The following is a 72,089-nucleotide window of genomic DNA, read 5'->3' as shown; positions in this document are numbered from 1 at the left end:
AAAGTAAGTTTTGGGTTAACTAAGACACATCCGGTATAAGTATATATATACATATTCCCCTCAAAAGTATATATATACATATAGTGAAGTTGAGGCTCATCCGGTCTAATCAGATCTAATAAATTTAGGTGAAAAGAGTAATACTGTAAATGAGGTTTTTTGAGGGGAAAAAAAAAAAAAAAAAAAAAAGAGTAATACCGTAATACCCTAAATGAGGTTAATAACATGAGTTTGGGGGGTATTCTTACAAGTTACAATCTATGTAGCATGGTACTCTTCTAGGTCACATACTCATACCCGCATCCGTGCCCGATACGATACATATCCTGTATGGATACGCGTACCCTTTCCTAAAATTTCAAAATCCTGCCGTTTTCCGTCCCCGTACCCGAATCCGCACTCATATCCGTCTATATGCAACCTAGCTTACAATTTTACCTGATATAGGATCCACTACTCTCTTGTTTTATATTTAGATTGCTAAATGTTAGATATATGGCCTTAGCTGAATCCAAAAACCATTTTCAAGTTGGTTTTCTTATTTTTCATTCCAATCACATATTCAATCTCATGAGAACAATCACTTGAAAATATAATGGTGTAATAAAGACAAAGCTATTACATATAGTGAAATCATATAACTAAAGCAATATCTCAGGTCACAAAAACAGTAGTACTAACTAAAATTCACCTAACAACCCTGGGTTAAATCTACATTAACATCCTCACACAGCAACTTACTATAAATCTAGAGAAAGCACAAAAAATAAAAGAATGCTAAGAGTAACATATGATGGTGAATGGTTACTCTAATTGAGCAGTGATTATTATCTCATCTACTATTTACAATCTCAAGCTCAGCTGTTTTCTTGGTAGGTTTACTCAACTGGAAAACAGGATGCCTGCAAAGTTTTTTCACCCCTTTTCTGAGATTTAACCTCTCCAAGATCCCTTCCCCGTCTCTGTCTTCATCTAATGACTCGGCAGCCACAGACGTAACAGGAGAACCATCACCCGAAATGGAGCCATATATGCTTTTTAATTCATCATTGCTTTTCTTCTGAGATTTTCGATGTTTCTTTTCGGGACTGAATTCTAGTCGGTCTAATGTGCCACTTCTTAGAAACTTTTTGCTGTGACGCTGATCATCGGTGCTGGTGATTGTATGTTGCTGCTTCTCAAAAATCAATTCTCCAATTGAAATAGACTTGTGAGGAATGTTGGTAGCAGTGTTTGAAGAGTCAGAACCTGATGACAACTCACTTGTTTTTGCTGCAGATTTTTCTCTTAACTGCAGGGTTCTCACAATCAAAGTTTTGAGGAAATTCATCACTTGTACAGCGTGGATCAACGCTGTCAATGGATCAGCCATCTGCAAGACATGGATCTTTTATATTGACAAAGACATGTTTGGGAGTCCAAAACCTGAACTGGCCATCTGCAAGACATGTTTGGGAGTCTAAATGGGTGCTATTGATCGAACCTAGAGCTGGCCATCTCTGACCCAACCTGAACTGAACTCCAATGACTCGAATTTGACGCATTTATCATACTTTGTATACAACATTTCATTGCATATTTGATACTTTTTGAGCATGACGACCTAAAAAAAACTCTAACCCAACCCACAGGCCAACTCCTTGTCAAACATAATAAAAATAACAAGCTAATAATGTAGATATAACATCATCACTTCCAATTTCAATGTCTGGTATTGAGACTCTAAAAGTTATAGGTCGTATAATGAAGTAAAGATTAGTCATAGTTATATTAATGATAATGTTAAAAGCCAATAACAAAGAAACTTCAAAATACTTTTCCAATTTTCCGTTCCATAAAAATTTTCTCCATTTGGTTTCAAAACAATAACAAACAGGCCCTTAATAGTCTTACACAACAGAGAGAAGACATTCATATTAATAGGACGCCAACGAACTAAAAGCTTAAGTGGAAGTTCAAATCACCTGAGTCATGTTTGGGGCAAAGACCATGGCAATATTCCGTGCATTCATCTTGTTATGAAGTTCATTCTGCACAACATCTGCCATCAAATTGATAGCCCAGTCAAGAAGTGCAGCTTCCATTTGCGGAAGCAGTTTTACAAGTTGCATGCACTGATCTTCTGTATTGCAATGCATCACTTGTTCTGGTGTAAGACAATCAAGCACTCCTTTCGGTAATTCTCTAAACCAGGCCTGCAGTTTCAGTTATCAAATAGCAACTTCAGAACCTAGTGCTTACTAGTACCACGGAAGTATGTGAGGTGCTTATTCTCAGACAATTGAATCAATCAGCATAGTGGTTGGTTATTCTCATTTTGGATCGAGTATATACCTTAATCAGTCCTGCTAAAGAATGAACATCAATTCCGTGTGGAACAATCCCTTTGTTCAATCGACTCCGAACAAACTCTTCCTTGCTATTTTCAGCATTGATCCGAAATATTCCTTCTGCCTTCAAACAGGGGCCGAGTAGAAAATAGGAAAAACAAAAACATATTGGAATTAGTTAATACTTAAATTACACTACTGTTTAAACTTTCAAGTCAATAACATACTTGAAGGCCTCCTTCCGCATACAAGCGCTTTTGCATCATAAGTAGTATAGTGGGCACACTATTTCCTCTCTCATCAATAGAACACTGCATTGACTGAGGAGAAACACCAAACACGCTTGCACTGGATGACACACAAAATTCAGATAAGATAACTCAATAGAAAGCTGCAATAAAAAAGAAAGACATTCTACTGCAATCGCCAGTCAAAGTTAAGAAACGGCCAGATGCATTGAAGGAATTTGTAAAATCACTTAAGACTAATGTGAAGTATCATTCCATAATTATATCTACCGACCAAATATAACGATAGTTTCTCTCAAAAACATGCTGGCAGGTCAAGCAGCTTGTACAGTTACATAATTTGATTAAATCATTTGATAACATCAAAATGCTCCAATTCTTAGGTCTTTGACATCAAGGACTTGAATCATTAATCGAAACAAATTAGCTTATGCATTACAATTATCATCAAAGTTATCACATCATTTGTTGACTTAAACGACTAGGATAGGGCAAAAGGGGTGTAGGAGTAAAAAAAGTTGAAAACCTTTGTAAAAACGAAGGTTCAAACAGATAAAAGTAAGAGTTCCAACACATTTGCAGGATGATTCGAATAGCTGAGAGAATTGGGGAGAAGGAGCAAGTGGGCAACCCCTATTCGAAATGCCAAAAGTAACTAGAACAAAGATTGCATAGAGATTATATGACCTCCTGTCTTTACCTTCTACAAAATTCCTAACCACTTCAAAAGAGATAAATTGGGGAAACCCCCCAACTCATGCCAAGAATCTTCGGTCTTTATTGTACATGTGTGTTGGAATTTCTCAAAGTATGGTTAGCAAGTCATTGCCGATTACATCAGCTTCAAGCTGCCATATGCACACAAGACGGAACCAGAAGCAAAAACAAAAGGGGGGGAAGGCATTGATTCCTGTAGTTTTGATGAATACTTGTTCCATTCTTCCTACTCAAATCTTCAATGTTTATACTTTATACCCTCACACCCAAAATCCACTAAATGTCCTGTGTTACTTCATATTATGAAATGCTTCTACAATAATTCTTAATCTTCCCAAAATATGTACTTATCTACCAAAATCTTCCAATATTAATCCAAAAGAAATATTCTGTCATGTAATTCACACTTCATTTTTTCTATACAACTCCAAAGTACCACTATATATAAGAGGAGGTGGGAATCATGTAAATTTGAAAGAACCAAAAAGGTAAGACCTATATTAAAATCAAGGGTTATGCTATATGCAGCCCTTATCGTTGCATATAAGACATAAATACACTACTTAAAATGAAAATAAGTTGTAAATTTATGGAATAATTTTGCATCAACCGAAGTAATAAATGATCAATTAATGCAACTTATTTCCATTTTTAGCTTCTTATATACAACCTAGCTTTTCCCTAAAATCAATAGTAATATTATTTCAATTAAATTCAAGACATAATAATCCAAATTACCAAACAAACAAATGTATAAAACTAGGAAAAGTCTAATGATCTTTGGAATCTACAGCCCATAAAATACTAACCACACAATTAATCCCTATTTAAATCAAACAAAATTAAACTTCCAAGATCTCATTATATACTAATTTACACAATCAAGCATCAATTTTTTTTTTTTAACACAATCAAGCATCAATAACAAACTTAAAACTTCAATACCCATTACATAAAAACTTAATTAGAAGCCAAAATAACCACTAAATATGCAAAACTAATTCAGAAATAAAACATTATAATCACAAAAAATCAAAAATCAAAAATCTGACCTTGCACTAGGAACCCTTTTAAGAAAATCAGGTTGAAATTCATCAGGTAAACCCAGAAATCCTTTAAAACGATCAAATGTAACATGAGAAACATGTCTAACATTTGTTGGGCAACTAATTTCCAACGATGAAACATCTTCTCTCTCCACACTACATGTTACAAGCAATGATTTTCTTAGTGCTGAAGCCATAAATGTCAATATTGGAAACTGCCCATTTCCACCATTCTCTCTCCTATTTTTCTCATATCCTGGGCTTATAAATGGTGTTGAAATTGGATCATATTCTTCAATTTCTTCTTCAAAACTTTCTTTTTCTTCATCTTCTTCTTCTTCTGTTTCTTCATCAGAACTCAGAACCGAGTTAACCGAGTCACAACCGAGTCGACTCGACCGAGATCGGAATAAAAGTGTCATTTTTACTGTGTTATAATTTCCGAGTTACTACAAAACTATATAACATCACTGGAAAATGATTATTGATTATTGATGATTAAAAGATGTTTATGGGTTTTGATTATTGTTACTTGTTTAGTGAAGGGTATGAGTAATAATTAAGGAAAATCAAGATTTTGAGGAGAGAGAAAATCAAGATTTTTGATTGCTTGAAAGAGAGGAGAGAAGAAGAAGAAGAAGAGTTCGTTTTTGGAAGTTAAACAAAAGAAAGAGAGAGAATATGAGAAGGTGGGAATTTTAAGGGAGTGTTGTTTACTGCAAATTTCTGTGACTGAAAGAAAGAAAGAAAGAAAGAATACAAATATACAATCATGGATTATACGATATTACACATGTAATGTTTCACAAGTAAATGACAATGAAGATTGAGACATGTCAATTTAGCTGTCTTTGTGTTTTATTTATGTCTTTTGATTTTAGTCTAGTTTTTGTGAAAGGATCTTGCTAACGGACGCCCCGGGGCGCTAGATAAGAAATACATTGTTGTACTTAATTGCTTATATTTATACAAATAATAGAATAATGTATAATTCCAATGCAAAACATTTAATGTTTTTCAAAAGGAAAGGGGAAAACATTTAATTCAAATGCAAAGCATTTAAATGCATTGCATTGGAATTCTACATTATTATATTATTTTATATAAATATGAGTAATTAAATACAACAATATATTTCTTATCTAGCGCCCCCGGGGCGTCCGTTAGCTTTTGCCTTTGTGAAATTCTATAGATTCTTGGTTTGGTAAGTTTTTTTAGTTGTGGTCAATGGGACCTTTTTGAGTGTAGTACTAACTATTTTACCTAAATTGTAGGAGTGTGGAGATAACTACCTTAGAATGATGAATGATGGTTGCCACTATTTTCATGTGATTTATTTCTGAACATTTATAACTCATTAATGGGGTTATTGATGAATCCAGATCTCTCGTCTTATAAATTGCGTTTGTGAGTTATAATAATAATATCGATCAATAAAATAGAGATACACAAGTGGTACTCGATTTATGGGACAAAAGATTAGCATTTGTTATAGACTATGATTGCTTAATTACTCTCATGAACTGGAAACGAAAACCCTATTGAGAGTGTTTGATTATAATATGGTAGTTGTGATTAAGGTTTGATAAGAGGACATTCTTGTAATTTAGTTAATTTAATCTCAATCATTTGCAAATTAAAATGTAAGTGTCGTATGTCCTATAAGTTCCTCATGACTACCACTTCTTCACCAAACGATTCTAATTCAACAACTTTCTTGTTGTTTGGTCATTTAACTTAAAAACAACCATTATTATCACTACTTAGATGGCACACTTGATTGATTTGATTAGTTTGATATGAACTAATGATAGTGCAACTATCGACTATTTTTGTCTGTATATATCGTATTAGTTGTCTATTCAATTTTTGGTAGCAGAAACAATTGTTGTCTACTTTCATAATCGACATGTCAAGTTTTGCTTAAGAATAAGGGGAAGAACACGAAGATAGTGTTTCCACAAAAATTATATACCATTATATGTGAGGGACCTAGAAATTAAGACTTATAAGAGTGCATGAATTGTAACTAGATTAATAAAAAGCCAAAAATATAATGGCTTACTAATTAACTCAACAATGCAAAATTAATGATAGGTACTCCCTCCGTCCCAATTTATTTGCTACAAGCACTTTTTCACAAAGACCAAGGAGGGAGTGGGGACCACTGACATAAACGGAATTAACAAAAAAACAAATAGGTAAATTGTGGAACCTATGTATTATATATGGAAACATTTACAAAATCAAGAAGGGAGTGATTGCAAATTTGTAAATAAAGTGTGGGACCTATCACCTATGTACTATAAATGGAAATATTTGCAAATGTAGCAAATAAATTGAGACACCCTAAATGGCAAAATGTAGCAAATAAATTGAGACATCCCTAAATAACAAAATGTAGCAAATAAATTGGGACGGAGGGAGTAAAAGATTGCAAGTTAATGATAAATTATAGTGGAAGGAATTACAAAAGAATATATACAATTATATAATGTAGGATCTTCTTAGACCATACGAAGTATATTGACTTGTATTTTGTCACCACACTTCATGATTTTTTTAGCTGAATTTAGTAATCTACTTATTGGGTACTATGGTATGCCCACCAACCATTTGATCCATTAATAAAGAATCCAGCAAAAATTATACCCATAAACAGAAAGTGAGATAAAATTCGTCAATTCTCATGCATGTATTTATGAAAACAATCAAAGTGTACTTTTAAAAATTACTACTTTGATCATTTATGTTTTTATTTATGTGTTAGTAGAATATAGTAAATTGATATGTTAAAAATGCAAATGATCAAGACCGATAAATATAACAATAACTCATATGACATTATTATTTCCATATTACTCCGCTAATAAGTATAACTGGTCAAATTTTTCTAATTTTAACTGTAAGAGTCGAACTATTATAATTAATATGAGAGCAAAAGAGTAATAGTTATTGATATGGCTTAGAGACGATGAAGAAGCAAATTAAAGGTAAATTAGACAAATTAACAGTATGTTATGAATAAAAAGATATTGTTACAACCTTACATACATATGACATATCCAACATATTATACTCCATCCGTTCCATAATATAAGTCCTGTTTTCTTATAAGGTGTCCCAAATTATAAGTCCTATTTCTATTTTCAATTAATAATTATGCCCAAAATACCCTCATGAAAGTAATTTTATTCTCAAAATGCCATCATAATTTCAGCTTCCAATGCACTATAATTAATGACAAATTGGAATCTTCTACCCTATTAAACTCCTCTACACATTAAACCATGCAACATTGATGTTCAGTTTTTATTTTTTGTTACAAAGATATAATAATGTAAGTGTTTCCCAATAAAAATGAATATTTTTATCCAAAATAAAATAAGATTCCACTTTACCTTAATTCCCGCGTATAAATAGAATCAGGACTTATATTATGGAACGAAGGGAGTATAATTTTACAAAATGCATGAAAAGAGCCGCTTTTGTTGCACGTCTTTATAGGTTTGTTGTAATAATGATTTTACAAAACACCATGAGAGGAGCCAAATGTAATGCTGCCATGAATTAACCAACCTTTTTGAAAAAAGAATACAAATACAATAGTATAGTAATAATTATAACGAGATAGAAAAGAGATGTTGATTTGTTACTACTTTCTCAATTTCATAATACTCACAACACTTTTTCTTGTGAGAAGTTTTACATTACATGCTATACTTACTTTTTAGACAATAATCTCTCTTTATCTCTCTCCTCTCAAATGAGTTCCTTTTTTTTTTTACTCTCTATCTCTTTCTTCTCCAAACATTGTTTAGGACTCCGTGAATTGAGAAATGTAGCGAGTAATATTAAACTTATAAATCATGGCACAAATAAGTCTCCTTAAATTATGATCCATTATGAGACACATGACATAATATTAATGAATAATGTCAAAAACTTTCAAAGAAGTAGCTTCAAAGCCACCCAAAGTATCCTTACCCTCTGAAAACGAAGTGTTGGGAGTTTGAATTTTGGAAGGAAATTTCCCACATTGTTGAATATAAATCCTATCCACAACTCCTTAACAACCTACAGTTATATATTCTGGAAGCTAGTTAGAAAACCTTCCAAAATATATACCATAGCTTAAATTATGAAAATTGGAATATACAAAAATTACACATTGAGAAATTTTTTAAAAGATCATCTATAGTTTTTATTTATGAATTAGCATAAAAGTATGCCTGAAGATTTCTCTGATTAAACTAGATCAATTTAATAAATTTATATCAGATCATCTTATTTCAACGAAGAGAATAAAGTCTTATATTGATTATTTTTTAAGTAAAAAGTTAAAACGATCATGATGTGCCGAATCATCAATCTAATAAAAACATATGTTACTTCTATATCTATATTTTTTTGATCTATATAAGCCACGAAGTCAATACAAAGTATAAAGAAAGGAATGAAGGATTCGAACATGTGACCTATCGTTTATAGCATCTCAATCTTAATAGGTCATGACATCCCTGGTATATATTAGTCCTATATAGTAATGGAATTAATGAATTAAAGATGTATGATATGGAACAAGGATATTCCCATACCGGGTATGTGCCAATACCATGGCATTTATGTAATTTTAATGACAAAAGTAATATAAAAAAAAATTATAACTTTTTTTTTTTTTTTTGGGCTTGTTAGTTGAAATCTTATATATCCTAACAATATCTTATCATATCAATTAGCTATTAAATCATATCTGAGCTACATCTAATTATATCAAGTATCTGGTATGGGAAAAGTTTCTCCATACCGAATATGGGAGTATACTTTCTCGTATGATATGTATGGAGTAGGGTTCCTACTTCATACAAGTTGATGTATGAAGGCATGTAATATGGAGTAAGTTAGGTAACCTGTATATATTTTGGGGTCCTCTTCACCTTATCCTATTTTAGTGGTGATACCTAAATTTCAGCTGCATTTTATTGGGATTGAGGTTAAGCCAACCAATGTATACCTAGTGAAGTAGTGATACCTTTAAGAGATACTACATTATTTAACTTTCATTTTTATATTTAAGGAGATCAAGTTGTGTTGTCATTAAACTAGTGGCCCCAAACCCTTACAATTAATTTAAAAAAAACAAAATATTCAGTACTAGTGTGTATAAACAGAAAATGATAAGATAATGCATTGTTTTACTCTAAATTATTAGAGGAGTTTTAAAGCTCTGGTTTTAGGTTGTTTTCATGTAAGGGGACCAATATTGCAATACTTGACCTGCACATCAGCACATGACATGATATTTTTTTTGTTTGTAGTTAATAGTTTTTTCTTAGTTCTGATCTAAAGCTTCAGGCTTCAGCAATAAGCAGATTTAAATTTATATATTCCTTAGGTAAGCATATGTCAACTACACACTTATATAAACATCTGTCAATTTAAGAAGGTATATGTAAATATGTGTATCGAGTATGTCTTTTATCAGTTGAGAGTGAAGGATATCTTAGTGGTTAGAGCTTCCTTCTCGGTTTCAAGTTGTCTTGGGATCGGTTCTCACCATTAACAAGTTGTGCTCCCTTTTATTTCCCCCGATCTGTCAAAGTTTCTCCTTATCTTATTAAAAATATAATAAAAAATATGTAAATATTTGCACCAAAAATAAGGTATAGTTACTCACATTTTCAATATGGCCTTTGAAGGCCCAAAGATAAGGGTCAGGTTCAATGTTTTTCAGCCCAAAATAGCAAAGTCAACAAGTCAATGTCGTGATCAAGTAAAGACAACGAATAGAAATATCAACGCAATAAAGATGTGTTCTATTCACTTTTAAAAATAAGTTTCAGATCTAATACGTTCATATTAGGTGTGATAAGGTTTGTTCAGCTCTAACACAGCACTCAAAAAATGGTTCCACTAAAGGTGAATCAAGGTCATTCAATCAAGTGTTTTTCATATGAAGAGACACAACCTAAGATGTAGTTATACTTTTCGGATTGAGAAGACAATCATATTCCGAAAGACCGGAAGTTATTTCCAGGAATTTGAAGTAGAATAAATGTTATTATTTAAATTTCCATAACAAAAGATATTTGCTTCCACCGTTCACACGGTTCATATATAAATATTATCATCTTAAATAATTTTTCATAAGTATATTTTTATTGCAAATAAGATAATACTATATTTGATTTGCTATTTATCATTATTTGAATTGCAATTTAGAGTAGTGAAAAAAGAAATGGATTGGGCTTGTGAGTGACTTTAAACTAGTTGTAGGCCTTAACTATTCGGGATGTTAATGCAAATAGCAACTATATGAAAATGGACTTGTTTGGCCCAAAAGGCTATTAAAGTATCTTTGAGATACCGGGACAAGTGAGTGAGAGATGTAATAGTAAATAGCCAAATGTCAGGCCCACTAATGGACACTTACTAGTGGAATCCTTCTAATGGGCCGCTGCTGATGGGCCACCATCTCTCTCAAAAATAATTATCACCAAACTCCAACTTGTCAAAGTATTTATAAGCAAACGACGGCTAGAAACCTCATACCTCGTTGGGTTACTGAACCGCATACCTCGTTGGGTTTGAGGTACGGTTTTTAAATCTATTAATTTATCAAATAAATACTAGATATGAGTTTTGCTCATTCTAAAGTCTAAACCCATACCTTATACCAGAATCATATGAATCAAACTCTACTTATTAAAAGTATCTAATTAATTCTCCATCTACTACATAGTAGTATTGTATATCCTCAGTTGAATCCAATCAGGGATTGATCATATTGATGGGTTTGAGTATAGATTTTGATCTTTTTTTGAGCCATATCAGATGTGTAGATTTGTTTTTGAATGTGGAAAGGTATTAACAATTTAATTATTCTCTAGTCTCTTATAAAAAAATATATATATATATATATATTGCTAGTTTGTGTAAGCTTTCAATATAAAAAATTGATATCAGATGTGATAACTCATACTCCCTTTGTTTCTATGTAATTAACAAATTTATATATTGTACTTTGATTATCATTTGAAATATATACAGTCATAGAAGATCTTATAAGTTTATCTTAATATATATTTTCATAATATCAACTTTGTATAATCTTTAGTTACTAATAACTACAAACATTATTGGCCAAATTTTACATTGACATAAAAAAGTCCAAATACATAGATTTAAGAAGATAAAAGTCCAAATTTTACATTAATACAAAAATTTTATTTGTTTAAGGCTAAATATGTCAAGGCTCTCCTTTAGTGGCAGTTTCACTTGAATTGGTAAAAATTGCAAAAATTTCCTTTAAAAATATCGATGTTTTGAAAATTATTTTAAAAAATTAATTAGTTGATCCCGAGAAAATTTAATAATTATGCTTCGTCCCACCTAAATTTTTTTTATGGATCCGCCACTGCTCCCCTTGTCCTCCCTTTCTCAACATTTCAAATGAAAGATCAACAACTAAGGGTTTGTTCTCCCCGGCTTATTTTTAGTTCAGTTTAATTCAGGTCAACTCAGCTCTAGATAATATTTTTACTCTCACATATCACTATTTATTTCAATTTAGTTCAATTCAATTTAAGTGTTTTATGTCAAAGAGAATAAGCTCTAAGTACGGAGTATTATACTAATGTAATTCATAGTCCCAAACATAATATCTTAGTGCATGGATTTGTTTAAACTTTGTCAAGTGCTGACATCTAAGTAGGTGACGAAATAGTAGCACTGAATTCCACCAACTAGCATGTCCATTATTGTACTCAATAATATATTGAAAAAGAAAAGAGAGCAAGTACAAATCTAACTTGGAATTATTCGCCACAAAGTAGCTAGAATAGTAGGTTCTCATTCCTCAATTTACGTTACTCTATGTTGTTTTTTTGCTTATAAATTTATCTCAGCATCTCATATTATCATGTTTCATTACGGCGTTCAATGGTAAGACATGACTACATCTACATGAGGCATGAGCAATAAGTTAGAACGCGCAAAATAGTAATAAATTTAGCTCTAACAACTCGTTTGACAGATTATGCAATAACGGTTGTAATTAAGATTAACATAAAATATTGTGGCTCGTTATTTAGCTCATCTCCAATATGTGGAGTTTGGCTACATCGTAGTTGGGTGGACAATTTCTCGAAGAATGTTAGTTTCATCAATGCTGATTTATTAATATAATTCCCTTCAAAAAAAAAAAAAAAATTACTCCGAAACAATATTACCATTAAATTTGTTGAATGGTGACTTCCCTCAATATCACTTATTAGTACTTGATATATACTTCTCTCTGTTTTGAAATAAACGAACCGTTTATCTCTTTTATGTGAGAGCTTCTCGAAATAAAAGTTTCATTAATTTCATAAGGGAAGACATATTTCTTTTCAGGATATAATTTCATAATTCTTGGAGCAACTAATTTTTGAGTAAATTTTAATACAAATAAAGTCTAGTTTCATAATAAATCAAAATAAACACATGAGCTATGCTTTATTCTATATCTTCCCTCTTGGTATAGGTGCTAATTTCATAAACAACATGTATATATACACAAAATCTCATATTACTAAACCCTTTTAGAATAGTTTATTGTAAGACAGAGATAACTTTTTTACCTTAAAGGTAAAGCTAAATAATTTTACTGCAAATGTGACCCTTTTAACTTAAGGGTAATGTTATATGTAGCCCTAAGGGCTACATATAAACATTAAATACATTTCTTTGAATGGAAATAATTTAAGAATTCAAGACACATTTTCACATGAACTGATGTAATAAATGCTTGATTCAATATTTTATTTATTTCCATTTTAAACACCTTATACATAACCCTAAGGGCTATGTATATCATTTTCCTTAACTTAATAAATGACAAATTGAAGTGGTTATATATTTCGTTGATTTTGATTCTTCTAATTAAGATGAGAAGAAACCAATGTATGCAACTTTTGCATATTCTCTCTTACTTTTTGGAACTTCTATATTACTTTTTAGTTTTTTTTCTTTTACTTTTTACACCCTCTCTCTTACTTATTGAAATTTCTATCTCATTTTTGCACAACTCTCTTACTTGCTGGTATTAAACTCTTATTGCGAAGAACATTATAAAACATTCATTTAATGTTGTTGTTAGTATTGCTCAAAGAGAAAGGCCTTAGCTTGACAATTCGTGTTGTATGAATAAAACCAAATTACCTCTAATTCAATTAATGATAATCTTAATTTAGAGTGGTTTTAGAAAAGTATATTTATTAATGCATGGCTTATCCACAACCATACCAGGCTAGCAGGAAAAGTAAGTTCGTTTTCTCCATGTATAATGATTTCATCCATCAACGAACCACTATTCTATTGAACCCAATTAATTAAGGATGAAAACATTTCGAGTGGTTAAAATTATTAAATCACGCACACTTTTTAGATTCTTGTCTTCGTAGTTTACCGAACAAATTAAATAAATGGTAAGTATATACTTTAGCCATCATACTTATCTACCAAGTAGGTTAGACACCGCCCTTCATGTCATTATCATTGATGTTACGTTTAAAAATATGACTAAGGGTTATTTTCTTGTGATTTAATGGATAAGGTAGCAATGAGACGAGACAATTTGCGAATTACTCGAGATTAACTCGGTTAAATTTTAATTAGGGTGAGATCAAATTGAATTCAAGCTCGATTCAAAATATTGGTGAGTCGGGTTGAGCAACTCGATACTCGACTCGAAAACTCGTGAGAAGCTCGAACACTCAATTATCAGTAGCAAAATACATAAATTAAACAATTTTCTATCTTATTGTTACTTTTAACATGAAACACTTACAAGCTACTCGAAATCTACTCAGTTAATGCTCGATTCCGTCAAAACTTGGAAAAACTCGACTCAAGTGAGCTAAACTCAAACTCGAGTCGAAATGCTAATGAGTCAAGTCGGGTCGAGTTAACTTGACTCGCATATTTCCACTCCTATTTGTATTATTACTTCATGAAATACTATAACTATATTTTATGAAACGGTCTTCATCATTCTCTAGCATATATAATGTAGGCTTGATTTGGTCGAAATGCACTTTAACTTTACAAAATTGCAAATCTATATATAAGTTATGGAAATACAAGCTGTTGTGCTTGGCTTTAGCCATGCATGCGTGTTGGAACTTAATGTTTGTTTTCATATGCATTATTCTGCAATTTCTGCCGATAAGTGTAAAACATTCTCTTTTTTGGTTCCTAAAGAGGGGATTAATTAAGCATTAACTTTGTACTTTGCACTTTGCAGCACCATACAGCCTACTTGTCCTTAGTTGATTTTCCATTTGAAGTTTGAACTTTAAACAATATGGTATTGTTTGGTAGAGGTTTGAGCTCCTATTAGAGGATTTGACTAATGATTGATTGACCAGTCATTCCTTTAACTTAACTGTTTGGTAAAAAGAGGTTTCAATTAGCTTATTGAGTTTAAAAAGTTTTTTGTTGAAGGGATGAGCTTTTTGATAATAGAGTTTTGGGAGTCAGGGGAGCAATTTCATTCATGTCCTAAAGTTGTTAAAAAATACATTAATAAATAATAAAAGATAGAACAATAGATTATGCACATGTTATTATTGATCATTACACAATAATATGTAACAATAAGCTATCAACTACTTTACTAAGCACCTTTATACAAACAACTAGTCAAATCAGCTAAAGCTATCAGCTAATACAATTAGGTAACAACTATCAGCTAATTGCCAAACAGGGCCAATAAGTTTCTTTACCCCTATTAATAAGTCCATCATTCATTTTTTTTGTGTGACATTGTACAACCAATGCAATGGAAGCAAATGTGTATAACATTTTTGAAATAATTGAGTTTTTAGTATTAGTAAATCTTTTATTCTTTTGCATTTTCTACCGCAAAATTTAAATATTGATGCTTTTGTTAAAAATTATTATAAGTTATGAATATATACATCATATTGAAATAAATCAAAGTACAATGGTCAGTTTTCTTTTTGTAATATGGACAATTCATTCGAGAAGAATTAATTATATAATTACATGAGAAGTAGATATAATGCAAATGTAACAACACCAATTTAAATGAGAAGTAATATTGTCATAAATTTCCATTTCTACCATTGTGAGCAATATATATATACATCATGTGCATCTATCGATAGTAATAAGGGCCATGAAGAACAAAGGCCAAGGAAATTAAAGTACACAATTTTGTTTCAAGGTGGAAATATATAATTTGCGAAATACTTTGATGCTTCCTCCAACTCATTATTCCATAATATTCATATTTGCAATTTTCTATAATTCTTTTTAATGTATAAGAAATAAGATAGTCAGGTGAAGTTGGATTTAATTCGTCTCATTAAGATTTTTCAGATTATCAAAATTCTATATAATTTTAACTGATATGAAATGAAAGATATTATACAAAACGTGTCTTACAAAAATAAAAAGTAAAAATAAGAAGAACTCTATAGAGACGGACTAATTTTTTTATATATCACGTACAAGACCATCCTTTTCTCAATGGGAACAGGTTAATTGCAACTGTTTTCGAGACTTGCAATGAAACTAGTTTATAGGAGTATTTCATAATATTGATATTGGCACAGAAAAAGTCCTGATCATCACATGATGTGAAATGAAACCAAATTTAATTTTATCTTATGAGTTTTCACTTTCGTCAATAAAATCATTGATGTACCCTGGTATTCTCAATCTTCTGCACTAATGAATGAATAGTCTCCTACATGGATTAATTTTCCATCATTCAGCTTAGAGGGTGAAGTTTTAACTAAAAATGGAAGCATGCCATGAACTTTACAAAATTACAATCTTTGAAATTGTTTAGGCTAAAATAAATTTTTGTTGGCAAAGACCATTAATAAAGAAAGATAGAATCGTCGGTTAAGTCGTATAAAAAAGTTTTTAGTTAACTTGTTTTTTTGACGGGAAGTTTTTAGTTAACTCAAATGGTTGTGAAATGCGAAAATATGAAAGAAGAAATATAATACACGTGATTTTCATCATCCAGTTTAGTCGTTTAGAGGGTGATCGACATAGAAATGAAGAGAGAAATTAAGGACTCGATCCCTTTGTTTTAAAATATAAGGCACACATATTTATGGATGAATGCTAACGTTTAATTAATTATTACTCTCAATTCTTTAGTTGATAAATATAATAAAAAATTAATATTATTAGTTATAGTATTTTTCGAGACATATTCAATGGTCAGTATGATTTTTAAGTTTTATATGTCATATTATGAGAGATATTTGTGATTAAAGTAAATTTTCATTAAGTTTGTCTTGTAAGAGACCACCTATTTTTAAATTAAAATTAGGCAATGGTAAGCCCAATATTAAAAAGAGAATTAACCCAATAGTGAGTAGGTTAATTTCATTTGGTGACTAGTTTAATTCATTTAGTAACTAGGTCTACTTTTATATTAAAATTAGACCGTCTCTTTTAATAATTTTTGATTTTCATAAAGTATAAATAATGCGTTATATTTTCAAATAGAGGGAGTATTTCTTAAATTGCAAAAAATGATAGTTTAGTTTATTTCCAAAACACCTAATTTGGAACTTATTTATATAAAGATTTCTTTGTATGAGAGAAGATTATATGAATATGACTGCCTAACCACTTCATATATCTAACAAATCTACCTTATAAAATTAACTTCAATGTGACATACTCTGATATACTAACCTCCGTTTCTGGATAAATATAACAGTTTAATTTTCATACTTGTCAACACATAATTTTGACCATTAATATCTTTAATTATATTTTTGTAAAAGTCATTAAAAGTTGATATTATGAAAATATTTTTTAAAACAAATCCAACAACATATTATATAATCATTTTTGCTTATTATATAGACTAGTAAAAAAAGGTCAAAGTGAGGCGTGAAAATAGTGCAAAAGTCAAAGTGTTGCACTTTAAAAGTAACAGAGGAAGTAATTTATATTATTTACAAAAAAATCATCTTACTTACTATTTGGACAAAAGAGCACTTGAAAAATAGCGTAAATTAAAAAAAGTGACACTTATAAAAATATTGAGATTGTCTTAACATGTTATATTGAACTTATTTTGAGCTATTTGAACCTTAACCTATTTAAACTGATATGAATTTATTGAAAACTACTAAATACTTTATAAGGTGGCGCAACTTATTACAATATATTTGCACTTAAAACCACGTTGATATGAATTTACTAAAACTTATATTGACTTTATTTTATTTTCTAAAATAAGTTGAACATAACATATGCATATTTCGAGAACGTGTGGATTAATTGATTTTATTGGACCATATCTACAATTTATTCACATGTAGTTTATTACTTATTCTTTACAAAAAAAAAAACATAAATAAAGTACTTCATGTTTAGAATATTTGGACGAAAGCTAGTTTAACCAATCTTTCTTCAAACATACTCCCTCTGTTTTTTTTATTGTTCTCACTTAGAATCTTGACACTATTCATACTTAGAGAGAATCTTGACACTATTCATACTTAGAGAGAATCTTCTCAATTTTTTTCAATTAATAAGAAAAAATATAGTCATGTGGGGTCTTGTTTAATTCGTCTCAATTAGTACATTATTAATATTCAATCGTTATAAGTTTTACTATTATATAATAAAAGATATTTAAGTTCAAAAATGTGCATTGAGAGATGTGCACAAAAAAGTGAGAAAGAAAAAAAAAAAAACAGAGGGAGTATTAGGTAACTAATCTTCTATTAATTCAATTCATACTTGCACAAATTAAATCTTTTGTATTCCCAAATCGTGTATGAACAAAGAAAGCGCTCTAACCGGAACTTCGCACAGGTCAACTCTGTTCAGGTTTGCAGGCAATGCCTCTTGGAAGTAGGGGGAATGTTAAGGGAAAACCCGCACTCCCAAAGTGCCTCTAGTGGAATTTGATCCCACAATCTCAAGGTTGTGAGATACAAACCAAACCACTAGACCAAGTACTACTTGGTATATCATGCTGTACATACTGCACACATTGTTTAAGCCTTTAAATTGTCATATATATACACCCAAATTTACAGAAATTTTAGAAGTAACCATTATCGATATTTTTTCCTAAAATAAATATTAAAGAGTACTTCATATTTAAAATATATGGACAAATTTTAGCTCACTAAAGTTTTTTTAAACAAAATAGGAAACTAACCTCTTATTAATTGAGTTCAGACTTGAACAAATCTTTTGTACTTCGAAGTTATGCATGAACGTGTGAATGATATCATTGCACTACACACGTCATTTGAACCGTTGTTTAAACGACATTAGGGTATGTGTCATACTAAGATACATAGAGATACTGATGAAAATTAAAAGTAACCATTATCTTCTTTAGTAACTTCTCAAAAGATAGATCTTGCTAATGGGTTGATAGAATATAAAACAATTTTTTGACCTTTAACCATTACTTCAAACTTTTGGTTGAGTTGATTTTTTGACAAAAAATTCATAAACACTGGAAAAGAAACTTATTATAACATAAAAGTTCATTAAACAAAAATCACTTTGAAATATTAATAATATTATATAAATATATACTTCCTCCGTTTCTAAATAAGTGCAACACTTCTTGTTTTCACGTTTGCCAATACATTATTTTAACCATTAATATCTTCAAAAATCAATAAGTTAAAATTATAAAAAGTTGATATTAAAAAAATTTACATTCAGACGAATCTAACAAGATCCCACATGATTATGTATTTCCTAAAATGAAAATCACCAAAGCTAATTGAAGTTTAAACTATGAATAGTAAACACTATGCAAATGTTACACTTATTTAGAAACGTAGGAAGTATATAAGTTATTATCCAATACGACAATACTCGAAAGACACTCGTTAGCATTTGCCATTTTAAAAACACAAAACTTTTTTTTAAAAAAAAGAAAAAGCCATAAATATAGAAGGTTATTTCCGTTTTATTACTGAGTCTGAAACCTGACAAAGAAAAGAAGTTCACAACTAAAGACACACCGGAGTGAAGTCATTAGTTCATTACCTCATTTCGAACCTTCTATACAATGCCCTTATTCGCGTCATCCCTGACCTTCAATCTCAACCCTCAATCACCTACTTATCTCCCCCACTCTTTTCCCCTACACCCTCACTTCAAAAACCACCACGTGTCCAAATCTAACCAATCATATCCAAAAACTCAATTCCTTTCTATTTAGACCATCTTCTTTGTGTGAATTGAATTAAATTTGTCTGAACTGAACGAAATTAAATCTGTCCCAATTGAATTAAATTTAATCTGTTTGAACTATGAACTAAAATTTCATTTGATAGGGTGTAAAACATTTTCATGGAAAACTATTTTTCTATATATTTGATTTTAGAAAATTATGTTCTTTATCTCTCTTGTACACTCCTCTCACTACCTCCTTACTTTATATTTCATTTTATCGTTTTATTTTCAGAGAACCAAACAACGAAAAACTAATTTTGAAATTGTATTTTTCATTATAAATTGTTTTCCATGAAAATTATTTTACACTCTAAAAGTTTTACACTCTAAAAGTTTTACACCCAAGCAAACAGAGCCTAAACTAAACTGAACTGAATTTTCCTAAACTTTTCAATTCAAAAGAACATACTCCCTTCGATCTCTATTAATTTACCCATATTCCTTTTTGGGACATCCCTTATTAATATACCTATTTCTTTTGTTTGTATTTTTGGAATGAGACCATTAACTTGTCAACACGCATACATTCAAGTTTAATATAAAATAATAATTTTTCTTTCTTTCTATATCCTACAATATTATTTTTCCTAAAATTTTGTGAAAAAGAAAAACGGGTAAACTAATAAAGACCGAAGGAGTAGCTATTACCACACCCTTCCCCATACACCCAACCACACCTAATCCCACCCTTCCAATTTCTTTACCTTTATTTTTCCCCCATTTCCTCGTTGGCTTTAAAATTTTTGAAAAAAAAAAAGACAAAATCCATAAACACCTTTTGTTTTACAGAGAGTGAAGAAGCAACCAACAAACAACTCCAACATCAACATTAGTTTTCTTTTGGAGAGAGAAAACTAAGAAAAGTGAACTCATTTCAATTTCATATGATCATATACTACATATATAGATCATATAAATCTCCTCTTTTTTCTTCACTCATCAAATGATTCTTAATTCTCATCCCTTGATTTCCTCTCATTTTTCAATCAAACGTCTCTGATTTCACCATGATTCTTTCTCTCTGTACTCTCACCCGCATACTATAATTACCTTCTTCGCCGTCGATCTTTTTCACCGGTGAGATTTTAGATCTGTTTTTAATTCTTTCTCAAGAAACCCAAAAAAAAAAAGAGAATTCAATTTAAATTTAAATTTAAAACCCTACTTCAACCCCCAACCGTCTGATGTTTAGTTTACTCTTACTTTGACTAGAAAATCAAAGAATCAGACGGCGGAATTTAGGAGAGAGAAAATCTCAAAAAAAAAAAATTCATCATTTTTGGTGTAAAAATCACCAAAAATGGGGCAGTGTTACGGAAAATCAGTCGCCGGAGAAAACGGCGGCGTTCCGACGACAATTGTAGCTCCGGCGGATTCCGGTGACGTGGCGCAACCACAGTCGCCGCTTCCGTCGTCGGAAGTTGTGAATAATAGTAATAATCTTCCGTCGGTGAGGAATACTCCGGCGAGATCGTCGCCGTGGCCGAGTCCATATCCTGCCGGAGTAGCTCCGTCTCCGGCGAGGTCAACGCCGAGGAGGTTTTTCCGGCGACCGTTTCCGCCGCCGTCACCGGCGAAGCATATAAAGGCGTCGTTGGCGAAGCGGCTAGGGAACGGGATTGCTAAGCAGCCGAAAGAGGGACCGATACCGGAGGACGGCGGAAACGAAGGAGGAGGACAACACCTTGACAAGAGTTTTGGGTATGGGAAGAATTTAGGGGCTAAGTATGAGTTAGGGAAGGAGATTGGTAGAGGGCATTTTGGTCATACTTGTTCTGCTAAAGGAAAGAAAGGAGAGCTTAAGGATCAAGTTGTTGCTGTTAAGATCATTTCTAAGGCGAAGGTATACATTGTTTTATCTTTGTGTAAATTGTTGGTTGATGAATGATGAATCATATGATTAAAATATTGAAAAATGTTGGAGTGTAGGATTTAGGAAATATTTTTAGGTGTTGATTTTGGGTATACATTGCTGATTTACAATGTGAAATTGATGGTATTGTTTAGTATACATGTGCGTAATTGTTAATTTTGTGGTATTTTTTTCGTCCAAATTTTATTATGTAGATAGTGATGTTGCTGGATTATATTGGAGCATTGTTTTGTTGGGAGGTCAGGTAGAGGGTTTCACTGGGTTTTACCAGTGATCATTGATCTATTGTCGTGGTATCGAAATGAAATAGTTATATATGGTCAAAAACTTGACTATAAAATCAATGTCAATTTTCATCTTTAGATTTATGCTTTTACAATGATATAGTGATGGAAAGTGATGTTTGAAGTTTCAAATGAAGTGGTATATGTTTTATCGGTTGTAGTTACAGATATTTGATTATTTCAATTTTAACAAGTGTATGGATACTCCTCCCCCATCCCCCATCCCCCCTCCCCCCTCCCCACCAGATTGAGTTTGGCAATTTTACATTCGTGAAAATGAATGTTTATCCCGAATGAAGCTTATGCATTAGTTATATTAAGTTATTGTTCAATGAAACTTATGCTGACTTAATTTTGGAAAAGTAAGTTCATAATTTCAATTAAGCCCGGATTGACTTATTGGAGTGGAGTGAGATTGACTTATTGAAGTGGAGTGGGGATATACGTGCTCAGCAAATTGATTTTGACTTGATTTTAAAATTGTGACAGGAAACCCTTTCTCTTTTGTATCTATATCAGGTAGGGAGTTTGTTTTCATTTGTAGGTGCCTTATTAGTGTGATTGTGAATTTAGCTATGACTTGTTTAGTTGACCTGAAGCATCTGCAGTGAACTCGGTAGAGTTGCTGGATATCAGTGTGATTAATTGGTTGTTAAAGTTTCAATGTTCCCAGACAATGGATTAAGAAATGTGACATTCCTATCTGCTAAGACCCTAGTTAAATTGAAGCAGTCACATTGGTAGTGAAATGTCCGCCTCAGTTGCTCCTTTTAAGTGTTTTGTTTAACGAAAGAACTTTGTCATCCCTTCTCTGTCAGACTTAGTGATGTCGTTTTGGGCTTACGACTGTTTATTGTGTCTGCTGTTTGATATGTCTAGCATAACATGATAAGTTGGCTTGCTCTTGACATTGCTGCGAACAATCCATTGTACATGGAACCCTGTTGTTTTTTTTTTTCTTATTGGAGGTTGAATTGCTATAAAGCACTGTAACTTGGCTCTGATGGGCAAAGTGAAGCCCAACTCTAGCACCACTTGTAACGTAGGAGCAGACTTTGCTTGTATGTTGGCTTATGCATTCCTGTACTTCATGCTATACAAAGATGTATATGAGGTGCACTATATATCCTCCTACATGCAGACAGAGTATATTGGAAGACTTGGAAACTGTGAAGAAAGGCCCATGATTTCTCCATATTGTCCAAGAAAAAGGGACATCTTAATTTATTCTCAGGTTCCCACTTCCCACCACCTTTTGGGTTTGATGGAATTTCTTTGTAAAAACAATATGAATCTAGTTTGGGGAGAAGGAGGTTGTACATGCACCTTTGCTCAATCCCTAATTACGAGGTACTAAATTCTAGACTAGATTATTGAACTCTTATGCTATAAGTAGGCAAGGTCAGTGTTAGAGGTTATTATTGATCTCCTGTAATCCTTTCTATCTCTTGTATTTTTCCAAAGGGCAATCCTTGCTTTTTCTTGGGCTCTGTTTCCTGAATTGACAATGCCTTATATGGGAGATGAGATCATATTAGCTGTAGGTTTTTTGGTGATTTACGCCTTCTACCCCCGGGAATTGTGTAAGAAAATGTGGTTGTCCACAATATATTTCTCCTTTTGCGTTGCAGACATGAGCATAACTTACCTTGCAAAAATAGCAGATGGTACAATCGATTATTTAGCTGAAGTCAGGAGTCTGGGGCCATAATTAGGTACAATGGACAAGCAGCCAATTTGATTTTGGTTTCATCTTTTAAAAAAAATTAATTCAAACACGTGTTTTTTCTATCAATCTTCTAATAGTATTTTCTATTATTGATCCCTTGATGGTAAAAGTATCAAGTCGAGATACATTGAAAACTTGTAAAGAGAATAAAAAGATAGCACCAAAATGAATGATATGATGTATGTTTAGCAATTCTTGCATCGAAAATTATAATGTATGATATATGGAGGGGTTCACAGGTGGTCGTATTTCCCAACCATATCGTTAGCTTTACTTTGTCAATATTAGTAAAAGCCTGTAGGGGGTTTTCAATAGATCGATAGAGAAAATATATCCATAAATGTAGTTGTAAAGGAAAACATACGTAAAATCAATATAGTTGTCAAGATTCTTTTTGTAAACTTTTTGAATCGATAAGTACTAGAAAAGAAGGGAGAATCGGTAGGTAGGACAATCATAGAGGGGCAATAAAAAGGAAATTTTACTCTTGATTTTTAATATAGGATTTGTTGCTGACTGCTTTGTGATGCCCTATTTGGGCAGGGAGGAGTAACCACAACTCTGAGACCTTTTTTCACATCTTGTGGCTTATGTTTATATAGATAAGGTGGGGAACACATTAGATATGGCATTAATGTAGTTAACTAGTATTTATATGCCTCATCCTGATGGCCTTTTCTAAAACAAGGTAATACGCTCCTTTTGTACTATTTGGCTTCTTTCACTATATTTGTACATGACTTGGTGGCCTTCTATATTCTTTATCTTGAATTGAGGCATTGGTCTAGTTATCTTAATGATAGAAGGTCAAGCTGCTTTTTAAATTTTTCGCTGAAGATATAATATTGGATGGTCGTATATCAGGCCCTGATTTGAAAATGAATACTACTACTACAACAACAACAAAACCTAGTTTGAATCTCATTCAGACAGTTTGGAAGGTCCAAATGTATGGAGTCTTAAACAAATGTTATTGGCCATACTTGCTTGAACTTTGACAGATGTAGTGCCTTGATTTATATCTTGCTAGAAAGTTTTTAACATGCTTGATTTTGCTCGATTTTATTTATGTTAAGCTTATATCACTTGTAAGCAATGAGCGCTATATCTGTCCTGGATGTTGTAAGTTTTTACTGGGGTATGGAACCTTGCATGTTCATATCTACTTTAAGGCGCCAACGATTGGTTACCTAATATTGGTTAATTACTTCTATTTTGACTTGATGGATTAGTTATACCAATAACTTAATCCATTTCTAACAAAGCTGACGAGCCTCATATGGGAATGTGTAAAATTATGGATTGAAATGGTGCAAAACAAATGTGTCATTAATCTTTGCTTCCGTTCATGTTTGTTCTGATATAGTAGGCAGTCAACTACTTATTGCCTTTTCTGTCAAGGGCTTAACAAAATAAGTCTCATAATGATGTGGGGTTAAGTCTTAGGTAGCGCTTTGTTGCAAATTTACCGGTAAGGCTGCAAAGATTCAACCTCTCTACAATGGAAGTTTTGGGCAAAATTGGTATGTTATGGAGTAATATGAATATATCAATGGATAATAAATTTATTTAAATTCGAATTTCTTTTGGAGTCTAACTTCTTTTGTTGAGCTGGCAGAAATTATTTTTTCCAAGCTGAACAATAAGCACTTCTTTTGATCATAAGTTACATCTGTAAAAAAAAGAATCATAACTAGGAAAAAGGATATGTAGATAATAGAAATTTCGTTGTCATGGGATAAGAAGTTGATCAAGGCAAATCTTTTACCTTTGCTATTTCCATCATGGTGCTCTGGAGTTTGCAAGAGACTTAAGCTTTTTTTTTTCCTATACTTATAAGGCCTTCGGAAATCTCCCTGCTTCGCTTTTTGTGTGTGTCATCTTTTCCGATATTGTCGATATTGCTCCACTTTGCTTAAGCCGCCTTCCCTGTGGGTACTATGTTGATTTTCAGCTTATGAGGATGCTATTTTAATTGTTTGACTGCTTTGTCCGATTGTTCAAGTTCACACAGCACCACCAATTGCCTTTTCTCATATTTACATGTTACGATGGTTTCTCATGTACAATGTAAAACCGATTGTCAAAATATCAATGTGGCTTGGAAAGAGCTGTACAGTTTACGAATTCATGTTCGCGTTGGCTGTGCTTCTTATTTTTCTTATTAATAATAATTTTGGTTTGATTAGCACTCTCATTTCACGAAAAGTTGATGACTTACTGTGTTTGGAACTTTGGACTAGAGAATGATACTGCCTTTGCTTCATATTTCTCATGCAATTCTTGGTGTCTCTTTTACTATTTTTGACATTCTAGGGTTGGCCTTTTATGGCAAGTTCTTATGAATTGTTATTTTTTTGAGCAGATGACCACAGCAATAGCAATCGAAGATGTCCGCAGGGAAGTTAAAATTCTGAAATCCCTTTCAGGCCATAAGCATCTGGTTCAATTTTATGATGCATGCGAGGATTCGAACAATGTATACGTTGTCATGGAGTATGTCTTTTTCCTTAAGCTGGAACTTCTCTTATGTAATTAATTTATGCATTGATGAAAACCTATTTGTAGAATTTTGGAAATTTTTTCTCACATATCTGCTCATAGCCTTTGCTAGATATGATAAGAAATTAGGATGAAGGGAAGTAGGGAACTCAATGCCATGAGCTTTTTCAATAAAGTTGTTGTTACTATATATTGAAAATGATTATTTTCTGCCTTATCTCTGCCTGACTTGGTATTTGGTAGCTTGCTTTAGCATTAATGGCAGAATTCTTGAAAAATGTCAAATTTTACAGTGAATGGGGTTTGGCTACATTAATTTGAAAATTAGAACTTTCGCAACACCTAGATTGCATAGTTACATTCACATTGATTCTGAAGTGTTTGGTCATACTTTTGTTCTGTCAGATTATGTGAAGGTGGGGAACTACTTGACCGGATATTGTCAAGGTAACATTTAGTCTTGCCAATCATAGATTCTATATCAAGGAGATTGAGATAGCTTTGGAGTAAAAGGAATCGTTTGTTTTTGCAGAGGGGGAAGGTACTCTGAAGAAGATGCAAAGGCCATTATTAAACAGATCCTAAATGTTGTATCTTTTTGCCATCTCCAGGGTGTTGTTCACCGTGACCTGAAGCCCGAGGTTACAACTTCTGAACATGCCTACTTGTTGATACTTAATACTTTCTTTGCCTATAGTTTTTGAATTAACTATTACCTCCCCACGCAGAATTTTCTATTCACGTCTAGAAGTGAAGATGCTGACATGAAACTAATTGATTTCGGTCTCTCAGACTTTATTAGGCCAGGTAACAATCATGAACCTATCAGAATGGATGATCTCCATATTTGTTTATTCTGTTAACAAATAAGCCCTGCTTGTTAATTGTTATTGCCTATGTACTTATCTGCCTTTGAGATATTGACTAGCCAAATCTGTTTCAATTGTAAAAAACAGTCATCTATGTGTACTAGATTCCATTAGTAAATGTTGAAATTATTTCCCAGCAACCAAATAAAAACTTCCCCTTCAGTGTCCTTTTGTTATAAGGCGCTTGGCAGTTTTTCATGATTTTCTTATGCTTTATGTTAAGGACTCATAAAAATTAGGTTCATAAATGAATTATGGGTTACCAAGGTCTGACTCTCTTGGTGATATGTACAAGTGGTTCTTGCTTGAGCTTGATCTTCTTTTTTCGTTCTGGTTCACCCATTATTTTTTCTTTAGACAACAATGTTCTTTACCTTGGATCAGATGTTTTATTGTCAAACTATGCAAATGGCTAGAAAAAAAAGCTTTCTGAAGTTTTTTGACCGGGGTTGAAAGCCTTAGAGGAATTTTATTTCCAACTTTTCAATGTCCTTGTTTGCATGTACATAAGGGACTTTTAAATTTTTTTGTTCAGCGTGAATAGTCGAGAAATGCAACTTATATGACATTTTTACATACTCTTTCCGCCATGTTATGCATGCTTCTCATTGTTTTTGGATGCTCACCAATGTGTGTGCAATTTCTGCATTTTACTACTAATTTTTTCCCCCTTTTTATGAATTTTGGAATTGAATTGACAAGGATATGTAATTGTCGATCTTAATTAGATAGGGCCTTTTAAGGATCCCGTGACTCTGAAAGAAGAGAGAATCTATTCACTGAAGTTCTTTTTTGTTGCTATTGTATTAGATGATGAGAAGTGAAAAGAGGAAGGTAAAGTTGGGAACTTTGCATTGAAAACTGCATTTGCTTTCCTAGAATAACTTGCACTATTATGAAATAAGTTAAAAGAACAAAAAAGTTTTACTGTCCTTGAATTAGGATGTTAGTGCTGGGGATTGAAATTATCTTGGTCTGGAAAAACCACGTGCATTTGACCCTACATGAACTCTAACTACTTAGTGTTTTGGGGGGGGGGGGGGGGTGGGGACAGACACAACACACCTGCACATATGTGCTTGTGGTTTTTTTATACTCTTCAGAGCATGCTTGAATATTTATAAATTCTTGTATATCCTATGAATTTATTATTATGTGCTTGTAGAGCATGCTTGAATATTCATATAAGTTAAATTAGATCGCTGTATTTCATTCAAGTGTAACTAGACAACTTATATAGGGCATCTTTGTTCTAAATGCAGAAGAAAGACTAAATGATATTGTGGGAAGTGCTTACTATGTCGCACCTGAAGTCCTCCATAGATCTTATAGCCTAGAAGCAGATATATGGAGCATTGGTGTTATCACATATATATTATTATGTGGAAGCAGGCCTTTCTGGGCACGCACAGAATCAGGGATTTTTCGTACAGTGTTGAGAGCAGATCCCAATTTTGAAGATTTGCCTTGGCCCTCTGTGTCTCCAGAAGCTAAGGATTTCGTAAAAAGAATGCTTAACAAGGACTACAGGAAGAGGATGACTGCTGCCCAAGCTTTGAGTAAGTGATCCCTGATTATGTCTTTTGGCTTTACGTTCGAACGGACTTCTTTTTAGGTAAACTCAATTTTTAAATGTGTGAATATGAAATGGTCAAGCATTGGTCGACTTACTAGCTGGTATATTCGATGTTATATCAGGTTTTCAAATTAAAGCTTTGATTGCTTAACATCCAATAATGAAAGTTTGCATGCTTTATGTGACAATTGTCTAAGCTATTGCTTTTGTATTGTGCAGCTCATCCCTGGATACGGGACGAAAACCATTCTATTCCTTTAGATATATTGATTTACAAATTGGTAAAGGCATATCTTCATGCAACTCCTTACAAACGAGCCGCGTTGAAGGTATAGTGCTGCAAACAAAATCGTTCTTGCTTCTTTTTTCTACGAGTCTAGTTGTAGTCATTGAAATCTTTTCCAATTTCTCGTATAACTGTTGATGAATTGGGTTGCTTAGTCAATAATATTTGGAGTCTAGATTTTGAATATGTTTCTATTAGTTTGATTTTTTTTTTGGGCTCTGACCTATGCCACAAGTATATAGTTGAGAAGCACTTAAGTAGAGACAAAATTGTTTGCCTTGATGACTGGCCAATTTTGCTTGTGAGGAAATGCACTGGCCTTGATGGCTTGTCCAACTCTACGTTTGCACAAACGTGTTTTGCTCTCATTGAACATATGCATTAAATTGGTAAAGATTTTCATATGACCTGATGCTTTTAAACATAGAATTATTGATAGGCGATTACCATCTAGATTGTTCGTTGGCTCGTTGCACTTCTGATTGTCACATAGTTGATTTGTAGGAATCTGGTGTCATGTGCAATACATTTGCTATTGACTGTTTGAAACCTTAATAATTTATTACTTGATTTTTCACCAAGACTGTGAATTGCCATTCCATATTGCAGCCAATGATCAGAACAGGAGAATCTCATAGTTGTGGCATGCTGCACGCACGATGTCTGGAATTTTTGATTGAGTTTAAACTTGACTGCGTGATGAACATATAGATGCTCTGATAATCTGTTTTGGTTACAATTTACTGACTTAATTACTGTAGCATCAAAGTGCTCTAGAATATTATAGCTATTGCACACTTGACTTTAAATGCTGACCTCAGCACATGGCTTAATTACGAAGCATCACAGTTCTCTGACTTTCTCTACTCTTTTCCTTTGTGAGCTGCAGGCTCTCTCAAAAGCTCTTACAGAGGATGAGTTATTATACTTACGGGCACAGTTTGCACTTTTAGAGCCAAACAGAGACGGCCGTGTTTCATTTGAGAACTTCCGCATGGTAGGCATTTTCCACTACTTCGGCATAATATTCATTTTTCTTCTAGAACTTGTTTTTTCCATTAAAAGAACTTTGTTTTCCTTACAGGCTCTTACGAGTAATGCTACGGATGCAATGAAGGAATCTAGAGTTCCTGATATCCTAAATTCAGTAATGGATCTGTTGTTTGATATCTAAAAAACATGAAATTGCATCTTCTGAGAATACCTATTTACATTGTGCTTTCCTTCTGGTACAGATGACAACTCTTTCTTACAGAAAGATGGATTTTGATGAGTTCTGTGCAGCTGCAATCAGCACACACCAAATCGAAGGTCGTGAAGGTTGGGATCAAATTGCAACTATTGCCTTTGAGCATTTTGAGCTGGAAGGCAATCGGATTATCACTGTTGAGGAGCTTGCTAGGGTATGTATTGTTGTACCCAAAAAAAGGGAAATTATACAGAGGAACCCTATATTATAGACATTTTTCAACATGACCTTCACTTATTGGGCAATTAATGAAATGACCTTAAAATTCTGAAAAACTATCTAGAAAATAATCGATGGTAACCTGGAGAAATCTTCTTGTTGTGAGAAATAGGGTTAATCTGGATAATTGTTTAAGTACAAGGTTTGTTATTGATAATTTCCCAACATCAATCACAAATTTCAGCTTGATTGCTAAACCTCTGATAAAACTTGCAGGAATTGAATCTTGGACCTACTGCTCACTCAATTTTAAGGGATTGGATTCGGAGCTCTGATGGAAAATTGAGTTTCATTGGCTATACAAAATTTTTGCATGGAGTGACTATTCGTAGCTCAAATACAAGACATCATCAATAGGTTTAATTATTCTACAAAGGCTCTCATTAAAAAAATGATTGAATTAGATTCATGCCTAATTACAGGTTATTCAGGACAGTTTTCTTTTCTTTTTCCCTATTTGGGAAAGCATAGGAGGATGTGTATAAATGAATAACATTAGTCAAATTTAGCTCTGAGGTTGTTGAGGCAAATATGTATTGTAAATGTGTTTCTTTAGGTCATTCCCTGCGTTTAATTCAAAAGAAATGTATGTATGGGTTTGATCTCTCAAGTTTTTGCTTCTTTAATCTCGTTTCACATCCCCCCCTCCCCCTCGTCCACCCTGCGAAGGTGGCACCATTTTTACTTGTATTCTATGTGTTCAGTATCTCAAGAAAAAAAAATTACCATGTATTTTGTTATCCCCTGTTCAATAGGGAGGTGTTCACCCTGTGATCTCAATGTCAGTTTTGATTCCTAAACTTGCGGTTTCAATTTTTGTAGGATCTTTTTCCGTGTTAAATGTTGTGTACTAAACTACTCAGATCCTTATATATATATTTGACAGCATGAGATTATTTTTCACTAATCTATTATGGTTTTTTTTTTTGTAAAAGTCTGTACATGAATGTTTACTGGGAACTCTGTTTTTATACAAAAACTGTCTCCAAGAAAATATACTTGTAGTAAGAGTGAAATTATGCTTTTCGATATCGTTAGAATATGTATGCTATATGCAGACTGATTTAAGAGAGAACATTTCCTTGTAGATTTGATGTTTTGAGCTAAAATTACAAGATGTTTTTGTAAGACTTGTCTTAAAAGGTTTGTTGTCATATATTGGCCAATACTATTAGGATTGGGATTCTACAAGTAGAAAGAACCAAATTGATAGATCCTACGAGATTGTGTAAAAAGTTTTATTTAGACGAGGGATAAAAAGTGTTAAAATATGGTAAAAGACTATGCTAAGAGTTTAAACGCATTAATAATGACTTATTTCATTTGCGAGTGTAAACATATAACTGATATCTAATAGGAGAAAATTTAATAGGTGAAATTGTACAATAAGATTAGACCATAAAATCGTATTAATAGTTACCATGTGAGTTTCTTTAGTTGAGCAGGATAGAAGAATCAACAAAATTGAGATTTTACATATGACTAAAAAACGTTGATCCATTCTTATTCTGAAGTGTAAGATTCAATCCATATTAGGATTATAAACAATTGCAAGTTGCAAAAGTCCTACAATATGTAGTCCTACAATAATGCTACTTTCATTATCTATACATGGTTCATTTTACAACTTGCGACAAAGCGATAGTACTCGCCTTTTTATCAGCTTTTCATTTAACTCTACCTTCACACATGAAATAATGAGAAGTGCAAAATGGATGACGAGTATTTGCATTTTTGACAAAATTGGTGATATCCTTAAAATGAATCTACCTCACTTTTGAGGCCTGCTTGCATAGTTGAAGAATATCCTGAAATATATGTATTTCGCAACAATTTGCAAAACCTGTAGGCTATTATTGCTGCTGTAACTGGAGGACAACATACTCTTTTGCTCTGGCAATACTGTAATCAGATCCATCAAACGTTAAAGCGAAACAACATGACATCTCCTTCTTGTACAACATATTCCTTTCCTTCAGACCTCAACTGCAATATAAGGAAAGCAATTAGAACCAATGAGAATCATCACGCACGTCAAGAATTTGAAAGAAACCCTACACAATCAACCACATTGATGGAGAAAATATTCAAACATGCAATTAAGATCTAAGCAGTTCAGCAAGAGATTCACATGCTACACACTTCTTCTACAGCTTCCATAATCTACCTCACTTTTGAGGCGAGGCTCCCATAGTTGAAGCATAACCTGAAATATATGTATACCTATAGATGCGTATCAGTAAAAAAAACAAGCATACATGTGTGTGTTCTCCCAAGGAATGTTATTGATACACACGTGCACTTGCTGGCATTATGAGTGAAATGGGACTTGTTTCTGAATGAAAACCAAGTAACATAAATCGATATGAATATATTGTCACCGAAATTTTTAAGTTTTCAGTATTTTTAAGTGTCGTAGAGTCTTAGAGCATAATTGCATTTAACAGGGAAAGGAGGGAAACAAAATTCTAACAAGTGCTCGTTCAGATACTAGTTTATGAAACTTGGTGCATCAAAAGCAGGATAAAGTTCAATAATGAAAAAGATAAATTCTAGAATATGTTCAAAGACATGTACTCACCACTCCTCTCTCCCGTGCAGTTGCCAGTGAACCAGCAGCAACAAAATCGTCATAAGCTACCTGAAGATAATAAGAGGAGATTATACAATATGTGGTAGACCTTGACACAAAAGATTGGGAGTACCGAAACAACGTAAAGTAGAAATTGTCATTTACCACTTACTCTTGCAGGAGACTTTCAAAATCAGTTTTAATAGCCAACGGTATATTTCCATGGAAGGGGGAAAAACACAAATTTTCTTATCTATAAGATAAACAAGTACACCTTGAGATCGATGATAGTTACAACTTATAAATCACATTGGATACCCAATTATAAGTATGGTACACCGTCATTGGCTAGACCACGAGCCATGATTAGGCTTAGTTTTTGCCAACGGCACAACCAGCCCATGGTTCCCAAATATGGCCCAATCATTGAATGGAAGTCTTGCCCTGCCAGCCTAGCTCATCGTTCCAGGCAGCACTCACCGACATGACTTACCTGTTATATTTGATCCTGTTGTGAGTGAATCTCACAAGTTCCCCTAGTCATAGAGAGAACCAAGACATTCCAACTAAAAGCAGCAGCAACTAGAGCATCCCCGCTGAGGCTTGACAAAGGTTGGACAATGGCTAAATATTAATCTTTCCTAAATGGGGACAACAATTATCGATGTTGGGCCCAAGTAAACTATTTCAATATATAGCGTCCTTATACCTCAGCAGAAAGATGATTTTGTGGGGGTTTTGAATTTTATTTTTGCATGTAAAAATAGGGATATGAACTTTAGATTGAGTACAACACAAGTAACCTCAATCCAACAAGCTCAACAATTAGCACAAAGCAAGGATTAAGAAGAAACAAAAAAAAAAAGATTGAGAAATATACTCTCCAAGGCTCACTTTCTCTTCTAAATTATCCAAAGTTATTACAAACAATCCCCTATCCATAAGGAAGCACAAAATAGCATAAAGAAACTCCAATGACCTCTTACACATGGCCCTCCATAATATTAATGAAAGGATGGGGACCAATTACAAAATAGTACAGGAGAAATAAGAATTGGAATTTTATCTGAAGCTTTCAGGTGCTAGTGCACGGCCATGCATCGAGTCAGGCCATGCACTAAGCTGAGAGTTATTTCGGTCATATTTTATCTGCAATGACTTCGAGGCCTAGTGCATAGCCATGCACTGACGCACTGGACTAGCCAGGACAGCACAGCCTTAAACACTTATGCCTCCCTCATTCTTGTCCATTTCGCAGGTATGACCACTCACTAAAAAGTTCTCAGACTAAACTTTCACGTCCAAGTTGCTTTACATTCACATGATAATAATGAGTGATTTAATTTTTACTCAAAGATGAACTTGAGGGACCCAAATGACCTTATTTAATCCTTAAATGACCTTATGTAAAGACTCCACTTGCTTCTAATCAAAATTCAAACCTCCAAATAGCAGCAAGCATATAAAACTTGCCCAAGCCATGTTATAAGCTATTAGAATGTGCCACAAATGCATGAAAATGAGTAAATAAGCCAATCAATTTTGAACATAGTTTCATATCCAAAGCAAATTTTCCTAAAGATCAAGAATCAGTGAATCAGTTATCCATGCTTACCGTCTCGGCACGGATAAAACCTTTCTCAAAGTCAGAATGGATAACTCCAGCAGCTTGAGGGGCAGTCATCCCTAGAAAATAAGAGAATGTTGCTCAGAGAATAAATTATTTATAAACCACAAAGGCAAAGTTGACCTGGTACATGATGCAACCAACTTGACGATTTCATTTGGGAAAACCATGCCATCATAAAGATAAAAATAAGCATAAATCAAGGATATCTTTCGCAAAGAACCATCATCAAAATGTTACCATAACCTTTTGCAAGCTCATAATTTGTTAGCTGATTCCGATTCCTAAAGCATAAACGAACTCATATCAGCTTAGAAGATAGATGTCGTGAGAAACTCTTATTTCCTTATTTCTTTTATTCGTAACTTTACTTTTTCTCGTCTCTTTTCAGTTAGATCTTTTTATTTTCAGTTTCCATTCTTTTGGTCATGGAATCTGGTGTTGTGTCTGATGCTCAAAATAAACACCAAAAGGAATACTGGTAAAATTGCAGAATTGTTGTCTTCCCTTGTCCTTTCTTTTGCTCTCACTTAAGAAGTTGCAAGGATTATTTGGCTGTAAAAATAAGAACATATAGTTATTTTTATCTGAATTTTCGATTTGTTGAGGACACTCAAGTACTTATTTTGTAATAGAGATTTTTTGATGAAATAGTCTTAGCATGCATCAGGATTTTAAAGGGATTCTATCCTAACACTCAAAATAGATAGTTGGAGTAACATCTTGAACACCAATAAGATAGAGCACCGAGCTTCCTTAGCAGGGTCTCTCATCCTTTAAGGCCCATAATCCATAGGGTGCTTCCTGGAATCCTAGGTTCTCATTCTTAAATAATGTTACAGGAAAGACCTCGAAAGATGAAAGGACGTTTAAAAGGCTAGGAGACCCTCTGTTGACTTAAGAAGGTAGTCTAATACTTTGTTCATTTCACCTTGAAAAAAAAGTTTCAGGGATGCATTCTGATAAGGGTCAATAACTTCAAATACGGCTAATGTGTTCATTTCCCAGCTTTATTTATATAAGGGTTCAGATTAAGTTCATTTAAGAAGGTAGTCTAATACTTTGTAAGTTCAGATTAAGGACATTAAGTTCATATAAGGGTCAATAACTTTAGATGAGAAGCATGAGACTAGCTAAGATTGAAGTTATCAGGTAAGAGGCCATGTACTTTTTGGCAATAAGTATTATAGTAGTCATGCCTTCAACATAATCTCTGGAGTGATATTATATGTTATTTAGTGGTCCTTCTAAATTCATCTCCATCGTACCTCATATTTCCTTACTTTTACAGGTTTTACGGTTGATATTGGGGTAAGACTGGACGTAGCGGTAAGTGAATTACTTTCTCACAACCCTCATATTTATCTTTACTTACTTTCTTCCCGTAAATGCCCTGTTCATAAGATTCGTTTGATAAAGTTTAACTGTATGGCTCATGGGTACCAATTTTACAGGACATCTAAACAGAAGCAAAATAAAATGTTACCGCCTATTGTCTCATCTTAAATCATTCACCCTCTCTTAGATTCTGACTAAAGGTTTTGGAGATATGAACATACAGCTGACATACATCTGCAAATCTCACCTTAATGCCAACCTACCCCCCCCCCCCCCAAAAAAAAAAAATACATTTCTATATTATATTTATTTGGAAACATTAACCTTAGTAGGAAGATTGAGATAGTATCCAAATCTAACCTGCACGTATTGTCCATGCTTTTGTTTCCTGCATAAAATAAAAAGGATTATCAAACTTAGTAACTAAGGTCTGAGCCTACATATTATTGAGAAACCATAATAATCTGCATCACCTTCTCTCCGGAAGTAAAATATGTTTGCAACCCCAAAAGTCTATACGTTGCTCTAATAAGGTTTCCTAGACCACTTTCACTGACTCCAAGAGACATCAAGTACTCTACTCTATCCTCAGCCGGAAGTTCTGTAAGTTCTGCCTCAACCTGCAAATTTTTTTCATGTTAGTTCATACCAAAGTCACAAACATGTAGGGATGGTGAGCATGCTAAACCCTATAATCTAAGTAGCAAAGTAAGATAAGCAAGATTTGTATAAGAAATGTCTAGTTATCAGGGATTTCAGAATAGCAATATGTTTAACAAAATCAAGAACTCTCCCCTCAAAAACAAAAGGTAAAATGCTTTAATATGATAACAACACTGAAAATACTATTTGCTAAAGTATATCAGGTAGGAAAGCCCTCAAACAAGGAGTAACTTTGTGACCCTTTTGTCAATTGTATGTTATAAATCAAATACTTCCTCTACTTTTTTGTACAATCACAATTCCCCTTGAAAAGCAGATTAAGGAAGAGATCAAAGAAGGCCAACGGACAATTTATATAAGTAAATTAAATTATTATCACCTTAATAATACCACTCTTTCCTCATCATATCCAGGGGAGTCAACGATCCCAATCTGCTCGGTCAAACCTGGCTCAAGCTTGAATTCAGTCGAGTTCTTAACAAGCCAAGCCTAAGCTATACTTAGCTCAGCTTAAAAGGTCGTGGACAAGCTCGAGTTATTATTAATATATACATATTAATTGATATTTTTTTCTTAAACTTGTATTTTGAAGATATTAAATAAATGTTAATCTACAAAAAGCTGGAAAGGGGGGGGGGGGGACGTTAAAGCTTGTAAAAATGAGACTGAATCTTTGAGTTGAGCTTGATTGAGCCTCCGATAGAGCCAAGCCTGTTTGTCAGAGTTTCGACCTTGAGCCAAGCTCGTTTCTCAGGCTCGACGAAATCGAGCTCAGCCTACATAGGTGCGGTCTCGATTCGGCTCATTAACACTGTCAGTGTTGATCTTATTTTACTTAATTTGTCCGCTTACCTTCAGTAATCTCTCCTGGAAAATGTGTGTCAAGAGGAGATGTTGCGATTATAAAGACGGAGAGAGTAGTTTGATTATGGAGATAGGAGAGAGAAATTGTGGAACAAAGCCTTCAACAATATGGATCGTTTATATATTTTTTTTATCGGCTTATGGATCTTTTATTTGAGGGGGAATAAACATACAGAAGGTACCAGTTCCAACTAGGCCTCAGAACATTCAACATCTACCATCAAACTAAAAATCTACACGAGCATGGAAAATATGATCAAATAGAGGTTCTTGCTCAATGGTTTACTGTACCTGTGCTGAGACAGTCACCACTCCTGATTGCAAGTCTGATGCAAGTTTTGTTACTTCTTGGACATAAGGATTATTTCCAGGATCAGCTACTTCGGACTCTGCTACATTTGCAACATAGATTACTGGTTTCATCGTAAGCAAACAAAGATGCTTAACAGCTTCCTTTTCAACATCTGATAAGGCAACTGATCGTGCTGGTTTTCCATCCAGAAGCACCTGTTGGATCCTTTCCAGCGCAGATCTTTCTGCTTCCTCCTGAAGGTGCCAAAATTAGAGAAAATATGATCAAAGAAAAAGCATTTGTCAGTCTGATAGTGCACTAATGTAATACCAACTTTTGCTACCTTTGCTTTTGTTTGTGGATCCTTAGCCTTGCTTTTTTTAAGTTTATCCAACCTTTTCTCCATCTGCATTCACATAATGTTTCAATATCCAGAAATACCAGTTAGATCCAACATATTTTTTGCTCTTTTTAACTAGTTAAAGGTCTGGGTCATCATTCACAATTTCACATCTCCCAGATCAATTAAATAATAAATACAAGTTGAAGAAGTGGGATCCAACACAAGCACCAAAAGCAACAACTCAAGTGCCCATCAGATCAAGGATCTTAAATTCTTAATGGATCAACCTCTTTACATCAGTAGATATAAAGCTAAACAGCTTCTTCCAAATTATGACTGAGTTTGTATAAGCTAAGCCTAAATCCCTTACAACCACCCCTCTTTCCCTCAACACCTCCCAGCCCTAGTCAAGAGTAAACCTAAAAATATTCTCCACCCGATTACACGATTTATACTTGAAGAACTGACACGAACAAACTCAACCCCAAGAATATTATGACTAATATTGATTGAATAAATGGTAATAAGTCAATTGACAATAGACTCAAATATCCAAACCAAACCAAACTGAATGTCTCATCACCTGACCTGATACAAATTGACCCGATACAGACAGCCCATTTTCCCCCTCTAGGAAAGAGCCTCGTTAGAAGTGACGGGGCTAAAGTGAAGTGCATGGTTAGTGGGAAGCAAGAACTGCAGATAGCCGGATTAACCAGAAGATAAGAACCATGGACTTCATTGTTCAAAACTTGAAACCTACCCCTATCAAATCCAACTAAGTTTCCAAAAATGAAAAAAGTTCCAGTTCAAATTTTTTGTTTTTGGAATTAAAGACATCACCTGGGGTTTTTATTAATTATTATAGTTTCAGTTTATGTATTAATTACTATTATAAAAAGTATAGGTTTTTTAACCTTAAGAATAAAATCATAAGTTGATGCTTCCTCTAGGGCTTCTTTTTGTTGCAACCTTTTCCCTTTTTAAGTGCGATCTTGTTAGATTCATCACGGTGTACTGTATTCAAACTATGAACTTCTATAACTTTTAAAAATACAAAACTAAAGAATTGCGATCAAAGGTGCACGTGGAAGTTGGGGGCTGTCAAAAGAGAAATGGTGCAACTAAAAAATAGAAGTACATTGTTGAAGCAAAAGAGAACATATAAAGAAAATAAAATTCTCTTGATGTTATTGAAAGCTAATATTCCCTCAATCCCAATTTTATCGTCACGGCAAACTTTTGCACAGAATTTTATGTGATAAGTTGTTGTTCGCCTACCTATTATATTTTATAAGAAAAGTAGGAGAGAATTTTTATGAAATGAGAGAGGGTGTGGGACCCTATTTGGTAGTGAGAAGAGAGAGAGAATAACATATTAGTGGGTTCATGCCATAAAATGAAGTGTGTCAATGAGATAGGACAGACATAAAAGGAATATGTGACAACTATTTTGGGAGAGAGAGGGAGTACGCATCATAACCAAAAATATAATTCAAAAGATCCACAATCTTTGTGGTTAATTCAACATTGAGAGCTACCACACAAGGAATGAAGAGTGGAAATGGTCACACTAAGAAACTGAAGTAGTACACTTGCACCATATAACTATATAAGAGGTCTAGAGTCTAGACAGAAAACATTGTTACCAAAAATAAAGATCATCTACTCTAGTTTAAAGTTTAAACTCTTTACTTTAAGTGAATCATGACAAGCAGAAGCATAGAACCTTGAAAAAGTAGTTAAAATATTTTAAATATTAACCACACAATAGATCCTTACTAATAAAGTAATAATAATGCAGATTCCTCTCCAAAAGAAAAAGTAACATTGTAATAATACAGAATCATGATATTTGTATATTTGGTTTACCTCACTATCCTGTATTACAGCTAAATAAGTAACTAGAGTCATAAAACTAAACAACTATATTGAACATAATTACCAATACCTGGCATATAAGCAACCAATATGAAACATCACTTAGTAAAGCTTTTTTTTCAATGAACAAAAGATCCTTGCAAGACAAGATGACAGCATAAAAGAGTGCCAGTTACACCGAATAGGATTATTATAAGACAAAATATTCATGAACTTCTGGAACAGAACTCAGCCAAAACTAGTCCAACACTCCAACAGTCATGCTAAACAAGGCTCGAGCTTGATCGGAGTCCTTACTAACACTAGAAAGTAGGTATAACTAAAAATACATATGAAAAGAATTAACTAAGTAAAATATAGCGAAGAATAATAGAATTATCCTAAACATCAACAAATAAGCACTCAAAAATTTAAGAAAACTTAATTATTTGGCATAGACTCCAATAATCATTGTCAATTTGTAATCCAAACGCAAATACAAGACCAATTAAAGGTAATATACTCTCAAGCTACTTGAAATCACCTCAATCTAAACTCGATTGGAGCTTATCATGAATCAAATATGACTTGAGTTAAGTGATCTCAACTCGACTCAACCTCCACTAATAATTACCCTACTATGAATATAAGATATAAGGAAAACTACAAAAGCACCAAAGACTAACATGAGGTCAAAAAGACAACTCCATTGCACAGAAAGTCTTAACAAGAAATGTTATTCATAAACCTTGTCAATTCTCATACCACACATACAAAAACGTTATGTAGCCCTAGAAGTAGTAATGATATAAATTTAATATAAGCTTTAAAGATCTAGACAAATTATAACAGCATCAACAAGGTACCTGATCCAGATCTGAGAAGATCAACTCTAGATTGATGACATCGATGTCAGACTTTGGATCAACTCTTCCATTTACATGAATGATATCATTGTCATCAAAACATCGTACAACCTGAATCAATCAGAACTATGAATAATAGAAAAGAGTAAAGACCCCCCCCCCCCCTTGTTGTCAGTAATTATGAAACCAGGAAATTTTGGGTTGGCGCCGATTAGATGAATAAAACAATCTCAAACTTACAGCTCAGAAGAATCATAGCATAAAACTTTGCAATGACTATGACTTAACAATTAAGAGAGTGAAATAGTCAACCATGCGACCAATAGATTAATTGGTACAAATATAAAAGAGGCAGAGAGTTGCAATGAATTTATATTATGATCCAACATACGTTCTTAAACTTCAAACACGTTCAGCTTTTTATGTCGACCTAATAAGGATTACAAATTGCAAGGATAAAAAGCTTTTCATGAGCAGGATTATCCATTCAAAAACAGATGCTTCATTTTCTGTATTACATTACAAGGCCTGTAACTACAGAAGTAAATTTTTCCAGCTGGAAAAGGGGAAAAGGGCATAGATACCCAATTCCAAAGCCTCCAATACACTCAACCAACCCCATATTATGAGTTTTTGAACAAACATATACCTAGTATTATTCAGACATTTTGTTGGACAACATAGAGGGAAAATATGGTGACAGATTTGACAAGCTTACAGAGATGCTATGAAAAAAATGCCATTGTAGCTACACTTATTTTCAATCTGCTAAATATATCAGTAACAGACTTTTCAAGCATATATTTCGATAATCCTAACAATCATGAGACTATTCCTTAATCCATACATACAAAGAGTTACCTCTTAAATATGTTGCAGTAGATTTAGATGACAGCATGAATATGAGACGAACCATTCCTTCTACGTCCACTTAATTTGAGCATTACTTTCAATAGAGCATTGATGTGACACACTATGTTACTCCAATTCTGTAGTACACCTCAAGGACATTGTAAGTAACTAACTAGTGATTAGCTTAAGTTGCAGAGACAATATATCTGCAAAGAAATTGGGATAAAGCTGTGTACATATGAGCCATCGTTGAATCCAATCAGCAGGTATCTTGTGAACTAGCTTGCTGCCATATTTTTGCTAGCTTGGACACTGAATGATCATTTTCAAAGACAATTCCTGACTTGCTATGCTAGATGCACTTGAGGAACTCCCATCAACAAATATAAAGGATGGAAAATTCTTTAATAAAGTTTGAGACATTTCCAGATATTAAACCTAGATTTCGTGATAAACATATCTACTTTGTGTAAGCTCATAATTTTCAACACAATTAAGCAAAAATGTCCAGTATCTTAACACTTCCATGGCTCCACAGAATATATTACTGCACATTCTGACTTCTATACTCCAATACTACGTCCCAGCTTGACCTTATAACATCCCTTTCCAATGTGGAACTGGGTCAATAGGAAGTCCTGGACAACAGCTATATTATATCTTCTTAAAAGTGAACAACAATTTAATTAAACCTCACAGCCACGAAGAAAAAGTACTTTGTATGATCTAATTTTGAACCAAAATAGACAGATATCCTTAGTGCAGAATCGATAGAAGGTAGTAAACTGGAAATCTAATTCGTAGTCAACTTAGAACTTACAAAAGTTACAATAGATACAGATAGCAAACTGCAAGAATTTTAAAAAAGTGTTGGTGAAAGACTACATAGAACGTAGATGGGCTATGTCATGTTTGGTGGACTCGTGGACACCTATCATTTGCCTTTTGTTCAAAAGAATGGGAGGCAAGGCCGCAAGGGTGACGTGAAATCAGCTTTTTTTGTCACCTAGTCATCCATCATCCTATAATTTACATTCTGTTTAACTATCCCAACAAAGAACTCCAACAACCTTATCAGCCAGTTCACATGAGAAATACTTTGGTTACGTGGCCCACAATTTCTATCCTTTTTCTTCCTCCACAATGTTTATAAGTAATAACAGTTCTTCTCAAATTTAAAGGCAAGCTGTCTATTGCAACCAAGGCTACTTAGACTAAGAGAAGGCTTTATCATCCCTTTTAAACCCTAAAACCCAATCTCCTACGTGAAGTGCACATCCACTATGAAATATAATCAGCTGCTACTCTTCAGCCTTAGACAGTAATCTATCAAGATGCTTTATACACTAAGCATTATGAAACATTTACAGATGTATGTATCCATCTCAATGATGGAATCATGAACGTAAGAAATTAAAAGGAAAAAAAAAAATCAGATGCACCTACATGAACATTAAAAGGTGGAAAAATGACTACACATTTCTTACTATGATGCAAATTTGAATTTTCGGAAAGTTACATGCAAGGATTGCTAATTATTTCGAGTCATGTCATAACTGAACACTAGTAATATAAAGAATAAGCACCTGAAGTAAGGAGTCGACTTCACGAATATGAGATAAGAACTTATTACCTAATCCCTGCAGTTGGAACATAATCAGAAACAGATTAAAAGTTGAATGTGCATGAGTGCACTAATACTCTTGCAGCCTATAGGAACCATAGAAAAGAAGGAAATAAAAGCATAATATGATCAAAGTATCAAACCTCTCCCTGACTAGCCCCCTTCACAAGTCCAGCAATATCCACAAATTCTACAGATGCGGGAACCATTTTCTGAGATTTGCTTAAATCAGAAAGCACCTGCAACCTTGGGTCTGGAACAGCAACAGTTCCTACGTTTGGCTCAATCGTACAAAAAGGGAAATTAGCAGCTTGCACTTTCCCGTTTTCAACCTGCAAAGTCATACTTTACTCAGTATGACAGTTGATAGGCCAATGGGGGGGGGGGGGGGACAAAACCAACAAAGAAGTTCTCAATTTTGCAATATCTGCAGCATCAACGTCATTTTGGGACTAAGCTTTGTCTTTGTTTGTTTACTACCCCATCAACGTCATAGCTAAAATGCAACACTATGACACTACATAACCATTGGATCTTATTGTTAATCAAAAAAATTCATCAAACAAACTAAAGAATTGAAGACTCATTATACTTACAGAAAGGCCATGACAGCAATCAAACAGCTACCCAAAACTCACAATCATTCAGGCTCCGCTCGTTTTGTAGGAAAATGTTTTTCAGGAAAATGAGTTTCCCCATTTTTCCGTTGTTTGGTTTGACAAGGGATTTAAAAAGGAAAACCAAACCAAGGTGGGAAAGACTTTTCCATCACTTTGTAAACATTTTCCTCCAAAATTTGAAGGAAAACCATTTATCACCACTCTCTCATTCCCAACAGTTCCAATTTCCCTTTCTTTTAACTTAATAGTTTTCCATCAAACTAAACAAAGTAAAACTAATATACATTTGCATTTTCCACTAGAAAATACTAATCATGGAAAACCATTTTTCATGGAGAATGTTTTCCATCAAACCAAACGAACCCTAAGGGGTCAATGAGAAAATAATTAATCTCATTTGCAAAGTTGTCATTTCATCAAACATCTTACAGGCATAAAACGAAAGAAGATAAAATAGGAGAGAAAAAGAGAAAAAGGGTGGAGAAGGAGAGCTTACAACAGCATTAAAAAGTGTGGATTTTCCAACATTAGGGAGACCAACAATGCCAGCTCTCAAACTCATGGAAACTTTGAGTGGTGAAGAAGAGAAACTCTTTCTACTGAGGATTACATAGTTAGTAAAGCAACAACCAGTACCAAGAAAGGAGGACTTAAATGGCGTGTGTAAACCAGATAAAGCAGGCCGCCATTGATGACTTCTTGCTATTCTCGCCATTGTTGCCTAATCTTACACACTTGTGGGTTGTGGTGTGTTCGAGTCTTAATTTAGATGGTGTGTCTGAAAGGCGGATAAGACTCAAGAGTGTACCGAAAGAGCATAAGGTAAACGTAAAACACCAATTAGTGGATTATTACTATTTCCTCCGTTTCATATTATTCGTTATACTGTCAATTTACAACTCCTCGCCCTTTAGCGGAGAAGAAAGAGTTAGAATTTTTCTTTTTTTAAAAAAAGAGACCCATGTGAGATGAGAGAGTTTGAGAAAATTTATTGCCACAATAAAGTGTAGCAAGTATTATGAAACGAAAGAAGTATTAAAATTCTCATTGGTAATCTCGTGTTTTTATCTTTTACTCTTTTATAGTTTTTTAAGATCATTGTTTTTTTAGAAAGAAAAAAAAAAGAAAAATGATGATGTCATAAAATCTTTTTTGAAATAATCAAGTGTATGTGGATAAAAACAATGTGTAATCTAAAATCGTATCAATAAACAACTTTCTATCATAATGGTTTTCCCACATTTGCTTTATATGATGCTTGTGTGTTTCTAGTTTGTTCACACTTCAACCATTGTTTACTTTTTATAACTTTGACCCATTAACAACATAACTCAATAAGAATTGTGTAAGTAATTGTTTGCAAACTTTTCAAATTCGGTTCATAATTTGTTTTTAGATTTTTTTAAAAAATAAACTACGTAGGGAAGTTATAATACTTTATTAATAAGACACTAAATCCACATCAATACATTATTGAATAGGCTACTGGCTTCTTGATTAATGGTTGGAAGCATTCATCTTTGTTGACAGTGCACCGGTTAATTGTTCTGGTGCGCAGCCACAATATTTTGTTGTTCTAGTGGTACACAATGGCAATGATAGAGGATGAGTGAGGTTGAAATAAAGCAAAACAAGGTAGAGGATGAGTGAAGGAGAGGGAAAGTAACGGCATACAAATGTTGTTGGTTGTTTTGGTAACGAAAAAACATGAGACACAATGGTGGTGTGAGTGTAGGTTAAAACAAAGGAGGGAGATAGAAGAAAAACTAACAAAAGTTATTCTTTCTATTTCTTACTTATTTTAATCTATTTGATTATAAACTTAGCCTAAATATTTCACTATCTAATAACTTGTTTTTCAAATTATTACCAATCCATATGCCGTTATTTTTTTAAATTGTTTTAAATATTATTAGTAGCTTGTGGGCATGAATGCCATGGTCTTTTTTTCCAAATATTTTCAATACTCTAAACATATTTAGTAGTCAAATTTGGGCTTTTGTAAAGAAAAGGGCTAACTAATTTTTGCTTATCAGAACTTATTATATCTTATAATCCTTATTATATCTAAACTAAACTTATTATGTGAGAGTATCATACTTTATTTTTATTAAACAAAATTTATTAGACCTTATTAATCTTAAAGATTGAAAATAAGGTGAGCAGAATTAAAACAATTTTTTTTTTAAGATAAGGAAAAAACGTTCTAATCGGATCAGAATCTTGCACAAATCTACTCGATCCGAGTGTACAAACAAGACCCTTCAGAAGAGGCGAACTACTAAATCAAGTACTAATCGGTGATTAAGAACTAAACTTGGGGTGGGTACTTGTTCAAATACTACTACTGAATTCTGATACTCTTCATCTTCCTCAGCCTCAGCCGCTTATTTTCCAGAACCACACTTACGAATTACTCCTTTTTACCTCTTCTCTCATCGCCTCTTTCTCTCTCTACTTCTCACCTCCTTCTTCTCTTTCAATTACCCCCAATTCGGTCAACTAACCCAACTTTCCAACCAATTAACTCAGATCTAAAACCCTATTTTCTCCTGTCTTCACAACTCAAAAAACCGCAAATATGGATTATGAATTTCGATTTTGATTTCTCGCTTCTTCAAATTTACTAAACTGTTTATTCTTTCGTCACACTATGGCTGCCAATTTTGGTAACTATGTCAACTTTATATTATCATAAAGTAGTTTTTTTTTTTTTTTTAATTTTCCTACTGTTTTATGCTATTTTCTTGGATTTGGGTAATTTGCTGATTAATTTGATTATTATACAATATGCTACTTTATTTAATTTGTTTTTTTTTGATGCAGGTGATGGATTATTTGATGCATCTCAATATGAATTTTTCGGCAATCATATTGTTGAAGAAGTTGAGTTGGGAGGCCTTGATGAAGATGAGGATATACTTGTACCTGGAATTGAAGATGATTATCAACACGAACACGAGCACGAGCACGAGCAGGTGTGGCTATGTTCTTCAATTCCATATATATGCTACTTTGATTGAAATTTTGTTCTTAATGTTACTTTATTATTAATATGAGATTATGTATAGCCTATTGTATACTCCTACTATAAGATGTTTTGTGTTAATATACTATCATTGCAATTTGAACTAAATTTTCAATGGAACTTGTGATAAGGCCTTTGAGAGTAATATCCTTTATAGATATGGAATTGTTTTCGGAGACGTATTTGGTATGATATATGCTGTTTGTAGAATTAGATAAACAGTCAGGAAGGAATTGTTTGAAGTTGTTTTATTTTCTTGTCGTAATTTCATTAGTGCTTTCCCTGCTTGATAGGATAGGAGATGGTAGGTTGTGAATCTCAGCTTCTTTGTGGCAGTATAAATCATAAAGCTTTACACCGTAAGGTCCAAAATTTAATCGAATATTGTCATTTATTGGTAAAAAATTGGTAATTTTCTGGTTTTAAATTGAATTGTGAATGGCTGGATGCTATGCTCCTTAAGAGCTAGTGGCTCCATAGATGTTATTAAGTTAAGTGATTCGGCAAGAAGGATAGGTTTGATATAGTTTTAGTACCTGAGCCATTTGCTTTCTTCACCATCCTTTGATTGGAAAATATGCACTCGCAAATAATTTTGAAGATTTGGAAAGCACCCAATGTTCATTTTTTTTGCCCCTTAAAGTTTCAAACCTTGATCAATCTTCTAGAGCTTTCTGTTCAGTTTATTGGCTTTTATCTCTCTCTAAAGCTGAGAGTGCAGTATTATACTCTGCTCTATGTGGTTAATCATGGTACTCAATTCAGTCAAAGTTGTAATAAATGCCTTGAGAAAATGAATGGGCATAGGCATAGTGAATTTTCCTATTTTTTCTTTTCATGAAAAAAGGTCAATTGATTTTCTTGGATACACTACTGAAATTAACTAAGCACACCTTCTCTGATCCCTGTATAGGCCCTTCATGGAGTCTTTGACTCGAATACCATCTAGAATTTGTTGCCAAACTTACGTTTACTGGTCAAGATAAACTCACAATTGAATGGTCCTCCTTTTGAACTTCTTGTAATATTTTATGTAAATTCGCATTTTAAGTGTACAAAAATCATGGTGGCAGTTATATTCATATTTCTAGGTTGGGGTTCACTTAGTTTGTATCTTCTTAGACAATTCTCACTAATTGATCTTTATTGACTCAAAATATTTTACTTTCTCCATTCTTTTAGTTGTTCCAATCTCACTTTTTACGCTATTCGTTCACCTTACTTTGACCATATCTTATTATTACTAGAATATAAAATCAAATGTTATAATGTAAAGTGTATTAGATTTGTCTCAAAGTATATTTCCATAATTTGAATTTTTATTATGTTCATAAATAGATAATCAAAGATTTTAGTGGTCTAAGTTGTGCGTTAGCAAACGTGTCATTCAAAATGGAACAACTTAAAAAGGAATTTCTGAAATTCTAGTATACAAGGAAACAGATGTAATTTGTAATTGTTCTAGGAGCTCCTAATAAGAATACTAACTTCTACTTATTTTGGTATTTTCTTCTGCAGGTTGAAGGTGTAGCAACATTTTCTGATATTGATGATCTTGGTGGTGCTTTTTCACAGGTCAGTTAGTCAGTCACCCATTCTACCTAATGAAATTTATTATTGTTGGGTACATGTGGAAGTGTCACTCCAGTTTGTTTGTGGCCCTCCTTTCGCTTTGTTTTTCTTTAAATCAGTGCATAGACTATCAAAACGCAATTGTTTTCTGAAAGAGCAATCTGTTGACTGTAAACTTATACTTCTATTCCAAGAGGGTGTAGGGAGTTCCTTAAAGAGTTGATTTGTGTGGCAAACGAATTCTGTAAATTGGATAAGCATCTAGGTAGGTCATTCAATGCAGCTAAATGCCGTACTTCTAGTTTCTGTTAAGCCTGAAGAGTTGTTTTTGCCTCTTATCTTTGTTGTTATGAAAGACACAATTGCAGTATGAGACTATGAGCATTGGTATTGGTTTTTTTTTTATTCTTAATTTTAGTTCTTGTTTTTCTCAAGGCTCACCTGGTCATTTGAGTGCAAGTCCAGTATTGGGTATTCAGGAGCTAATCTTTGTTCTATTTAGGCTTTGGAGCTCTTGTGCTTATGAGTTTTTTTTAATGCTACTTGTTAAAACAGAAGTGCTTTAGGTCTTTTGATGGGTGGTAACAAATGGCAGTAATTGTCAATTTTTGCATTACTATCAACGGTGAGAGTGTTAATGGTTATTTGTGAAGAAAACCATTTGTTTAGGGGTGATGTTGCATTACCACGGGACTTAAAACATTAACGCAATTTATCTCCACCCACTGAAGAGTTCAATAGTCGTTTAGGTTGCCAATTAACATTTCTGGTGCTGCAAATATGGTTGATGAGTATATTTATGTTTTCGTCTACGTACTGAATGGTAAGTATCTAATGAAATTCAGAAGTTCTGGGGATTTCTTGAGGGACAACATGAAAGTCAAATTTCTATTAAAATTGCTTAATGATGTGAACCTTGCTTTGTTTTCACCACTTAATTATCAAACATTGCATTCTTCTGTTGGTAAAACTCCGCAAAGGTAGTCCATCCCACTTTTGATAGTATATAGAAAATGTACCTTCTGTCAATAACTGTTCCTTTTAAAGATACTGTAACCCTCCCTATGTTCATCATGTTTTCTCTGTTTATGTGCTCTTTCTTTTCTATTGAATAGAAAGAAAGGATGCACTAATGCTGCCAAAAATTTGTTGAGCGAAATTGGAGTTTCGGTGCTAGTCTCACCTAAATATCAGATTGCTGCTTTTCCTGACATTGAAGATTAAATGTTGATCAAAAGTTGATTCTATTGGTCTGTTTGTTTACGCTTTCACTAATACTGCCAAGCAATATTTGTTGAGTGAAATTGGAGTAACTTTGCTTGTCTCTCCTGAATATGAGATTGCTGCTTTTCATGTCATTGAAGATACTTTTTCCATGTAATGTTTATTCAAATGTTTATTCAAAAGTTTATTCTAGTTGCTCTGTTTGTTTACATTTTCATTTATATGCAGCTGAACAGGACAGTCAGTGAACCAAGAACTGGATTTATTGGTGATAGGGGGTCCAGAGAAAGTGAGTACAAGCATATATCTTATGTATTTGTTACGTTGAATGTGACTAGTGGACTCTTTCTTTGCTTTTCTTCTTGTGATTCTGTTGGGTTTTGGACTCTTATGGTGTTCCTTTTTTTATTATTATGTAAATTAACCTTCTAAGCTATTGCCGTATAGTGGTTGCATTCAATAATCTAAATTATTTGCTATCTTTAATCTTATTAATATATTTCAAAGACAGCCATTTTGTTTATATTCAGACCTTGAAGTTCAGTATATAGGTACGATATATTGTATTTGGGTGGAGTTTCATTTGTTGTTATGCTTCTTTGCACAAAATTTAATCGGTGTGCCCAATGAACATGTATTCTTATTGGACTGTGATTAAAGTAAGGACAAAAGATAAGCCAGTGAAGTTTCTGAAACTCTACATGAGCATGACAACTGTTAATGTTGCTTGTAGCCAAAAAATGAAGTTGCAAATACCAAAAAATTGGAAGTTATCCAACAAGCACCACCACTTCATTCATTTCTATCTATGTTTTGAGAGTTTTTTGCATACAATCTCATTTAGTTTATAGGAGATAGTGAGTATCTGCTGTGCAATCTTGGTCTATCTTACGTTTACTTTTGGCTGTTGTTTATCCAGGTTTAAGATTTAGCCTCCTTTAGAATGCTTTCTCACTAGATTGTTACGTTTTAAAGAAAGTGTTAGAAATTGTAAATTTTCCCAAGCATTTTATCTCTATTCTGTAACAAGAATCCCCTGTGGTATGATTTGCTGTCATAGATCCAGTTTGTATTTACAGTTGATTGAGTTCTTTCTAATCTCAGCCACCTTTTATTCTTTCAGGTTCTTCTGCAGCTGAGTGGGCACAGGATATTGATTATTCAAACTGGTATGATCAGCATGTATATCGTCCAGAAGATGGGCCTGAAAGCAAAAAGTGGTCCTCACAGCCATATGGTTCCTCTGTTCGTGCTGCAGAGTCAAATATATTGCATAGAACATCATCATATCCTGAGCCCCCACCTCAGCTTCTTCCTCAACGTCATCAAAATCTCTCCAGTGAACCGATTCCCATGCCTAGGTCTTCCTTCCCTTCCTATCCTTCTTCTGGGAGCAGGCCACAAATGCTTTCAGCAAACCACCATCCTCAGCATGCAAACAATCCATACATTTCTGGTGGACCACAGATGACACTGCATTCACAAACAACCTTTTCTGGGCCTATGTCTGGTTTACCTCATAGCTCTCATCTTGCTGCAAATCTGCCGCACTTCTCTCCTCCTGGTCATTCTATGGATGGTCGCCCTCCTGGTCAATGGTTGAATCGTGCCGACCTCATGAACAATATGTTGCAGCATCCATTACCTCATCAAAACGGATTGCTGCCTCAGATGATTTCTCAACAGCAGCAGCAGCAGCAACAACAGCAACATCGATTGCACCATCCAGTTCCTCCACCTTATGGTAATTTAACTGGGGTACATTCTCAACTTATTGGTCCCCATATGTCTCCATCACCACCCATGTTGAACAAATTTGATGCAATGATGGGGCTCCCTGATTTCAGAGATCAAAGACCTAAATCATCACAGAGGAATAGACAAAATATACGGTACTCCCAACAAGGTTTTGATACCAATGGTCAGAGGACTGATGGTGGGTGGCCAGTTTATAGGTCAAGGTACATGACAGCAGATGAACTTGAGAATATTCTTAGAATGCAGTTGGCTGCGACACACAGCAATGACCCGTACGTAGATGATTATTATCACCAAGCTTGTCTTTTCAAGAAATCTGCTAGTGCAAGGTTGAAACATCATTTTTTCCCCACTCAACTGAGAGATCTTCCTCCAAGAGCTCGTCCTACTGATGAGCCCCATCCGTTTCTCCAAGTTGAGGCATTGGGAAGGATTCCTTTCTCGTCTATCCGCAGGCCAAGGCCTCTTCTTGAAGTTGATTCGCTGAATTCAACTAGCTCTGGCAATGGTGAACAAAAAGTTATTGATAAACCCCTTGAACAAGAACCTATGTTGGCAGCAAGAGTGACTATTGAGGATTGTCTTTGTCTTCTTCTTGATATTGATGATATAGACCGTTTCCTTCGATTTAATCAATTTCCAGATGGTGGTGGTGAACTGAGACAAAGGCGGCAAAGCCAGCTGGAAGGATTAGCAGCCTCACTACAGCTGGTAGATCCACTTGGTAAAGATGGTCAAGCTCCAAAGGATGACTTTGTATTCCTACGAATAGTTTCTCTCCCCAAGGGGCGGAAACTTCTTGCAAAATTCCTAGGTATGGTTTCCCCTGGAAGCGAGCTCCTCCGGATTGTTTGCATGGCCATTTTTCGTCATTTGAGATTCTTGTTTGGTGTCCATCCATCTGATCAAGCAGCTACAGAGGTGACTGCTTACCTTGGGAAAGTCGTATCATCGTGTGTAAGCGAGATGGATCTTAATGGACTGGGTGCTTGTCTTGCTGCAGTTGTTTGCTCCTCAGAGCAGCCTCCACTTCGGCCCATTGGGAGTTCTGCTGGAGATGGTGCCTCTGTAGTACTGAAATCAGTTCTTGACAGAGCAGCTGAGTTACTTAGAGACGCTCATGCTGGTAGCAGCTATAATATGGCCAATTCAGCCTTCTGGCAGGCATCATTTGATGAGTTTTTCAATCTACTCTTAAAATATTGCTTGAACAAGTATGATATCATTGTGCAGCCAATGCAAATGCAGGGATTGCCAAACTTGGCCACTGATGTGGCTAAGGCTATTAAGAAGGAAATGCCAGTTGAGCTGTTACGAGCAAGTCTTCCTCATACTAGTGAGCACCAGCGGAAACTGTTACTGGATCTTGCACATCGTTCTGTGCCTTTAGTTGGTTCTGGTGCTCATGGAGGCAATGGTAGTTTTGATGGTTGAGAATTTATCACATGAACTCTCAAAGCATCATTAAGCCGCAAAGGAAAAGGACTTCAACAGTGTCGCATGTGTAATTGAAATGGTTTATCATCATCAATATCATTTTGGTTACTCATGTTATTGCCTAAGTGGAAGAAAGTGGTTGTTAATCTTTATGAAGCCCCCTGAAATTTGAATCTGTAAGAGGCAAGTTAAAATTCTTTTTGGTTTTGTTCATCTTTGGTGGAGCTTATTTTTGATGATGCTCTCTAGTTAAAGTAGGATGTACAAGGTTCATAAGTGGTTCCCATGTTCCTGTGTTATTTGGTTTGAAGGAGCTGGGAGAATTTTGCAAATCACATTGAAGCTCGAGAATGGCCTTCTGCAGTTCCATTTAGTTATTCATGCATTTGGCTTCAAGCAGTAGAGCTTTCGTAGTTTGGGATATACTTAGAGATGGTTGCCTCGTGAGCCATGTAATTTTACCATGGTGACTCCAAGATTAGAATTGCCTTTGTCTTTGTCTTTGTCTATGTATAACAATAATAAACTCTGTTTAAGTTTAATGTGGTTTAAATTTTGGCTTCATTTCTTGAAAGGCGTAAAGTGCTTTACAGTATTTTTCTGCCCTATGTATATCCCAACTGCAGTTGCTGTTTTATTCTTGATTTAATTGGAAGAAGTCTATTTTTGGGGGAAAAATTGCAGGAGGATCATTGGAGATATCCTTCATCGCAGGGTACTTTTGGGCATTCTCGTTGCTCACTTTATGGCTCCCAAACAAGCAAGACAATCAGCAGGGAGGGCTGTGTGCGTAGCATAATAGTCGTCTCCTCATGTTTTATTATGTCATTGCATATGTCGTCGGTGTTGATGCATCGTGCTTGTTATTCTGCGGATTAGGAGCCACTTCTGGGTAGAGCAATGGGTGTTCAAAGCAAACCAATGGAAAGCATATGGAGGCAATATAGAGGATCTTGAAAACTTGAGAATCATCCCAAGGCACCCCGGATCCCTTAGAAAAGTCCCGGATGGAAAATGTTGATGGGTTAGAAGAGTTTGAAAATGGACCATAAGAGGAAAAAATTGAAGCCTATGATACAGGTTGTCGAACGTTTTCGGGGCCAAGTATGTGGCCTGTGCGACGCATCCTAAGGCCATGGCAGGGTCTTTAAAGGCACTCATATGCCTTGGAGTTGGTATATAATGGCCTCCAGAGCCATTCATGAGTGGAGCGAGGGTTGTGCAAAGCTAGCAAATGAAAGGCACACAAATGCAAAGAATTGGGTGTGAAGGTTCTCAAGGCATCCCAGGTCCTATATGAAAGTCTCGAATGGAGAATATTGTCAGGCCTGAAATAGTTCAAACGGGACCCAGAAAGGCAAAATTGAAGGTTATTATACATAATTTCGAATATTTGAGGGCCAGTCAGCGGAGCTATGGGATGCATCTAGGGTCATGGGAGGGCATTTGAAGACACCCCCCCCCCCCCGCTTTTGATAAGGCATACAATAGTCTCTAGCCATTTCGGGGTAGAGCGAGGATCGTGTAAAGTAAGACCCAATGTTGTATCTAGGGGCCATGGGAGGGTCTTTGATGACACTTCCACGCTTTGAAATGGCCATAAAATGACCTTCAGAGCCATTTGTAGGTAGGGTGATGGAACCAACTAAGGGGGTCCAAAGCATCGAGAACCCATCTCAAAGCATCATGTGTCTATTGAGAAGGTCCTGGTGGAAATGTCACTAGGATCAGATAAGTCCAAAGATAGCTCAAAAACTAGTAAAATCAAAAGTTTTTAGAGGTTTCAAGGTTTTAAGCTGTGATTTTCTCGTGTGTTCTTAAAAATAACTTGGATAAGTGGGCCCCTTTTATTTTTATGTACGCCGGTCCATATTGAATTATTTGGGCCTATTTTGCTCTAATATTGGTCTGTATCCAACTCTTATGTAATTGTTCAAGCAAACCATCATGAGTGTATTTCTAAACTCTTCAAACTATTGATTGCTTACAAAAACGTTGTATAGCGTTCCACCAAACATATATTATTTATGCTCGCAATTGCATGTATAGCTGAGAATCAAAATTGGCCTAGTGGTTGTAAGGTCCTCTTTCTACCTCTGTGATAGGGGTTCGATTATCATCCCTTGCAAGAAGGATTGCCTATTTCCCCATTCCTTGCAAGGGAATTCTCCTTACCTAACAAAAAATAAAAAATAAAATAAAAAATAAAATAAAAAATGAAAAAATGAATGTATAGCTTGCTCTAATGAAAAGGGTTGACAACTTAGGTGAGCTTCTGATCAAGCAAAAGTATTTCTTATTATTGATGCCATAAAATAAAGCACTCATTGTTGTGATATTGAGTATAACAATTTAATTTCACGATTGAATTTATATTGCTCAACAAATAAAAAGATATATGCCTGTTTAAATCTTCTAAATCAAGTGGTCAGATATCATCTTTGATTCAAATTCTCTTTTATTGTTGTTTAATATCTATACAAATAAATTAAAAGGTTGTGACAATGTATACACGCCACGTGTCACATGACTCACATATGTTACTTAACTAGAATTGTCCAATGTGTACATAAATCATGTCGACTAACAAAAGTAAAATTAGCTTGCAACGAGATTTGAACCAATGACCTCTTGCTATTATTACATGACACAATTACCATCTCAGCCAACTTTTAATCGTATTTTAAGTATCCACAATAAAAATGTTAATTACCATCTAGGAAAAGACATAATCCTTGCAATTAACTTCTTTCTTGGTACTTCTGAAATTAAGGGTTAATTTGCTAGTAGTCGATTCACCAAATTAAGCATGTGTCACAACTCGTTTGGTTTTTTTTTTTCTCTCTTAATTTTTACTTCCTCCGTTCCATTTTGTTTGTTCCATCTTCTTTCTAAGGATGTCCCAATTTGTTTGCTCAATTTCTTATTTTGGAAACAATGTCCAACTGTTTTACTCTCACAAAAATTTGATTTGGGCCCACTATTTCTGTTACGTAATGCTTGACTCGTAAATAATACTATTATCCTCAACAGTAGGTTCACTAATAAGAGACTTGTGCAACAATGTCAGGACTCAAATCTCGAACTTGAGCTCCGGCTTCAGACCTGCAAAAAGGGACCCACCCTGGAGGTTTGGGTGGTATTTCCCCCTCCGAAGCTTAAGTCAGGTATCAGGAGTAGAAAAGGAACTTTTAAAGAGAGAAAGTAGAGAGAGAAATCATTTATGGCAGAATAACAGTACTATGCCCTAAAAAACGTACCTTTCCCCTGATTTCAAGGACTATTTATAGTGTCTGAAATGACTGTTGTACCTTGATGTCACCCTAATTTGGTGGCATATGATTGGCTAAGCAATAATGCTATGACACATGGCAATCACTGATTGGAGAGTAACACATCACCCTTTATAAAGGTGTTTTTTGTGTTTACTGGGCCTAAGTATAGATTGGGCCATAAGAAGGGCTTAGTATACCTTTCTTTATTCAGAAAATGTACTTTACTCCCTATAAACTTCTGGTCCATGTACTTTACAACAACAAAAAGAGTGCCACCTGTAAGGCAGTGATGAAGTCACGTGTCACGTCTATAGCAGTTGATTTTTAGGCTACAACAATATATATATTGTTTTCCAAAATTCAAATTCAAATTTATATATAGTTAGAACAAATAGTTGTTAATGGAGATTAATGAATTATGAAATTATGGCAAGAAGTAAAAAAATAGTAAAACAAGAGACAAGAATGGGAAGGTGGGAAAATCCTTCAACTAATCTTATAGTGGAGAGTTTGGCTCGACTCCATCTTGCAATGTTCTTCCACTTAGGTTCCCAAATACGAACCTTTATGATAGTGAAGTGCCAAACTTTCAGTCTTCTCCACAAGACTCAATCTTCTTACACTACGCTTCCTTTCATTCTCTTTCAGCATAATTTTTATTGCATTTATAAGATCCTTGTCATCCACAATTCCCAAATGGTTATAGGGCTTCAAAACAGTTTTAAGAAAAGCAGGAGTCTGATACTTCAATTGATACTCTCTTAAAATTTTACAAAGTTTGCTCCATTGCTGGAATCACTCTTCGCATGTTCCTAACCAAAAATTAACTCCTCTATCCATAGCATCACATGCAATCCTCGAAATTACTGTTAATCGAGCAGGTTCACACAAATTATGAGCAATGGTTTGATATCCAACTCTTTGCTCAGTTTCATTGCCATATTTGAGACACAATGTTTTGTTTAAGTGAACGTTGTGTCTGTTGAAATGTCCGTAATAGCTTTGTGTTATTTCATTTTTATGTGACATGGGTAATGAAGTTAAGTATTTGAAATATAATACCAAATAATATATAGACCAAAAAAGCTGGGTTAATCATTTTCAACTTTTCTTTTTGTCCATCTTTGAAATTTGAAATCTTTCTTTTTTAAAATTTTAAAAAAAGCTATTTAAAATCCTTAATCGTGGACTGCTATGCATTCCCTCAAAAAAGGCTCATCATATATATTGTTTTCCAAAATTAAAATAAAAATTTATAGTTAGAACAAATGGTTGTTACTGGAAATTAATGAAGTATGAAATTAAAGCAAGAAATAAAAAATAGTAAAACAAGAGACAAGAATTGGAAGGTGGGAAAATCGTTCAAGGACTCTTACAGTAGAGAGTTTGGCTCGACTCCATGTTGCAGTGTTCTTCCACTTAGGTCTCCAAATATGAACCTTCTTAACTATTGTCCTTTTATAAAGTGAAGTGCCAAACTTTTATAATATGTGGATGTCTTTACGTTCATTTCGAGGCAATTTGGATTTCACGAGAAATGAACAAATGGGGTGTTAGAGGCTTTTCGAGGCAATTCGAATTGTGTCAATCACCCGTGCGACATTACACGTCATGTCGACACTCCTATGAATGTTTCGGGTGAAAATATGACCAGGGCCGGAGAAGTCAAAAAACGTCCCCCAAAAACAGTCAAAATAGAAGGTCATGATACACGCTCCCGGACTTTTTCAGGACCTGGGCTCTAAACGCCACGGGATGCCTCCTAAAACCATGGGAGGTCATTGAAAATGAGTCATGTATGGCTTAAAACGAATATATTGATGCATTTACGTTCATTTCGAGACAATTTTAGGATTCACGAGAAATGAACAAATGGGGTGTTTAGAGACTTTTCGAGGCAACACAAATGGTGCTAAGCACCCGCACAATGTTACAAGTCACATAAGACTTCCTAGGAACGTTTTGGGAGAAAATATGACCAAGCCCGGAGAAGTTGAAAAATGTTCAAAAGAGCAAAAATTGAAGGTTATAATACACGCTTTCGGACTCTCCCGGGGTCCGAGCTCCGAATGCCACGAGATTTCTTCCAGGGACATGGTAGGTCATTGGAAAGGAGTCATGTGGCTTTGAATGAATATGTGGATGCCTTTACGTTCATTCAAAGGTAATTTGGGTTTCACGAGAAATGAACAAATGGGGTGTTAGAGGCTTTTTGAGGCAATGAAGATTGTGCCAATTCAAGGACCTTCATAACGTTACAAGTCACGTCGGTAGTCCTAGGAACATTTTGGGAGAAAATATGACCAAGGCCGGAAAAATTCAAAAATGTCCCAAAAACAGCCAAAATTGAAGGTTATAATACACGCTTTCGGACTTTCCTGGGGTCCGAGCTCCGAACGCCACGTGATTCTTCCTAAGGACATAGTAGGTCATTGGAAATGAGTCATGTGGCTTGGAACGAATATATGGATGCATTTGCGTTCATTTCGAGGCAAATTTAGGCTTCACGAGAAATGAACACATGGGGTGTTAGAGGCTTTTCGAGGCAATGCAAATTGTGCCAAGGACCCGCGCAACGTTACAAGTCACATCGACACTCCGAAGAATGTTTCGGGAGAAAATATGGCCGGGCCCGGAGAAGTCAAAAACATATTCCAAGAATAGCCAAAATTGATGGTTATAATACACACTTTCAGACTTTCTCGGGGCGGAGCTCCAAACACCACGGGATGTCTCCTAAGGACATAAGAGGTCATTGGAAAGGAGTCATATGGCTTGGAACGAATATATGGATGCATTTGCGTTCATTTCGAGGCAAATTTAGGCTTCACGGGAAATGAACAAATTGGGTGATAGAGGCTTTTTAAGGCAATGCAAATTGTGCAAAGGACCATCACAATGTTACAAGTCACGTCGGTCTTCCTAGAAACGTTCGGGAGAAAATATGAACAGGCTTGGAAAAATCCAAAAAGGTCCCAAAAACAATCAAAATTGAAGGTTATAATACACGCTTTCAGATTAACCTGGGGTCCGAGCTCCGAATGCTTACATGGTAGGTCATTGGAAACAAGTCATGTGGATTGGAACAAATATGTGGATGTATTTATTTTCATTTCGAGGCATTTTAGATTTCACGAGAAATGAACAAATGGGGTGTTAGAGGCTTTTCGAGGCAATTCAAATTGTGCCAAGCACCCGCGTGGTGTTACACATCACGTCGGCACTCTTAGGAATGATTTGGGAGAAAATATGGCCAGGTCCGGAAAAGCCAAAAAATGTCCCTCAAAAACAGCCAAAATTGATGGTTATAATAGACGTTTTCGGGATTTCTAGAGGACCCAGCTCTGAACGCCACGGGATGTCTGCTAGGGACATGGGAGGTCATTGGAAAGGAGTCATGTAGCTTGGAACGAATATGTGGATTCCTTTACGTTCATTTCGAGGCAATTTGGGTTTCACGAAAAATAAACAAATGGGGTGTTAGACGCTTTTCGAGGCAATTCAAATTGTGACAATCACCCGCGCGACATTACACGTCACGTCGGACTCCTATGAATGTTTCGGGTGAAAATATGACCAGCATCGGAGAAGTAAAAAATTTCCGCCAAACCCAGCCAAAATTGAAGGTTATATAATACACGGTTTCAGGCTTTCTCTGGGCCCGAGCACCGAACGCCACGTGATGCATCGTAGGGCCATGGGAGGTCATTGGGAAGGAATCATGTAGCTTGGAACGAATATATGGATGCCTTTACATTTATTTCGATGCACTTTAAGGTTTCAAGAGAAATGAACAAATGGGTGTTTAGAGGCTTTTCGAGGCAAAACAAATGGTGTCAATTACCAGCGCAACGTTACAAGTCACGTTGGTCTTCCTAGCAACGTTTCGGGAGAAAATATGACCAGTCCCGGAAAAGTCCAAAAATGTCCTAAAAGCAACCAAAAGTGAAGGTTACAATACACGTTTTCGGACTTTCCCGGGGTCCGAGCTCTTAACGCCACGAAATTCCTCCTAGAGACATGTTATGTCATTGAAAAGGAGTCATGTGGCTTGGAACGAATATGTGGATGTCTTTACGTTCATTTCGAGGCAATTTGGATTTCACGAGAAATGAACAAATGGAGTGTTAGAGGCTTTTCGAGGCAATGCAAATTCTGCCAAGCACCTGTGTAACGTTACTAATCACGTCCGCACTTCTAGGAATGTTTCGGGAGAAAATATAACCAGGCCCGGAGAAGTCAAAAAATGTCCCAAAAATAGCCAAAATTGAAGGTTATAATACACGCTTTCAGACTTTCTTGGGGCCTTAGCTCCGAACGCTGGGGGATGCCTCCTAGGGCCATGGGATGTCATTAGAAAGGAGTCATGTGGCTTGGAACAAATATATGGATGCATTTACGTTCATTTCTAGCCAATTTTGGGTTTCACGCGAGAAATAAACAAATGGGGTGTTAGAGGCTTCTCGAGGCAATGCAAATGGTGGCAAGCACCCGCGCAACGTCACAAGTCACGTTGACTTTCCTTGGAATGTTTCCGGAAAAAATATGATCAAGTCCGGAAAAGTCCAAAAATATCCCCAAAAACAACCAAAATTGAAGGTTATAAGTAGTAAAAACTAAAGGTGACCCAATCCGATTAAAATTTAGCCGAACTAATACTACCTCCGTTCTTTTTCTATTATAACAATGTTTTTGGACACAATTTTTCAGGATTTGGAACAAATGTGTAGTTTAGCATAAAAGTAACTCTTTAATTAACTAGAGTATGAGAGAAATCATCCTTAGAAAATAAAAGCAATTTTGTAAGGCAAAGTGAGTAATATATGATGGTTTTAATAAGATAAAGTAAGGGTAATATTGTCAATTAAAATTGCTTTTTATACCAAAATTGGAATTGTTGCAATAGATGTGAAATCACCCAAAATAGTAATTATTGTAATATAAAAAGAATGGAGGAAGTATACTGTAACCTCGCCTCATGTACGAATCTATAATATGTAAACTTTTGTGTATTATAGGAGCTTTAGTGCTTTACCATTTAATACTATCATACATCATCTATTCTAAAATAAGTAAGATGTTGATGGAGACTATGGAATTAATGAAAGCAATGAGATAGAAACAAAAAAAAAATATGTGACCTATGTGCAGAAAGCTAAGAGTCGGTCTTATAAAAAGACCATCTAATTTTAATTTAAAATTAGGCATTTCTTTTGGTAAGGTGAAGAGGACTCACTTGAGGGAGGATATGGAAAATTACTCAAATAAGTCATATGAGGTTTGATCCCTATACCTCAGGCATAACATATGAGAAACGATTCCACTACTCCACTACCTCAACCTCAATTAGGCAACTATTCAAGTTCAATATTAAGAAGAGATCGAACATACCACCTTTTGAATACAGTGAATAATTTAAGCTATGTCGATTAACAAAAGTAAAATTAGCTTACAACAAGATTTGAACCCGTGACCTCTTATACCACGACACAATTATCATCTCAATTAACTTTTAATCATGCTTTAAGTGTCCACATTATTATATTTGTAGCTTTTTAATGTTGAGTTTTCCTTAATATATTTTAGTTGGAATGGAAAAAAATGCATATCAAGTTCGGAAACACAATACCAACCCAGACAATGTCCAGACCCAAATACTAGTTACAACCCCAAAAGGAGGTCTTCAGGGTTGAAAATTCACCCTCAACTAGGCACAAGTTGCACAACACAAAATGGAAAATCCAACATCAAGGACGTGATACCGATAATGTTGCAAAAACTATTTAGCATTGAGCAGAGGAAAACCTAATCATGTTATACGGTGTCAAGGGATGAAATGCACCTATTAAATTTGTATTATAATATGCTTATGGGTGTATTAAGGGATGTTTTAGGAAAATTTCAGGACACCAACAAAAAAGGAGGGTGTTTGAAGATATGATGAACGTGAATATATATGTGATATCTTCTCCGTCCTATAATATTTAATTCATTCCATTTTTCCAAAGACATCATCAACTTTCACCATATTTCATTAACATATAAGAACTATCAAAATAGTTACATAATATATTATTAGAAACGTCTCAATATTTATTTTAAAATATCATTTTTTTATGATCTTTATTAATGTCTATTTAAAAATTGGCCAATAATATTTTTTTAACATAATTTGATAAGATAGATTATATTAATGTCCCCTCACAGTGTACCTAAATATCACCTATCCCAAATCCCCTAAGCCCCACCCCCTAATGAGAATCGAACCTACAACTTACGTGTGGAAGATGAAAGGGCTTACCGCCCTTCCATCCATTCCCTCATTCTCAAATGGCGAATAATATATCTTGCAGAACATATAAGTAGAAAATAAATCTAGTATTTTAGTATGGAGAGGGTCTACATTTATTCCTTTTCTCCTCATAAATTATTTTGTTACAGTTACAGAAATACTATAGGTAAATAATGATGGCTTTTACTAGAATTCATATGCCATGTTGTTCCTTCTTTCATATAGTTGGAGGTAAAAGTGAAGAATATCTAACTTTTGAGGCCTGATCGACTTTTATGATTTTCAAAAGTCCATATTGGCTACCCAAAATATAGACGGCACTTTACTTGGAAATTGAAATTGCTCTTGAATTCTCATGAAGCAAGCACCTTGTGAAGCTAAGATTGTTTTCTTATCACGTCTAGGGCCTTGACAAAAGGTTGGCAAATTTGGTAAGGTACTAAGGTGATTAAATATTCAAGTCCACTTTTTGGATCACCGATTAATGGCCTAATGGTTAAGAGTTTTACTAGATCCATCAACTGAGGCAAATTTAACAATTTGAATAATTTATTCCAACTAATTTAGTTGGTTAAACTCTTAGGGGGTGGTATCCAAAACATGAGATCAAATCACGTTTACATAATTTATTCTTGTGGTTCTCTTTACACCAAAAAAAACATTCCACAATAGCGAGTTGTGTTAAATTTCAAATTATATGAAAATGGGCCTTTGTAACCCAATAAGAAGGATGAGAGTTTAGCCCACTTACAAGCTAGGAGGTTCCATCCTAAAATCAATTGGTGATAGGAGGAATAACTCCTAATCTTATAAAGTGGTTTATTCTCTCCTCTTTCTTTAATGTGATATACTCACAAATGGGCATTTAATGGATTTCAACAAATTGTAATAAGTAGCTATTATCATAGCAAACATTATATCTCTAGCTTTATCTCTAGATTTTGTTTCTTGTTATAGAGTAAGTAGAATAAAAGTGCAAAAACCTCATATTCAAGCTACTAAAGCAAGAAGAGAGCCTAATCTTTAATGGTTTTACCAATATTCAAGCTACTAAAGCAAGAAGAGAGCCTAATCTTTAATGGTTTTACCACTATAAACAATAATAATAGCAATACAATGTTAAATATCACGTTATATTATTAAAGTAAGATTATACATTGGTATGTATTATCGATATAATATTCAATGTAAATTAATTATTATCATATAAATTAAGTAAAATCAACTAAATATTGATTTGCCTAAAAGTGGTTTAATATTCATTTCTTATATTTATATATAAAGGAAGTATAAATTAAGGTTCAATATTCTAAGAAATTCAGTTAGAATAAAACAAAGAGAACACACCTTAAAAAAAATTCATCCGAAAGCATGTTTGTAGGCACTTCGACTTTTGTGTGACTACTAGGTAAAACTCAACTAAATTGGAATTAATGACACTTTTAATAAGCCATAATCAAGTAAAATAATGTAGTAAATAAATTAGAATAAGTAGTTGAAATAAACGAGACGCTTCTTTTAAAAAAAAGCTCTCACATATAAAAGAGAAAAGCGTTTCATTTATTTCAAAACCGAAGAAAAATGTATTTTCATCTAAAGAAATTTCAAGGTTTAAATTTATAGAAAATTTTGCAACTTGTATTTAGATAACTTTGGAAAGGCTTAACAATATTATTTTTTGGGTGCAAACTATTCCCTTTTTTTTTTTATCATTCTCACTTTCACGTGCACGTCTCCCGATGCACATATTCGAACTTAAATATTTTTCGTCATATATTAATAAAAATTATAACGATTGAATATTAATAAAGTATTAATTAAGACGAATCAAACAAGACCCACATGACTATATTTTTTTCTTATAAATTGAAAAAAAAAATTGCGAAGATTCTCTCTAAGCATGAATATTGTCAAGATTAAAAGTGAGAATGATTAAAAAGAAAAAAGGGAGGAAGTACTCCCACCGTTTCCTAAAGATCTTCCCTCATTTCGTTTAAGGGTGTTTCCAAAAGATCTTCCCTCTTTTGCTTTATTCCTTATTTGGCAACACAAATTTCCCTATTTACCCTCTCATGTCACTATCATATGGTCCACCATTACATTAATAATTCAATTTTACTCCCTTTCTCTCTCTTACTTTAACCCCTTTTTATTTGTTTATTTATCTTAACCCCTTTCTCTCTCCTACTTTACTCACACTATGCCCCACACAACTTGATTTTCCTTGGTATCTATAGGAACAGTAAGTGGGAAGATCTTTAAGAAACGGAGGGAGTATATGATAAAAAGTAATACTCCATATACCGTGCTGCACGAGAGGCTAGTACAAAATTAGGACATCAAGGACATCCATTACGCATTGTTATAAAAGAAGATTTGGTTAAAAGCATATCTTTAATTTGTTGTTACAATTAGCAAAGTAATGGATCATTCTCCAATAGCCAACATCATGCCCTACCGAAAAAGAAGCCCGTATCATTTTCAATCTAATTACCTCCAATGAATTCCGTAAATGATCGAGAAAGAATCATAATCTACAACAAGAAAGTGAACTTCATTGGGACCTTTTAGTAAAGTGGAAAAAGAACTCCTTTTTTAATCTTCCAGATAATTAGATGAGAGCTTTTGAGCAAAAGATCAATTACTATAAATAAAGAACCCTAATTTGGACGCATTAAGCCTTATTCTGAATATCGGCGTTAAATCAACAATAGTTTTGTTGGGTATATATTCTAAGTCCCACGTTGAAGAGGTAATGAAGAGTAGTCTAATTTATAAGAATCTGCCTATTTAATTAGTACAAGGCTTTTTGAAAATAAATCCGAAAACAAATCTATGAAGACTTGGCCCAAAACGAGCAATATTATGCAAATGTTAGAGTTGTCGGTACACCCGTGGGCCCAACAATTCGTCTCTTTACATATTACCATAACAAAAATTACTATTCTCATAGGAAGAACAAAGAATTTATTGATTTAATATTGGAGATATTAGATCATAACATGGTATTTAATTTTCTACACATGTTAATGTTTAGAAAATGTTTATATTTCTTGAAGATAATATATTATATATATATATATATATATTTTTTTTACGGGAAAGATAATATGTATTCTAAAAATAAAGATACCTAGCTTAAATTTATTTCTTAAACATCATTAAGCACATATAAAAACTTGCATGAATTACTATGTAATTTCTAGCTACTTTAGTAATTTACTATTAAAACAATTTGTTAGATTTGTTTTAAAAATCTTAAAAAAGAGAGTCAGCGCTCGGAAAATTGATCACCCAATGAAATTCACTTAGTGGTACCTTATGATAAAATCGTACTTTCTTTGTTCTTTTTTAATTACAATGTTTCCTTGATTTGGAAGTTTCATATTAATTGCAACATCTCCTTATTTGATAACATTTTCTCTCTATCTCTATTCTATTACATTGTTTTACTTTTTATCGTCTAATTATATCCTTTTTACATGAATCTCTTAAAAAAATGTGTTGACAGAGTATGTGTTACAATTATTATAAAATAGAGAAACAATTAAAAGGTTTTTTGTCACTAGATTGCTTTTTTTTTTTGTTAACTAGGGCAATATAAGTCCCTAAATTGATTTTGTGAGGTTATTTTCTCTGCTTTTTAATAATAAATGTGTTTAACAAGTATAATTTTCGGGCTCATATTTCCTTATTTTTCTACATCTATTAACAATTTATATAAATATATTAAAAGGCGTGTATAAACAAGAAACTGTGCCACGTGGCGCTTTTCCTAGGGAGTTTTAGTTCATATAATTCATGTACAATAAAAAATTTTAGAAATTGCCTAGTACTCCCTCTGTTTTTTTTTATCATTCTTATTTTTCTGTGCGCGTTTTCCAATGCACGTTTTAAATCTTAAATATCTTTCATTATATATTAGTAAAAATTATAACGACTGAATATTAATAAAGTACTAATTGAGACGAATCAAGCAATACCTCACATGACTATGTTTTTTCTTATAAATTGAGAACATTTGAGAAGATTCTCTCTATGCATGAATAGTATCAAAATTCCAAGTGAGAAAGATAAAAAAAACAGAGGGAGTATAAGTTTTGATCCCGAGACCTCAAGTACATATACTAAAATCTTAACCACTACACTAAGTCTTAATAAATGAAATTTTTTCTTACCCAAGGTCCGAGGAATAACCCAAATCTAATAACTAGTTCGTAACTTATAAGTTGTAACCATAGTGAAATTTAGTAGAAGTAATAGATTAAATATGGTATAATTGGTATAAAAAAAAATGACAAGGACCAACTTGACGCTAAAAATTAACGCCGATCGAAGTCCTGATAACACACATAATTTTCAGCGCCATCATCTTTGATATCCGGAGATTTATTTCTAGAGTATACATTTGATTATGGAGTTGTTTGTAGTACTCTTGAGGAGTAAATTTGTTGACCATATTTAGTCATAGGAACTTTTGGATTGCTTAAATGAATATGTCAATATGTTATATGTGGACTTGACAAATGACAACCACAATTCTCCACATCTTGGTACTCTGATCTCCATGATATGTTATCGAAATTCATGTAGTAAACGGTAAAATGGGAGAAATATGCATTGCGAATATGGGGGTATATAACATGCATGCATGTGAAGTACGTAGACCTTAGAATTTTCTTTAGTCATCGAGGATGGAGGACCATATATACTTGTCAATTGTCATGATTGGATTTTCTAGTAATTAAGAATCTGATTAATTCCATAATTCGATTATCTTAACCTTATAATTTTCGAACTTCAAAAGTAATTAATCTCTATTCTATATGTGAAGAGGGGTAGGACACCAAAATATGTAAGTCCAATTTTACCCTCACTACTTTCGACAAATTACAACAAATACTATTCTCTCTCATAGACAGAAAACCGTTCACAAACCAGATTATCAACTCAATAATGCATAACTGAATATAGAGAAGAAACCGCTTCGGGTCCAATCTTCATCATTCATTTGCTTTCCCTACTACATTATTCTCTCTAATATTCTTTCTCCTTACTCTCTCAATGTCAAAATTAAATTTGGTAGAAGAAAATTGTTATAGCCTTCTTTTGTTGTTTTTCCTCTTTCATCTTTCAGTGTAAATTTTTTTTAAAAAAATTACATAACCAAGATGTCTCTCCTCTTTCTGCATTTCTTTATTTTTATACTTCAATTTTGAATTTAGGAGTATAATTTTGGTTGGTTGAGGGATTGATTCTTGAAATTTTGGGTTTGATTTGTTAGTCCTGATGTTTTTCTCGATCTTTTAAAGTACATTCATGACAAATTTATTTGATCATTTGTTGTGCTTTTTTGTATATATGATTTGCATTTTTTTTTTTTTCAGGTAGCGTACTTAATATTTGAAGGTGTTTTTCTACCAAGGCCTACAGCTCCCACAAAAGAAACTATCTAGATTTTGGTAGCACTATTGCAGTGGAAAAGAATTTGGTTTTAGTGGAAGTTTGGAAGAGTGGAAGAATTGGGCAATTTGGCTTCTTCTGTTCTTTAATTGGAAACATGGAGAAGTTTGGCTATTGGAAGAATTGAGAGTATTTGGCTTTTCGGCGGTTCAACTTCTTCATGGCTCACACTTTAAAATTCAGGCTTTTAGCAATGCATTAGGTAATATTATTTTCTTTATCTCTTTTTTTTTTTTAATCTATTTTCTACTTCATTAGAGATTTAAGAACTTTTTTATGTCAAAGATTGATGAAAATTGAGATTACATTCTAGGAGGCTAAGGTTTTGGAAATGTCGATGCTAATTAAATCTGATATTATAATTCCTCTTTTCTGTTTGATTCTCTAAAATGTTTGAAAATTTGTGTTTTTTCTCTGAAATTGAATGTCTTTTTTCAGTTTGATTCATTTAAATGACTCAAATTTGTGTTGCGTTCGGTGTACTCTGCCTAATTTCAACTTATATTGTTTGTCATATTTTGAAAAATGTAAGATTTTGGCAAATTTTGTGCATCAGTGCATGTGTGTGATTTTCCGGCATCTGAGGTTCCTATATTGGAGAAAAAATGGTACTCTCAGTGACTTCAGCAATTGAGACCTCTCGCTACAGGAAAGTTTGGTCATGTCTACTTGGCAAGAGAGAAGAATGGTACTCCATCTTCAAGTTTTGTTCTTCGCCACTTCAAGAACTCTTTTATTAAGTGTATTTTGAATTCTTGATATTTAACTTATATTGGCTTTTTTTTACCTACAAATATATTATACTCTATATTTAATTTTATGATAGTAATTGATATATATATCAAGACAGACTTAAAGAAAGAAAAAGAGACTGTTGATTCTACCTCGGAAATCCTCCAGGATGACCCAACAACAAATTTTGTCATTTTGCTGCTCAAGATTTCAAATATCTACGTGAAGAAAAGCTTTTGAAAGAATTTTAGAGCAGAATATGATGCTGCTTGAAGCAGCATCATATTCCCTGCTTCAGAATATTCTTCATCCCCTTGCTTCGTGAAATATTGTATGTTCTTCACATTGATTGTGATTATAATTAGAAATATACTAGCAATCAATATTTTTGTCATTGCTTTGGTTTGTTTGCTTTGTAATGTAAAATTTATAATTAGAGTATGATTGTTTGCTTTATATGTCAAGAGGGATATGGCACCAAATATAAAACCCCTATTTATATGTCAGTGTCTTTTTTACCTTCGAAAAAACCCCAAAAATTATGAAGGGAAAAATCTCTTGGGTTTTCAAAATTTCTAATGTTTTTTAGGATATGAGGTATGGGGATAGGTTTGTCTTTTAAGGTTTGAGGTTTTGCAGAGATGAAAATGGGTTTTTGAGGTGGGAGAGAATTGTTGGCGTGGTAGAGAATATCGGTGTCTAAGATGGTCAAAGGGAGGAAAGATAGGTGGATGAGTGGGGTGGTTCAATATTTAAGTAGTGCTTGAAGGTAATGGTTGTGGGTTTAGGGGAGGAGACAAAGGCAGATGAGGGTGAAATGAATGGCTTTATACAGAGACAAAGACAATGGGAGGCTAAAGAAAGTTGGAGCAACATGTAATATACTGTGTGAGAGAAAGGTCGAGTTGAGAATTTTATGGTATCGTTAGGTATGACATGATAATCAGAGACCAATATAATATAGTGTATCATAGCCATAGATACTTTTATGCTGTTGTACTATTAGATATGGAATTTGAATTTTAGTCCTAAATTTTATTTTATTGATTTGGATCCAAGCTTTAGCTAGATCATGATAATTTAGGTTGTAGCTGATTAATGATTTGTGATTTAAGTTATGTGGTTTACTCCCTTTATTTTTTTTTATGTGAAGATTTGCAGGATCAACTTATTTATGAAGTATAGTTTTTTTAATGCAGAGTAGCGTACACATCCTATATATCATAATAAAAAAACTAACTCGACTTAAATTCTCAATTCAACAAATTAATACATCTAACTCTTCTCATCCTCAATGATTAACCTCAACATATCACCTTTAATTTAAATTTGAACACATTTTGAGAATATAAGGTGATAGAATGTGGTGACTATATTAACATAATTTTCTTTAGTCATTGACTCATTGTGTGAATATAAGGTAATAATAATTTTCTTCACTCGCTTATTTTCTTTACTCAATTCATCTAATTTTAATAATAATTTCGCACGCATAGCGTGCATATAAGGCTAGTACTTTAAATGGTAATATGAGAGCACTAATCTCATCAAACGTTATTTTTCCTACTTTATAGCTAATTTTATAATAATATGATTTTTTTTAACATATAGTAGTACAACAATAACAATTTTTATATCAATTAACAATATAATTATTTTTGTCAAATAAGCTCTTAACATGGCATATGTTTCACTTCACACTTTCAAACTTCGTACATAAAAAACGATTTCATTAGACTGATTTGGTTATGTTCTTTCAAATGAATTAAAAAAATCAATTCAATTCAATTTATTTTTTCTAACAATTTTAATTCAGTTCAAACAAATTACGTTCAGTTCAATTTAATCTAAATATACTGAGCCAAAGTAGTTTCAAAGTAGCTATGATGAACCTAAGGATCCCTCTCAAGTCTCAACTTAAAAAGAAAAGGCTCTTGGTTAATTAGTTTATAGTACGTTCAATTCAAGCTTCGGTCAAGATTATGAAAGCTCAACTCTACATTAGTAGTAATTGTATATCAACTTGCATTGCAATTTAAAGAGCAAAATTCTGAGGGCCTGTTCTCCCCAACTTATTTTCAGTTTAATTCAGTTCAGTTCAATTCAGTTCAGTTCAGTTCAGTTCAGATCAGATCAGTTCAGACCAGTTCAATTCAGTTCAGTTCAGCTCTTGACAATACTTTTACTCTCACATATCATTATTCAATTCAGTTCAGTTCAATTCAGCTGTTTTATGCCGAAGAGAACAGGCAGTACACAACCTGAACAAAGAAGAATCAAGAGAGAGATTAGGGAAAGAGAAATGGAGATAATTTGTTATTAATTGCTCAACCTCTTACAGACCATGCTTACTCTAGATGTAGCTACAACAGCACTAGAAGATCGACAAATAAGAATATAACAGCTACTCATTGTCATGGCAGAGTACAATAATCAGAGACAAGAATAAAAGATAAGTGACATCAACACAGTAATACATATGGTGACTCACATTAGATAATCATTACAGTAAAGAGTAGCTTAATATTTCCCTATATTTCTCTTTACAATTATATCAAGGTATATATTTAGCAAAGTCGGGTTAAAATTAAGGTAGAAAGTGATCTATATCAAGGGGAGCCTCCAAAGGACTTGCATTGAGAGATGCTTTAATGTAATTGCTTCAAAATTTTATAACGATTATTGTACGTTGTAAGAATCAAAACCTATACAATGCACCTAACTATTTCCAAAATATTAGTTCTCCTGCAATATTCTTGCTTGTGTGCAGGCCGAGCACATATATATATATATATATGATTATTGAGGCATACTTGGGTTATGTTATTAATTAAAAAAAATTATCAACTTATTACTTATTATTGTTACAAGCGTATTCAATCAACAAGAACACAACCTAATTTAATGTCTAATATAATCATCATTCTTCTTTGTGTATTATCATAAATTTTTATATGCTACACGCCATACTATTAGTTGAAAATGCATGCATCATGTGCTTTTGAACCGTATAAGTGGATGTGGTCCTGATATTACATAAAATATATAACATATACGAGGTTATTGATAGAAAATAATTCAGTGGCGGATGGAAGTTTATGAAAGAGGGGTCACTTGACCCCACTTGGTGGAAAAATAATATGAGAAAAAAACCTAATTTTTTATGTATAAATATAGATAAAAGTGTTAATTAGCAGTAAAAGGGATCTCACTCAACAAAAAGACCCTTGTCTACATTAATATAATAATCGTCTCGACTCTCGGGTACTTATGACTAGTGACCCCGTTGCATATAGTTTCTGGATCCGCCTCAAATAGAAATTATATATTAAAGTTTATTATAACGATATTGATACAACTAATATATCCATGGAGTTATTGATAAGCACAAATACGCTTATATTATTTATAATCCTTGTATAAAGTTATTCTTAATTCAAACCATCATATAAACATATGATTCTTGAGGGAAAAAAACTGTTATTGTATACGTGTATTATTAGGTTTTAGTGGCTGCACAGGAAAAAAAAAAAAAAAAAAAAAGGGACCTAGCTAATTAATTGATTTTCCTAGAATACTTGTCGAAAAGAATTTCTATAAAATTGGG

General features: G+C 33.8%; 4 protein-coding genes and 1 long non-coding RNA gene across 10 annotated transcripts; 3 read left to right on the top strand and 2 right to left on the bottom strand.

The window, feature by feature from the left end:
- Positions 1 to 584: 584 nt before the first annotated feature.
- On the bottom strand, positions 585 to 5,092 carry LOC104905069 (rho GTPase-activating protein 3). Its single transcript, XM_010693531.4, has 5 exons — positions 4,348 to 5,092; positions 2,558 to 2,678; positions 2,335 to 2,454; positions 1,965 to 2,195; positions 585 to 1,372 (listed from the first exon to the last, which is right to left on the bottom strand). The coding sequence occupies exons 1-5, from the start codon at positions 4,761 to 4,763 to the stop codon at positions 833 to 835; spliced, it is 1,428 nt and encodes a 475-aa protein (XP_010691833.1). The 5' UTR covers positions 4,764 to 5,092; the 3' UTR covers positions 585 to 832.
- A 15,252-nt stretch (positions 5,093 to 20,344) lies between these two features.
- Positions 20,345 to 30,790, top strand: LOC104905133 (CDPK-related kinase 3). The gene is made up of 11 exons (XM_010693665.3): positions 20,345 to 21,436; positions 25,845 to 25,975; positions 26,387 to 26,428; positions 26,514 to 26,622; positions 26,710 to 26,788; positions 28,113 to 28,409; positions 28,646 to 28,755; positions 29,602 to 29,709; positions 29,797 to 29,859; positions 29,948 to 30,115; positions 30,397 to 30,790. Exons 1-11 carry the CDS (start codon positions 20,894 to 20,896, stop codon positions 30,535 to 30,537), a joined length of 1,791 nt encoding a protein of 596 aa, XP_010691967.1. The 5' UTR covers positions 20,345 to 20,893; the 3' UTR covers positions 30,538 to 30,790.
- An 869-nt stretch (positions 30,791 to 31,659) lies between these two features.
- LOC104905269 (uncharacterized) lies at positions 31,660 to 44,530 on the bottom strand. Of its 5 annotated transcripts, none has more exons than XM_010693785.4 (11): positions 44,198 to 44,527; positions 43,225 to 43,413; positions 43,044 to 43,097; positions 40,606 to 40,716; positions 37,880 to 37,942; positions 37,536 to 37,790; positions 36,191 to 36,337; positions 36,078 to 36,105; positions 34,368 to 34,438; positions 32,762 to 32,821; positions 31,660 to 32,166 (listed from the first exon to the last, which is right to left on the bottom strand). In XM_010693785.4, the coding sequence occupies exons 1-11, from the start codon at positions 44,414 to 44,416 to the stop codon at positions 32,098 to 32,100; spliced, it is 1,266 nt and encodes a 421-aa protein (XP_010692087.2). In that variant the 5' UTR covers positions 44,417 to 44,527; the 3' UTR covers positions 31,660 to 32,097. The 5 variants fall into 5 exon arrangements, 2 of the variants coding, with proteins under 2 accessions (XP_010692087.2, XP_048503591.1); XR_007275788.2 differs by lacking the exon at positions 31,660 to 32,166 and adding an exon at positions 34,620 to 34,663 and having other exon boundaries at positions 32,757 to 32,821; positions 44,198 to 44,530; XR_007275821.2 differs by lacking the exon at positions 31,660 to 32,166 and adding an exon at positions 34,626 to 34,663 and having other exon boundaries at positions 32,757 to 32,821; positions 44,198 to 44,530.
- A 1,500-nt stretch (positions 44,531 to 46,030) lies between these two features.
- On the top strand, positions 46,031 to 53,284 carry LOC104905349 (protein PAT1 homolog). Its single transcript, XM_010693904.4, has 5 exons — positions 46,031 to 46,370; positions 46,528 to 46,679; positions 48,248 to 48,304; positions 49,754 to 49,814; positions 50,649 to 53,284. The coding sequence occupies exons 1-5, from the start codon at positions 46,355 to 46,357 to the stop codon at positions 52,715 to 52,717; spliced, it is 2,355 nt and encodes a 784-aa protein (XP_010692206.1). The 5' UTR covers positions 46,031 to 46,354; the 3' UTR covers positions 52,718 to 53,284.
- Positions 53,285 to 67,115: 13,831 nt separating this feature from the next.
- Positions 67,116 to 68,565, top strand: LOC109133583 (uncharacterized). 2 transcript variants are annotated; one of them, XR_002038721.2, is made up of 2 exons: positions 67,116 to 67,952; positions 68,307 to 68,565. It is a non-coding gene; the product is annotated as an uncharacterized LOC109133583 (long non-coding RNA). The 2 variants fall into 2 exon arrangements; XR_007276019.1 differs by having other exon boundaries at positions 68,283 to 68,565.
- The last annotated feature ends 3,524 nt before the right edge of the window (positions 68,566 to 72,089 follow it).

Source organism: Beta vulgaris, chromosome 1 (genome assembly GCF_026745355.1).
Source record: "Beta vulgaris subsp. vulgaris cultivar EL10 chromosome 1, EL10.2, whole genome shotgun sequence".
Taxonomy (NCBI): Eukaryota; Viridiplantae; Streptophyta; class Magnoliopsida; order Caryophyllales; family Amaranthaceae; genus Beta; species Beta vulgaris.
The sequence above is the reverse complement of the archived record's forward strand: the minus strand, read 5'-3'. Positions and strand labels throughout refer to the sequence as shown.

Coding starts and splice junctions, on each gene's coding strand:
- LOC104905069 (XM_010693531.4), bottom strand. CDS start 4,763: ATGACACTTTTATTCCGATCTCGGTCGAGTCGACTCGGTTGTGACTCG. Junction 2,679..4,347: donor AAAAGGGTTCCTAGTGCAAG/GTCAGATTTTTG, acceptor TGTGTCATCCAG/TGCAAGCGTGTTTGGTGTTT. Junction 1,373..1,964: donor TTGCCCCAAACATGACTCAG/GTGATTTGAACT, acceptor CATGTCTTGCAG/ATGGCTGATCCATTGACAGC.
- LOC104905133 (XM_010693665.3), top strand. CDS start 20,894: ATGGGGCAGTGTTACGGAAAATCAGTCGCCGGAGAAAACGGCGGCGTT. Junction 26,623..26,709: donor ACCGTGACCTGAAGCCCGAG/GTTACAACTTCT, acceptor CTCCCCACGCAG/AATTTTCTATTCACGTCTAG. Junction 28,756..29,601: donor ACAAACGAGCCGCGTTGAAG/GTATAGTGCTGC, acceptor TGTGAGCTGCAG/GCTCTCTCAAAAGCTCTTAC.
- LOC104905269 (XM_010693785.4), bottom strand. CDS start 44,416: ATGGCGAGAATAGCAAGAAGTCATCAATGGCGGCCTGCTTTATCTGGT. Junction 40,717..43,043: donor AAGTCGACTCCTTACTTCAG/GTGCTTATTCTT, acceptor TGATTGATTCAG/GTTGTACGATGTTTTGATGA. Junction 37,943..40,605: donor TCTTCTCAGATCTGGATCAG/GTACCTTGTTGA, acceptor ATGTGAATGCAG/ATGGAGAAAAGGTTGGATAA.
- LOC104905349 (XM_010693904.4), top strand. Junction 48,305..49,753: donor TTGGTGGTGCTTTTTCACAG/GTCAGTTAGTCA, acceptor ATTTATATGCAG/CTGAACAGGACAGTCAGTGA. Junction 49,815..50,648: donor TGATAGGGGGTCCAGAGAAA/GTGAGTACAAGC, acceptor TTATTCTTTCAG/GTTCTTCTGCAGCTGAGTGG.